This window comes from Cervus canadensis, chromosome 10 (assembly GCF_019320065.1).
Source record: "Cervus canadensis isolate Bull #8, Minnesota chromosome 10, ASM1932006v1, whole genome shotgun sequence".
NCBI classification, from domain to species: Eukaryota; Metazoa; Chordata; class Mammalia; order Artiodactyla; family Cervidae; genus Cervus; species Cervus canadensis.
Window position 1 is genome coordinate 24817916 of NC_057395.1, and position 70744 is coordinate 24888659.

Consider the following 70744-nt stretch of genomic DNA (forward strand, 5'->3'; position numbering starts at 1 on the left):
GTTTGTTAGCCATCTGTATGTCTTCTTTGGAGAAATGTCTGTTTAGTTCTTTGGCCATTTTTTGATTGGGTCATTTATTTTTCTGGAATTGAGCTGCAGGAGTTGCTTGTATATTTTTGAGATTAATCCTTTGTCTGTTTCTTCATTTGCTATTATTTTCTCCCAATCTGAGGGCTGTCTTTTCACCTTACTTATAGTTTCCTTTGTAGTGCAAAAGCTTTTAAGTTTCATTAGGTCCATTTGTTTAGTTTTGCTTTTATTTCCATTACTCTGGGAGGTCAGTCATATAGGACCCTGCTGTGATTCATGTCGGGGAGTGTTTTGCCTATGTTCTCCTCTAGGAGTTTTATAGTTTCTGGTCTTACATTTAGATCTTTAATCCATTTTGAGTTTATTTTTGTGTATGGTGTTAGAAAGTGTTCTAGTTTCATTCTTTTACAAGTGGTTGACCAGTTTTCCCAGCACTACTTGTTAAAGAGGTTGTCTTTTTTCCATTGTATATTCTTGCCTCCTTTGTCAAAGATAAGGTGTCCATAGGTTCGTGGATTTATCTCTGGGACCAAACATATCATTAAGTGAAAAAAAGACGTGCATAAGATTGTGTAAAGTAAGCTACCATTTGCATGAGAAAAAAATAAGGTATAAATTCACATTTAAAATATGCGTTAGATATGTCTTAAAAGATAGACACAACGTTGATGACAACACAACGTTTCCTAGCCTGAATAGCTAGGAAACTGAAAAGAATGCTTACTTTTCACTGTATACCTCTTTTTGAATTTTATACCATGTGTATGTGATATCTGTTCAAAAAATAAAGAATAAGCAATTGGGACTTTGTCAGTGGTCCAGTGGCTAATACTCCACGCTCCCAATGCAGGAGACCCAGGTTCAATGCCAGGTCAGGGAACTAGATCCCACATGCTGCAACTAAAGATCTCAAGTGCCACAACTAAGACCTGGCACAGCCAAATTAATTAATTTTAAAAAATAAGCAATTACATAAGAGTTTTTAAAGCAAAAAAAAAAAATTTACAAATGACATTAAAAAAATACTATTATAAAAATGTCTCACTGTACCCTCCTGTATACAGGGGAAAATCTAGTGTCCTTCCCCATAACTGCAAGAATTCTTGGAAGGAAGCAGGGGTTACCGTCTCTCGTGGTCACTTCCTCTTCTGGAAGCTTGATTTCGCTGGCTTCTTGGGCTCATTTCTGACTCCTGCCTTCCGTACATGCTGCACATCGCTGTTAACAGTAGCAGCAGTCACTGGCTCTAATACAGCCTGTTCTTTTTGGTTATTTTTCCTTTAAAGCTCCCTGTCCTGGTCTCAGAGCTCTCTGCAAAACTCTTCAGTCGTAAGACAAATGCAGAGGTCTTTTCTACTTCCCGTTAGTGCACAATCAGAAATTGCGGTGTGTGAATCCCAGCGGCCTCCCTCCAGGTGGTACCAGCAGTCACAGCCACCAACTCCTCCAAAGCTCTGAAAGGACACGTGGCCTCAACCAGCATCCTGTCCTTATCCTTCACTCCCCTTTCCCAGAGACCTGCCACCCCTGAGCTTCTCTGAGGAGTGGCCAAGTCACAAATCAAAATCCTCAACTCCTGTCCTGATCCAATATCCCCAGTTTCTGGCAGCATATGGCCTCTACTGCTTGTCTGGCTGCCTGCCCTACTGAATAGGCCCAGCCTGTAAGGGATCCTCTCCCAGCAAAGGCAGCAGGATAAGAACATTGGATCAGGGACTTCCCTGGTGGGCCAATGACTTAAGACTCCATGCTCCCAACGCAGGGAGCCTAGGTTCCCACACTGGTCAAGGAACTAGATCCCACATGCTGCAACTAAGATCCAGCACTGCCAATAAATAAATTTATTAAAAAAAAAAAGAAGAAGAAGAAAACATTGGATCAATCAAAGCATACCTGCCAAGGATTTTTCCCCTTTCAGGAAATTTGTGGCTATAGATCTGTGCACTATTCTAAGATCCTCTCTCAGTAGCTATTTCTGGAATTTCTTAGTCTTGATCCCTCTATGAAATGCATGCACTACAGCATATACAATAGTCTCTTCCCCCTAAAACTTCCCTTTGTGAACTACCATCTCAAGTAGTTTCAGTAAGTCTTCTGACTTTGAAGTCTTGTCAAGAATCAAAATATCCTGTGCAGGTTAATTTATCAGCAGCAGCTTTAGGTGTGGTAGTCCTAGCAAAGATGTACTTCCAGCTTAGCTCTAGAGCCTGAACCTGGTACTGCTCTAGACAGGACCCTAAAATGTAACCAAGAAGGCAGTCACCTAGGTGTCTCCCAGTCCTCCAGCCTTCAGGGTTTACTCCAGACCAAAATATTTAAATTCAAATGACTCAAATACAATCCCATATATGGTTAGACACCTAGGATCATGCCTGTAATGTCTCTGGAGATTCTTGAGAGAAACGTATTTTTTCTCATCTCTTGTTTCAGTGTCATACTTCTGCTGAATTCTCACATGTTATCCTGTGTGACATTTTCCACAAAATCATATTTTCAATGCATCCTACCCTTTGACCTTTCCTTCTTATTCTTACCCTTCAAACTTACTAACTCTCGATCCCCTGCTCTGGCTATTTTTCAAAACTTTTTATTTTATATTGGAGTACAGCTGATTAACAATGTTGTGATAGATTCAGGTGTTCAGCAAAGTGATTCAGTTATACATACATATTTATCTATTCTCTTTCACATTCTTTTCCCATTTAACTTGTTACATAATATCAAGCAGAGTTCCATGTTCTATGCGGTAGGTCCTTGTTGGTTATCCATTTTAAATACAGCAGTGTGTACACATCTTCTCCAAACTGCCTATCTTTTTACCCCACCCTTCCCCTCTGGTAACCATAAATTCATTCTCTAAGTCTGTGAATCTGTTTCTGTAAGTCTTATTTTTGTAAATAAGTTCATTTGTATCATTTCTTTTTAGATTCCGCATATTGCTGTAGTTATTTTCGACCTCATGAGAATCTTTAATCTGTTGGCCTGTTCTTTCACTTCCATTACTGACCTCATGTTCTCACTTCCCTCTTTATTTATCTTAGATTCCATGATCCAGCACTACTCCCCTGAAAATACCCTTAATCCCCTTGCCCTTCTCTTCTTTATATTTGCCTGGAAAGCCCCAACCCTGGCTAGACTCCTACGCATATATCCCATGACTGCATGTAAGCAGCTTGTGTGTTTGCAGGAAGTCACATAACTGTTCAGATTGTTGCCACATTAAATTTATGACCACAAATCCCAGGTACATAATTAACACTGCCAGACAATCCTACTATCAGTTCAGTCATTCAGTCGTGTCCAACTCTTTGCGACCCCATGAATCGCAGCACGCCAGGCCTCCCTGTCTATCACCAACTGCCAGAGTTTACTCAAACTCATGTCTATCAACTTGGTGATGCCATCCAGCCATCTCATCCTCTGTCATCCCCTTCTCCTCCTGCCCCCAATCCCTCCCAGCATCAGGGTCTTTTCCAATGAGTCAGCTCTTCGCATGAGGTGGCCAAAGTATTGGAGTTTCAGCTTCAGCATCAGTCCTTCCAATGAACACCCAGGATGATCTCCTTTAGGATGGACTGGTTGGATCTCCTTGCAGTCCAAGGGACTCTCAAGAGTCTTCTCCAACACCACAGTTCAAAAGCATCAATTCTTCGGCGCTCAGCTTTCTTTACAGTCCAACTCTCACATCCATACATGACCACTGGAAAAACCATAGCCTTGACTAGACGAACCTTTGTTGGCAAAGTAATGTCTCTGCTTTTTAATATACTATCTAGGTTGGTCATAATTTTCCTTCCAAGGAGTAAGCATCTTTTAATTTCATGGCTGCAATCACCATCTGCAGTGATTTTGGAGCCCAAAAAAATAAAGTCTGACACTGCTTCCACTGTTCCCCATCTATTTCCCATGAAGTGATGGGACTGGATGCCATGATCTTAGTTTTCTGAATGTTGAGTTTAAGCCAACTTTTTCACTCTCCTCTTCTACTTTCATCAAGAGGCTTTTTAGTTCCTCTTCACTTTCTGCCATAAGGGTGGTGTCATCTGTATATCTGAGGTTACTGATATTTCTCCTGGCAATCTTGATTCCAGCTTGTACTTCTTCCAGCCCAGCATTTCTCATTATGTACTCTGCATGTAAGTTAAATAAGCAGGGTGACAGTACACAGCCTTAACATACTCCTTTTCCTATTTGGAACCAGTCTGTTGGTCCATGTCCAGTTCTAACTGTTGCTTCCTGACCTGCATATAGGCTACTATACCACCTAGCAAATTCCTTTACCTGTTCTTGAAAAGGACTATTTGATGGAATTCCCTTGTGGTTCATTTGCTGAACCACAGGTAATTAGGACTTGGTGATTTAACTGTTGAGGACCAGGGTTCAGGTGCTGTTTGGAGAAATAAGATCCCACAAGCTGTTAGGTACAGCCCCCCCCCCAAAAAAGGAAAACTTTGGACTTTCTCCTTTATACTCACATCTCCAATACATATTCTTCTCTAACACAGAGTTATAGGCCAACTATGTGAAAGTTGCCCAGTCATGTCCAACTTTTTGCAACCCTGTGGACTGTAGCTTCCCAGGCTCCTGAGTCCATGGAATTCTCCAGGCCAGAATACCGGAGTGGGTACTTGTTCCCTTCTCCAGGATAGGTCAACTATACTTCAATTAAAAAAAAAAAAAAAAGATGAGAAGGGGAGGGATAAATTAAGAGTTTCAGATTAACTGTATATATATATATATATATATATATATATAAACTGTATATATATATATATATATATAAAAACATATAGAGCATATAACTACTAAATGTAAAATAATGAGGACCTACTGTATAACACAAGGAACTCTACTCAATATTTGTACATATATGTATATCTATTCTTCAGATTCTTTTTGGGTAATTATCTAAATGGGAGAAGAATCTGAAAAAGAATAGGTACATGTACAGGTATAACTGAATATCTTTGCTGCATACCTGAAACTAACACAACAGTGTAAATCAACTATACTCCAGTATAAAAAATATTTTATATATAAATGAAAATGAAGGCCAAAAAAGCAAAGACTATTCAGGTACCTTATAAGATCAATAAAATAAGTAGTTATATTACTGTTATTTGGTACCAAGATTTTCAGCATGAAAGAAAAAAGTTTGGAGCATTAAAAAAAAGAAGAAGAAAGAAATATCCTGAACTTATATTTGAAATGCTAACATGAACTTGATTTTTAAATCTATCTGTTGAAGAGTAGCAGAATATGCCACCCCCAAATATGCCTCTTTAACATGAGCATTATTTTGAGCTGAAAGCAATTGAGATGAAGAAGCAGATACAAGAAAAGCTCCCTACCCTCCCTATAAGACAGGACACAAATTTACAAAAGGGACCCTTTTCTCTTCTCTGCCAAGGACAAACATTGATCCTGTAGACTTTAGACCCTTATCAATGAAGAAGGCACCTACGTAAATCTTCGTAACAAACTGTACTCTTGTTTACCATGCTTTCCCTCATGGCCACATCATGACTGGTCTTCCCCATACCTTTATTTCTTTTATATTCAGCTGAAGATGGTATTTAAGCTGGAGTTCTAAGCTACTTCTGAGAGTTATTCGTTTTTCCCTCGGTATTTCCTATGTATAATACTGAAGTATACGTATTAACAAATACGTACTACGTATTTCTCTTTCTAATCTGTCTTTTATTACAGGAGTCTCAGCCAAGACACAGAGAGCAGTGGGAAAAATTATTTTTCCTCCCCTACACTATCTCTCTTTCTCTTAGTTCTAACCACTCAAAGGACCTAGATGCAATCTTTTTTTTTTTTTTTAATATGTGTGGCTCAAACAGAAAAGAATTTACCTGCAGTGCAGGAGACCCAGGTTCAATCCCTGGGTTGGGAAGGTCCCTTAGAGAAGGGAATGGCTACCTACTCCAGTATTCTTGCATGAAGAATCCCATAGACAGAGGAGCCTGGCAGGCTACAGTCCATGGGGTCGCAAAGAACTGAACACAACTGAGCAACTAGCACTTTCACTTTATTTATTTATTTGTCTGCCAGCTCTTAGTTGCTCCATAGCATGTGGGATCTTAGTTCCCTGAACCTGAGTCCCCTGTATTGCAAGGGGGACTCTTAACCAGTGGACCACCAGAGAAGTCCCTAGATGCAATCTTAATCCAGCAGCAACAAGCATGCCTAGTACCCAGATTTTGCATTCTAAACACCATCCCTAACTAAATGGGAACAAGTCTCCTTAGAGAAGTAGCTAGCTCCAAGTCTGAGGCAGGGAATACATGGTAAGCTGGAATAAGTGTACCATATGCTTTATGCCTGATAAAGTAGAACTCAAGGCTTTTCCTGGGTAAAGAAGCCAACAGCATATGTGCAGTTTATTGTATGTCAATTATACCTCAATGAAGCTTTTCTTTTAATTAGAAGAAAGGAACAGGAGAAGAACTCAATAGTTCTTAAATCTGAAAGTCTTGGGGGGACCCCACAGTCCTGTCAGGGGATCTGCAAGGTCAAAACTGTTTTTATAATATTACCAAAATGTCATTTACCTTTTTTCCCTACTTATATTTACACTGATGGTACAAAAGCAAAGAAGTGAGTAAAATGCTGGCCACTTAGCACCAACCTGTACTGGTAGTCATTCTGTTCTTTTTTTTCTTTTCTTTTCTTTTTTGGCTTTGCCTCATGGCTTGCAGGATCTTAGTTCCAGACCAGGGGATTGAACCCAGGTCCACAGCAGTGAAAACGCCAAGTCCTAACCACTGGACCACCAGGGAATTCCCTGTTTTCTTTATTATTATGCATTCACAGGGGAAAAAAAGAAAAAGACAATGGATAAAAATAAAGCTGCTTTTAGTTGACATCATTTAATTATATCAAATATCAATCCTATTTATACATCTTTTTAATATTCTGTGTGATGAAATGAAATTAAAACACTTCTGCTTCATACCCAAGTAGGATGGATGCCCCAAGAGAAAGCACTTGCAAGATTGTATGAGGTCTGGGTTGAACTAACGTTTTTTTCATGGAAGATTATTTTTACTTGAAAGAACTGACAGACGCACTATGATTATTTTGCCTTGAGTATTTGGCACATTTTCTCAAACATAAATGAAGTGAGCCTGTCATTTCAAGGAAAACAACTGACAGTATTGGTTGCCAGTGATAAAATTTGAGATTTTAAGTGAAAATTAGAATTTTGGAAAACTTCTAGCAGTTACTCTGAGCTTAACAGTTTCCCAAAACTTAAGGGTTTTCTGTTGAAACCAATGGTGACAGTAACAGTACAGTTCTTTTAATATTGTTTAAGGAGGTGTGTCAGCATTTGGAAGATCTGCACAATTGGGTGGATCAATATTTTTCCACATGACCAGTGCACAATGTGACAAAATTATGTGTAGGTAAAAGATCCGTTCAAAGTGGAAAGTAGCTCAATGGCTTTGTTATGATTTCAGATTCTACACTACAACTAAATTTTAAGAAACTACCACTCATCAATTTTTGGTGTGATATAAAGAATAATGCTATGATTTTCTAAAAAGGCTACTAAAATACTCATCCATATTCCAAATACTTCAACCAAAATTATATATTGCAACAGATTGAATAATGCTATGATTATCTAAAAAGGCTACTAAAATACTCATCCATATTCCAAATACTTCAACCAAAATGATATATTGCAACAGATTGAATTCCCAAACAAATATGAGAATCCAGTCCCCTCTGTAACACTGAATAGTAAAGAGAGTTACAAAAATGTAGAACAACATGACTGTTCTCACTAAATTCTTTTTATTTTGGGAAATAAAGCTATTTTCATAAAATATACTTTATTTACATTAACATGTTTAGGGTTTATTACTGTTATTTTTGATGAATTAATGAGTATATATTTTTTAAGTTTCTCTATTTTATTTTCTTTTAACATAGTAAATGTAGATAGACAGAACTCCAAAAGGAAATTTTAATAATTTTTAAGAATGAGACTTCCCTGGTGGTCCAGTGGCTAAGAATCCACCTTCCAATGCAGGGCATGTGGGTTCAATCCCTGGTCAGGGAAGCTTTCCCTACTACAGAAAGCCTACACATCACAAAGAAGAGCCAAAGCAGCCTAAATAAATAAATAATTTTTTTAATAATAATAATTTTTGAGTAAAAAGTGTTCTGGAGATGGAAAATTTTGAGAATTGCTGATTTAATTGAACAAAGAAAATCACTTTACAATGTACCTGCTTTTTGCTCAGGAAAAATCCCTTAGTGGCCTTTATTAGTTATATAAATATACAATGAACAAAATATATAAAAAGCAGGCACCTGACACTCTGGGGGAAAAGGTAAAATGACCTTTTCTGGCCTGAAAAAACTTGGTATACAGAGGTGATCTCTGTGTGCAAATTTGCATGGGGACCAAGAAGCATCCTGGGAGGAAAGTGATCCAGCCCTGACCCCTTCCCTGTGAGCTGGTGTCCTTGCAACCAACCACTCTGAAGGTATGAGAACTGGTAGGATGGAAGACCGACAACAGCTTCAGAAGGGAGCCCATCGTGATGGAGAATTCTGCACAGCTGACCCTGGTCCCATAGTAGCACCTGGAAGGCCACAGGAGGAAGAGTTCCCACTGAATGTGAACCTGAGTATGGACCCACATGCTTTGTACCTCTCTGGATCCAGCTGCCGTGTCCCCATGGTTCAGCCTCAGAAATAATGACTGGCATGAATGTGAACCAGAAGAACTGTTCCCTGGGAGCCCACAGGTGGCCCTCCACAGAGATCTGGACTAGCAGGGGCATTCTTCCAGCCATGGGGGCTAGATCTGGGCTAAACCATTCTTGTGCAGTGAGGTCATAGACCTGTGATTAAAGGAGCAGCACCCTTAACCCAGAGCCTACTGATGAATTGATTCAATTCTCTAGCTCTTTCTCTGCCTGAAATTTGAAAACAGATTTCATTGGGACTTTCCTCCTAGTCCAGTGGTTAAGAATTTGCCTTCAATGCAGAGGATGTGGGTTTGATCCCTGGTCAGGGAACTAGATCCCACATGCCTCGGAGCAACTGAACCTACACTGCAACCAAAAGGTCCTGCATGCCACGATGAAGATCTCATGTGGTGCAACTAAGACCTAGTAAATAAATAAATATTTTTTTAAAAGAAAACAGAACTTATCCCTTTGGACTGAATAAGCCCCTCCTAGCCATGGATGATGATTGGCAGAGGGAGGCCATCTTCAAAGTAGAGATTCTGGACATCATTAAAATGCAGGACTTCAATTATTAGTAGAAAGAATGAAATAAGGTGTCTGTATTAACGTTGCATGCTGGTAAGCCAGTTACAGTTGTGCCAGATGCTGGGCACCCATGAGCAAGATACAATCCCTGGCCTCAAAGAACTTAAGCTGCAGAAAGAAATGAGAAACTGGGAATTTGTGTTACATAGAGAGATGTTCTATATTCAGAGTAAGTACAGAGTGCTATGAGGACAGATAGAGGAGTACTCAATCAAGCCTCAAAGGGGGTATAGGAATAAATTCCCAAACTGCATTAATTAGGACATTTATTACCAGCTGATATGAAAAACAGCCTCTAAATGTCAGTGTTTTAACACAGTCAGTATTTCTGTTTTGTTCAGCTCAGACAGACTTCCCAATGTTCTTCTCCAAAGGTATCCCAAGGGCAGCTTCCGCATTGTGCCCACACCAGCTTACAGCTTCAAGTCCAGCATCACCCAGCTGGTATATAGAGCATAAGTGGTGGGGGGGCTGGTGGTGTGTCAAGGAAAAACACATCAGATTCTCAACCCTGTGGGCCAGCAAGTAACATACATAACTTTCATTTACATTCCACTAGCCAGGACTGGCCACATGGCCCAACCTAGCAAAAGAAATAGGTCACATGGGTTTCCTGAGCTCCAGGAAGAAAATGAATTGACTTGGTGGCCACATAGCATTGCCTCTGCTACACAGCAGAAGTGATTTCTAAGTAAATGAGGGAGGTACAGGACTTCCCTGGTGGTCCAGAGGTTAAGAATCTGAGCTCCCCATGCAGGGGACCCAGGGTTCAATTCCTGGTCAGGGAACTAAATCCCTGACCTTAGTTGCAGGCTGCAACTGAGGCCGCCTGCCTCAACTAAAGATCCCGAATGCTGAATGAAGATCGAAGGTGCAGTGTGCCATGAGTAACACCAGGCACAGCCAAATAAATAATTAAACAAGAAAGAAGGATGAGGGATGTGGATGGAGAAGATGAGAAGGTAGCATAGAAACATATACACTACCATATGTAAAATAGGTATTTTACATATGGTAATTTGCTCTATGACTCAGGGAACTCAAACCAGGGCTCTGTGACAACCTAGAGGGGTGGGATGGGGTGGGAGGTGGGAGGGAAGTTCAAGAGGAAATGGACATATGTACACCTATGGCTGACTCATGTGATGTATGGCAGAAACCAACACAATATTGTAAAGCAATTATCCTTCATTTAAAAATACATAAAATTAAAAAAATAAATAAATAAAAATACATAAAATTTTTTGTGGTACATATACACCATGGAATATTACTCAGCCATTAAAAAGAATTCATTTGAACCAGTCCTAATGAGATGGATGAAGCTGGAGCCCCTTATACAGAGTGAAGTAAGCCAGAAAGATAAAGAACATTACAGCATACTAACACATATATATGGAATTTAGAAAGATGGTAACGATAACCCTATATGCAAAATAGAAAAAGAGACACAAAAATACAGAACAGACTATTGAACTCTGTGGGAGAATGTGAGGGTGGGATATTTCAAAAGAACAGCATGTATACTATCTATGGTGAAACAGATCACCAGCCCAGGTGGGATGCATGAGACAAGTGCTCCGGCCTGGTGCACTGGGAAGACCCAGAGGAATCGGGTGGAGAGGGAGGTGGGAGGGGGGATCGGGATTGGGAATACATGTAAATCCATGGCTGATTCATATCAATGTATGACAAAACCCACTGGAAAAAAATAATAATAATAAAAATAAATAAATAAATAAAATAAAATAAAAATACATAAAATTTTTAAAAAGAAGGTGAGAAGGGAGAGACAGAGCATTTCAGATAGAGGGCCCTGCACATGAAAAACCCCAGAGGTGAAAAATCTTAGTGTGAAATGGCTGGAATAAAAAACATCAGAGGAAGCTGTGATAAGCCATGAGGCTGAAAAGTAAGTAAGGCTTTATCATAGAGTCTCTGCACCATGTAAATTAAAGTGGACTTTTATCCTGAGAGTGATGGAACACCTTTAAAGTGTTTTAAACAAGGGAGTCACATGACCATATATGAGCTTCTGAGAGCTCCTGTTGGCTGCCGTGCAGGAAGCCAACTGCGAGAAAGTAAGACCAAAAGCAGGAAAGTCAGTTAATAAGTTGTTGCAGTGTTCAGAAGAGAAACTCTGATCCGGGGTTGCTGCAATGGCTATGAAGAAGAGCAGATGGATTTTAGACGGAGTAGTAACTGAACGTATTTGATGATTGTTTGACTAGGAACAGGGAGTTAGGGGGTGAGAAAGAAGTCAGGGATGGTGCCTTTCACTGAGACAGAAAATTTAAAACAAAACAAAAAGAGCTATTTTAAGGGGAGATACGATATGCTTGTGGAACAGCCAAGGAAAGCCAGAAGGTATTTGAAAAGCTGGGCCTAAAGACAGATCTTAACTGGAGATGAAAGATGTGATAGTCCCCGATATAGGGATGGTGCTTGAAACTATATAACTGTGGATTATTGAGTTGGGGGTGGGGAGAGCCAGAATAAAAAGTGATGTGCTGTTAAGAGTTCAACAATCAGCTCTCCAGGGAAAGAAGCCTGATATGTAGCATTTGCTGATGTCTGTGGTGTAAATACTCCCACTGCAGTCAATTTCAGACTACTGACTTGTCATCACTGAATGTGGAGTTGTGAAGAGATGCACACTCTAGTTGGTTCTAGAGAACTGCTGTGTGCCACCTCCAGCACACCACTGAATAGAAGATACCTGCAGGGACTTCTCTGCCAGTCCAGTGGTTAAGACTCTGCTGTCTCAATGCAGGGGTACAGATTTGGTCCCTGGTAGGGGAACTAAGATCCCCCATATTGCAAAGTTTGGCCTAAAAAAAACAAAGAAGAAGACAGCCTGGGCGTTTACGTCAGGACGGCCGACTTCTGCAAGGCCCAGGAATCCTGGTACTATGGATCACCTATATTTGCTTTGAGACATGCTTTAGATGTTTTTTTTCTGGAAGCCCTGTAAATACTGTAAAAATTCAGTGTATTGTTGTAAAGACCTATGGCCAATGGTGGCAGAGTCTACATAGAACTATGCTTCGTGGTGTTCTGGGAAAAACCTTTCGACTTGTTGGCTATACTGTTCAGTACGGCTGCATAGCTCATTGTGCTTTTGAGTATGTTGGTGGTGTTCTCATGTGTTCTGGACCATCCATGGAGCCTACAATTCAAAATTCAGATATTGTCTTTGCAGAAAATCTTAGTCGACATTTTTATGGTATCCAAAGAGGTGACATTGTGGTTGCAAAAAGCCCGAGTGATCCAAAATCAAATATTTGTAAAAGAGTAATTGGTTTGGAAGGAGACAAAATTCTCACCAGTAGTCCAGCAGGTTTCTTTAAAAGCCATAGTTATGTGCCAAAGGGTCATGTTTGGTTAGAAGGTGATAATCTACAGAATTCTACAGATTCCAGGTACTATGGACCTGTTCCATATGGACTAATAAGAGGACGAATCTTCCTTAAGATTTGGCCTCTGAATGATTTTGGATTTCTACGTGACAGCCCTAATGGTCACAGATTCTCTGTTTGGACTAGGGAAATGATGTTAGACAAGAAGCAAATCTGAGTTCAAAATGAGTCGTAAAGCAGTGGAGACAATTCACAACATCAACAACGCATTTGACCCAGGAAGTGCTAACAAATGTACAGTGCAGTGGTGGTTCAAGACGTTTTGCAAAGGAGATGAGCGCCTTGAAGATGAGCGTAGTGACTGGCCATTGGAAGCTGACAATTACCAATTGACAGCCATCATCCGAGGTGATCCTCTTACAACTACAGGAGAAGTTGCTGAAGAACTCAATGTTCACCATTCTACAGTCATTCAGCATTTGAAGCAAATTGCAAAGGTGAAAAAGCTTGAAAAGTGGATGCCTCATGGCATATAAAAAAATCGTTTTGAAGTGTCATCTTTTATTCTACAGAACAATGAACCATTTCTTGATCGGACTGTGATGTGAGATGAACAGTGGATTTTGTACAACAACCAGTGATGACCAGCTCAGTGGCTGGACCAAGAAGAAGCTCCAAAGCACTTCCCAAAGCCAAACTTGCACCAAAAAAAAAAAAAAAGTCCTTTGTCACTGTTTGGTGGTCTGCTGCCAGTCTGATTGCAGCTTTCTGAATCCCAGCAAAACCATTACATCTGAGAGGTATGCTCAGCAAATCGAGATGCACTGAAAACTGCAGCACTTGCAGCCAGCATTGGTCAACAGAATGGGCCCAATTCTTCTCCACCCCACCACCTAACGGCACCATCACACATCCAGCCTTTCAAAAGTTGGATGAATTGGGCTATGAAGTTATGCCTCATCCACCATATTCACCTGACCTCTTGCCAACCAACTACCACTTCTTCAAGGATCTCGACAACTTTTTGCAGGGAAAATGCTTCCACAACCAGCAGGATGCAGAAAATGCTTTCCAAGAGTTCGTTGAATCCTGAAGCACGGATTTTTTTTTTTTAAGCATGGATTTTTATGCTATGGGAATAAACAATCATTTCTCATTGGCAAAAAATGTGTTGACTGTAATGGTTCCTGTTTTGATTAATAAGGACGTATTTTAGCCTGGTTATAATGATTTTAAGTCCATGACCTGAAACTATAATTACATTTGTACCAACCTAACATATAAACATACACTATGGTGTTCTTTCTGTGGGGAAAAAAAAAAAAAAGAAGACAGCCTGCATATAACCCTAACATGCATATTTAAAGGATAGGCAGAACAAAAGAAATCTCAAAAGAAGAAACCATCCTAGGGTGTACAGAAAGAAAGAATGTGTGCAGTTGAAAATATGTGGGTTACGTTTATTTTTATTTCCTTTATTTCTTTCAGTCATATTGTTTAGTTTTCAGTCACAAGTGATTTGCCTCCTTGGCTAAGTTTATTCCTAAGAAAGCTATGACAAACCTAGACAGTATATTAAAAAGCAAAGACACCAAAGGTCTGTATAGTCAAAGCTATGGTTTTTCCAGTAGTCATGTACCAGTGTGAGAGTTGGACCATAAAGAAGGCTGAGCACCGAAGAATTGATGCTTTCAAAACGTGCTGCTGGAGAAGACTCTTAAGAGTTCCTTGCACAGCAAGAAGATCAAGCCAGTCAATCTTAAAGGAAATCAACCCTGAATATTCATTGGCAGGACTGATGCTGAAGCTCTAATGGCTTTGGCCATGTGATGCAAAAGGCTGACTCATTAGAAAAGACCCTGATGCTGGGAAAGATTGAAGGCAGGAGGAGAGGGAGACGACAGAGGATGAGATGGTTGGATGGCATCACCGACTCACTGGACATGAGTTTGAGCAAGCTCCGGGAGTTGGTGATGCACAGGGAAGCCTGGTGTGCTGCAGTCCATGGGGTTGCAAAGAGTCGGACACAACTTAACAACTGAACAACAATAACAACATTTTGTTCTGTTTGATGCTATTTTATTTATTTTTAAATTAATTTTTATTGGAGTATAGTTGATTTATAATGTTGTGTTAGTTTCTGCTGTACAATAAAGTGAATCAGTCATACAAAGACACACATATCCCACTCACTCTTTTTTAGATTCTTTTCGTTTGGTGCTATCTTAAACAGACTCATTTTTTAAAATGTCCTTTCTGATTGTTCATTGTAAATGTATAGAAATAAGACTAATTTTTGCATGTTAAAAAATGTGGGTTGTTTTCAAATATCTTTTTTTTTTTTCAAATATCTTTTGATACTGATTTCTAACATCATTCCACAATGATAAGAGAACAGACTGTATGATTTTGGTACCTTTAGACTGTGAAATTTTTGCACTTTGTTTTATGTCCCAGGGCATGTTTAATATCTCCTAGTTTATAGTATATAGAGACTTGAATAGAATTTGTATCCTACTGTTGTATGAAAACTGAGTAAATTTTAATTATGTTGAATTGGTTCATATTGCTTTTCAGGTCTGCTGTATTCTTCTACTTTTCTGTATACTCATTGTATTAATTTTTGAGAATTTGATATTGAAACTACAGCTAAAAAATCTTAATTTATCTACTTAAAAACAATTATAATATATAGTGAAATCTTAAGGACATGGTCCCAAAGAAGCCTAACTAAGTAGGCTAAGCTATTAAAATAGCTATGAAGAAGTCTAAAGGCTGGGCCTGTCTCAGAATTGTAGATATGATTTTATCTAATGGCTCCTGCTGCTAAGTCACTTCAGTCGTGTCCAACTCTGTGCAACCCCATAGACGGCAGCCCACCAGGCTCCCTTGTCCCTGGGATTCTCCAGGCAAGAATACTGGAGTGGGTTGCCATTTCCTCCTCCAAGGAGTAGACTATAAATCTGATGCATAGAAAGCTCATAAAGTTTTTTAAGAGACTTGTATCAACTCAAACCAAAAAAAGACTGAGATCATCCAAGTAGACCTTTTGTCTCCCAAGTTCTATGGCCCAGAAGCAGGATGAGAAAACTGTTCAGAGGCCAATTTTTATGGAAAATAAGATATCTCAGAAAATAAAGTCAAGATTTCCAAGGGTAGAACTAACAGCCTCAAAAAAGCAGTGGACAAAGAAGCCACTCCACGGAGCAGAACCAGGTGCTAATCAAGGAACATTGCCTGTTGCCAAAGCAGGTGGATTTGGCTACCTGTGCCCAGATGGATTTCAGAATTGCTATGAACCAGTGATTGCTATGTCCACAGTTGAATAAACAAAATGTGATCTATACATACAAAGGAGTATTATTCGGCCTTAAAAAGGAAGAAACTTCTGATACATGCTTCATCGTGGATGAACCTTGTAGGCAGTATGCTAAGTAAAAATAAGCTAGGACAAATACTGTACGATTCCACACATACGATTAAATACATAGAGTCAGAAGGTAGAATGGTGATTGTCAGGGGCTTGGAGAGGAGAGGAATAGGGAGCTGTTTAATATGTACAGAGTCTGGGACTTCCCAGGTAGTCCACTGGTTAAGACTCCAAGGTTCCAATGCAGGGGGTGTAAGGTTGATCCCTGGTTGGTCCCAGATGCCTCAAAGCATGACCAAAATTTTTTTGTTTAATTTTAAAAAATATATACAGACTTTTAGTTTGCAAGATGAGAAAGGGTCTGGAGATGGAGGATAGTGGCAGTTGTACAACAATGTGAGTGTACTTAATACAGTGAACTATACACTTAAAAATGGTTAAATGGGAGACTTCCCTGGTGATCCAGTAACTAAGACTTGGTGTTTCCAAGGCAGGGGACACCGTTGATTCCTGGTCAAGGAACTCGACCCCACACGCTGCAAATAAAGTTTCTCCATGCTCAAATAAAAGATCCAGAATGTCACAACTAAGACAAACAGCAGCCAAATAAATAAATAATTTTTAATGGTTAAATGGTACTAGTGGGGAAATGGAATGGGGAGGGGCAATATACGGATAGGGGGTTAAGAAGTACAAACTACTATGTATAAAATAAGTAAGATACAAGGATGTAATGTACAGCACAGGGAATATAGCCAATATTTTATAATAACTATAAATGGAGTATAACCTTTAAAAAATATGAAACACTATGTGAAACCTGAAACTTATATAATGCCATAAGTCAACCATACCTCGGTTTAAAAAATGATTAAATGCTAAATTTTAAATAATGTATATTTTATCACAATTTTTTAAAGAAAAAAATATTCATACCCAAAGAGCCTTAGCCACATTGATATCTGAAGAAGATCAAAAGTTCAGTGCTTCAAGTCTGACATAATTGGCATGAGAGTTTTGAGGGTCTTGGATTGTGTAAAAGTGTATTTCACAGGTGGGAGGAAATGACTAATTTGTAGCCAGGGCATGGACTTTAATAAACCGTAAAAAAAAAAAAAGAATGGCCACAGATTTTTCTCATTGTGTGTATATGTTTCTTTGTTAGGTGACTTTGTAGCTCCCTGCCCATCAAGAGTCGGAGTCCACTCTTTGCGTTTGGCCATATGACTTACTTTGGCCAACAGGATATTTGCACAGGTAATGTAAGCAGAGACTTGAAAAATGTTTATGTCTTGGGGACTTGCCTTCCCTTGTTGCTGGGAACACGCATCTACCTTGTAAAGAAACCCAGGTTAGCCTCCTAGATGAGAGACTCCATGCAGAGAGACCCAGACATCCCAGGTCCAGATATGTGAGGAAAGCCATTCTAGACCATTCAACCACAGTCAATTCAACTCAAAGTAGAAGTCCCACATCCCAACCCAGTGAACCCTGAGAAACAAATTTTTTTGTGTGCTTTACACCACTTAGTTTGATTTATTTATTTATTTATTTTTTGCCACTTAGTTTTAAATGACTTGTTAACTCAGCAAAAACTAACAGATACAGGGTGGTTTTAGATTGTCAAAATGACTAGGAAATTCTATTGGCATTTAGGTGGTATGTGCAGTCCTGCACAATGAAGAATTATCCTGTCCAGTTGCAATAGAGTCCCCACTGAAGAACACCACAGCCATGTCTGAGCTTGCCACCCTGACTGGAAGAAAGAAGAGTTAAAGGAAGTTAGTATTTATTGAGTGACTTATCTGTACAGACAATTTACATGCATTACTTCATTGATTCTACACAACAAATTTCAATGATCAGCCCCAACAGAAAAGAAAACTGGGGCTCAGAGAGGTCACTTGGTTGTCTGATGTCACATAGCTAATAAGGAGCAGCACAAGGACTTGAACCTGTGGCAGTCAGATGTCATCTCAAGGGAGGACTTCCCTGACCACCTAAGCCAAGGTGCCCTCCACACCCACCGCCATCACTCTCTATTAGGTTACTGGTTTACTTTTTTCAAAGCACTTATCTCTTTTTGAAATCAGTGTTTTTGTTTCCTTGTTGTCATAAGCCCTCTACCAGTGATTCCCAAGGAAGCAGAGATTTTGTGGGATTTATTCACCACTACATCTCCAGTGACTAGAGCAGTGCTAGGCATGTGAAAAACACTCAGCAAATTATTGTTGAATGAATGAAGTGAATGAATGGCTTTCCATCAAATCCTCATGCAGGCTGGGGTCTCTCAGCTTCTATTCCTGACGATCCCAAATTCCTTCTTCTCTCCACTTGCTCTGATTAATGTGACCCAGTCTGAGACTTCTGACATGACTAAAGGAACTTCAGAAATCCTCTAATCCAATCCTTTCATTTTCCAACTTAGAAAAATGTGGTCATTGACATTTCCCCCGGGATATCCCTTCTCAAGCCACATGTTGGTCTCAACACTTCTGTCATTTTCCTGAGCCTATTTATTCATCTTTTTTTTTGTTTGTTTGTTATTTATTCATCTTTAAAATGTAGATAATAACCATAACCACCCTACCTGCTTCACTGAGTTGCTGTGCAGAAGATATAATGTGACTTCCTTAAATAATGTGACTTCCTTAAATTTCCCCAACCTCGGGGATGAAAAGTAATTATCATGATAACAATCACAGATAGTATCCTTGAGCTTATGGTAGCTTCACATATGCAAACTTGGGCTCTTAAAAATATGGAGAGCTCTTTAATTCAATCACAATTTGGACACTTGCTATATCAACAAATTCCCTCTCAACTTTATATGATTGTAATAATTGCAGCTAACAAGACAAGTATGGTTATCTATTGCCGCGTAACCAACCACCCCAAAGCTTGGTGGCTTAAAACAAGAAGATTTATTGTTTTTCATGATTCTGTTGGCTGTGTGTTTCCTCTACTAATTTTGCCTGGGTTCATTCTCATCGTGCTGTTCAGCTGGTGGAGTACTGGGAGCTGGGGTCAGCGGGAATAGCTGATACAGCTGGGCCCACTCTCTCACAGTCTTTCGTCCCTGCCTTCATTGTGGTACAGTGTTCCAAGAGGACAAAGATGGAAGGTGCAAAGTTTCTCCAGGCCTTCTTTTAATACTTACTTACTTGGTTGCCCCGGGTCTTAGTTGCAGTATGTGGGATCCAGTTCCCTGAATAGGGATGAACCCAGGACCCCTGCATTGGGAGTGTGGAGTCTTAGCCACTGGGCCACCAGGGAAGTCCCTAGGCCTCCTTTTTTAAAATTTATTGAAGTATAGTTGATTTACAATGTTATGTTAATTCTCCTATACAGCAAAATGACTCGGCCACACATGTATACATATTCTTTTTCATGTTCTTTTCCGTTATGGTTTGTCGTAGGGTATTAAATATAGTTCCCTGTGCTGTACAGTAGGACCTTGTTATTTATCCATCTTATATATCAATACAATAGTTTGCCTCTGCTAATCCTGAAATCTCATCCCTTCCTTCACCCCCTTCCCCCTTGGCAACCATAATCTGTTCTGTACATCTGCGAGTCTGTTTCTGCTTTGCTGGCATCTTCATTTGTGTTGTATTTCAGATTCTACATATAAGTAATATCATATAGAATTTGTCTTTCTCTTTCTGACTTACTTTGGTTAGTATGATAATCTCTAGGTCCATCCATCTTGCTGCAAATGGCATTATTTCATTTTTTGATGGCTGAGTAATATTCCATCATATGTGTAATAAATATATATATATATAATATCTTCCTTATCTATTCATCTACTGATGGACACTTAGGTTATTTCCATGTTTTGGCTATAGTAAATAGTGCTGCCATGAGCATAAAGGTGCATGTATTTTTTATCTTTGTCTGGGTATAATCCCAGGAGTGGGATTGCTGGACCTCTTCAGGCCTTAATTCCAAAACTTGTACAACATCACCTGCACCTTTTCCAATTAGTCAAAGTAAGTCACAGAGCCGCCCCATGTCCCAGGAGGTGAGGATAGATTCCACTTCTGGATGGGAGCAGCAAATTCACATTGAAAAGGGCTGTGCATTCTGGACAAATTTGCTACCTTTAAAACAGTTTTCATGATTCTGCATTATTTTATTTTCATAGCTCAGACAAAGGCAAGTATTGTTAATGACGTGCTTCTGATTTCTAAAGCACGAATGAAAGCAATATTCAAGAAAGGTCATTCTCAAACAACTCTGTTATAATACTTGTTTAATATTCACTTATTTACTTGGCTCTGCTGGGTCTTAGTTGTGGCACGTGGGATTTTCGATCTTCATTGTGGCATGTGGGATCTAGTTCCCTGACCAGGCCTTGAACCCGGTCCCCCTGCATTGGGAGCACAGAGTCTTAGCCACTGAACCACTGGGAAGTCATAATATTTTTAAATTAATTGTCAAATAACTTTTTAAGTAAGATTATTATAAAAATCAACAAATACTTATCCTTTCCTGACAAATACACACACACACACACACACACACACACACACACACACCCCAGGAGTCGTTGTCCCTCACCACTAGCCACTCAATTCCTAGTTCTTCTTTAATGTAAAAACTTTCCTTTAGATTTCTAGTTAACTAGGCAGAATTTTAATCAGTATTGTAGCTTGGCAGTTATCTAAGTTTCCTACTTATATTGGCCAGTTGCCACCTAGAATATTAAGTCCTCTGAGACAAGCTGTCAAAAGCAACACTCAGGGAACTTTGTATCACATTTTTTCCCCACACTTGGGAAGAGCAAGCCTCCCATAGGACAAAACAATCTCTTATTAATCTAGAAGGGAAAAAATAAAAAATAAAACAGGAATAGTGAACTCTGACATTCAGCTTCTGGTTAGCTCTACAGAGCTACTTGTTAAAAGTTGGATGACCGTTAACTGTCAATGGGGCCTTTTAAGTTGCTCAATGATTTTTGGAGCCAGAAGATATTTTGTGAGAACTAAAAATAATCTAAATTTACTCCCAGGAATATTCCGCATTTCTTTCCCTTAATTGGCAAAAGAAATGCAAACTACTCCCTTTTTCTACTTTGAACCATTTGTTTAAACACCTAGGCAGGTTCAGTTCAAGTTCCAGATTACAAAAACTGTTGAAGATAGCATCTGTTTTTATCGTGTCTTGAAAATTGGCCATTATACACAAAAGAAGTTCAAATGAGTCCAGAATAGTAAAATAATTAAAGTAAGTTTTCTAAGTTATCCATAAATACTTCTAAATTTGAAATAATAGTCACATCAAAACATGGCCTCTGAAATTTTATGATTATGGTATTTGGCACTAAAATTTAGCTGATAACATTGGTTCACAAGTAAATAAAACAAAATACATAGCAGGAAAAATTGATGCCAAAATAATAAGTTGGTAAATTTTCTGCTAAAAAGGAAAAATAACAGAAAAGAGATTTCTATAATAAATTAGGACAATTTAAATTCATTTTAATTTGCATATTGAGTCTAATATTCTATTTATTATTAGTATCTTTTTCTTATTTTTTTCTTATTAGTATTCTATTTCTTATTAGTATTTTTTAAATTTTTATAATGTACAATTCATTATTTAATGAAAGCTATCAAAGATTTTCATATAAGGAACACACCAAGGTTCCAATCAAATTTATTTGATTTAGGAATGATCACTGTGTGTATTTACATAAATCCACATGTGTGTTATGAATTGAATTTAGTTGAAATTCCCCTATATTTAATGAATTATGAACTTTTGTATAACATGCATATTTGTCCCATCCCTCTTATCATATAAGGTATAATTGTTCACTTAAGGTACAGTTAATTTTCCTTTTAGTGGATGATGTTGTTTAGATTTTTACTTATATAGTCAGACACTGACTTTTAAGCTTTGGATAGATCTAATATATCACTTATTACCAAGATTTTCCCCAGAGCACTATAAATCTACAGTGAGAAGGAAATATCGGTAAGTGAATAAGAAAAAAGTCCAGGGATGATTCCATGCTAAAGATTGCACACAACTGAATATTTTGCATTTTAAGTTGTTCTTATTATGTTATCTCCAAAGGGTCAGGCATTAAGTTTTCATTTGCCCTGATGACCTTAATCAGATTTGTTCCAGATTTATGAGAACTGTAAAATTAGGAAACTTTCATTAAAAAAAAATTAAACCCCCGGATGGCTTCCCAAAGCACATCCAGCATTACTTAAGACTTCATCATTTCAGCTAGTTGGATACATCATATCCACAGCTCTAGCCAGGTCTATAAGAGTGCTGTGACTGACGCCTAATGGAACCAATTTTCACTCTGGCAGAAAAAATTCAAGTTCTAATACTAACTTGAATCCTAGTTTCTTTTGAATGCCAGGAACCAGATCCTTTAAGAAAATGTATCAGAGCATCTGCCTATTAAACAACATTCCATTTATTTCATCTAAATAGCTTACAAGAACAATTGACTAAAATCAAATCTAAAACAGAAAACAAATAGCTTTTTAATTACTGAAATTTCCTTTTTTTTACATTTTTATTTATTTTTTTTTTTTTAGTTTTCTCTCTTGGCCTCAATTTTCTACAAAATTCCCTTATTTCCACTGAGGACCACAGACCTTTTTAAAATAGGAACAAATGTTTAAGTGCACTCACTCACCTACACTAACAACCATATTGCAGTCACAGTCCATTGACTGTCACCTGCCCACGTTTTTATTACCCTATATCTGATGAACATTGATGCATTTAGGTTTCTTCCTCTGCACTAGAAGGAAAAAATAATAATTTAGATAGAATTCTAAAAACTTAGTATGTTTTGTCAATAGCATCATTGTTCCTTGTGTCCATTCATCACATCTTGCCTGCTATTGAAACGTTTCCTTAGTTTCCTTATTTTCCAACATTAAAGTCATTTCAAACAAAAAGATGGACACCTTTACAACTTCTAAGATACTGTCAACTAAGAATCATATTTTCAACACTTCAAATTGTATATTTTCAAGCTTTGGAAACAAATATAATATTCCTATATATTTCCTAAGACGGAATTTCATACAGACAATAATGTGGTAGGAAAGATAAGGCTTATGTAATGATTTTGGCATTGCCCCTAGATAACTGTGCTCCTCTGAGAAAAGCATCAGGGTTTTCTTGTTATCAGAGCACATTAAAGAGCATGTTTTGGAGTCCTGTATGTCTTACATTTGAGAAAAAAAAATCACTGGGAAACCAACAATAGTTATATTTGTATTCATCTGGTTTCGTTAAAATATACATTGGGCACTCTTTTTTTTTTTTTTTACAATAACCACATATTATTGTATAAGGCCCCTTAACAGATAATTGTATTTTAGTTTTATTTTTCACAAAAATCAGATTTAATTAGAGATTTATGGAAAGGCCAAAAATTATTCCACAGTTTCTCATTTTCCAACCCCTCCTTCAAACTTAAGGAATGACTTAAGTAATTTGATCCAGATAGTTAAAGTTGTTAGAACTGAATCTCAGTGAATAAACCTCTCTAAACAGAATGCATATTTTAGTCATTTTCAATTAACATGAAGTAGTTTTGCCAAAACATGACTGTAAATGGGAAGCCATCATTCTGAACATTTGGAAACTATAGTTTTTATTATTATTTGTTGATATTTAATATAAAAATATGGTTTAAACCATTCATTAATACTACTTTCCATTAATCACAAAGAAAGAAATTCAAAGCAAAGATAGCAACTTTATTGGTTTACTAAAGATCCCTGACAAAATGCACACACCACAGAGAACAAAAGTTAGGTTGTCAACATGTTCCAGATTTCAATGGAAACATGGGCATGGATTTATACATGATACATTACAGGTTGATTAGGGGAAAATCTGCACATAATGTATATTCCGTGTGTGTGTGTTAATGTGTGGGAAAGAAAGTCAGAAAGTGAGAGGGAAAAGAGCCACAATTGTACAATGAGTTCTCTCTTAGATTTATTAATGGGTAATGAAGAGAAAGACAATCCAGGACTCCTCTCTGGTGACAATACAATACTAGGAAAAAATCAGCCATCATATGTAATTTCCTATAGAATTGCTTGTCTTAGAAATAGACTAGAGGGAATACAAACTCCGTTGCATGTGTCTATATGTACAGATACATGCACACATTTTCTCTTCTGAAATTTTTTATCTCAAATCTGTTTGAAATCAAAATGAGTTGAGCTTAAGCAGGGGGTGGGTGAGAAAGATCCTTCTAAAAATTTTGTTCAACCCAGCAAATTCTTTAAAAGTGAACTAATAAACAGTATCTCTCAGTTACCTAACCATGCTCCAAGAAGACTGGCTCTCTATTTTGATTTAGAAAAAAAGTGCTGGGCTTTTAAAGAACAAAGAAGGAAAGCCTTCTCTATCCTTCCTTGCCTTCCTCCCTCTCCACCATCTGACCACTCCTTTTCCCCAGGTTTTTTTTTTATAAGGTCTGTCTCCTTTCTTTTGCCTTCCTTCCCTCCTTATAACTCCACGACAACAAAGTTGACTAAAAGTGATTTTCCACGAAGGACCCTTCTTAACATGTCAACGTGATAAGGCGACACTGGCTATTCTGAAACTCGGCCCACTTGACCCGGGTGGCCTCCTGCACCCCCCCCCCCCACACCTCTAAGGCCTCCCCCCGGGGCGGAGCACCCCCGGCAGGGCTCTCGGCAAGTTGAGAACCTACTCAGGCGCGGCACGGTGTGTCTACCAAAGTCTGCTTTCCCCCAGGGAAAGCCACGAGACTACAAGTGCTTCTTGGGATCTCCGAGACCGCGGACTGGAGGCCCAAACCCCTCCTTCTCCCGCGCCTGGCGACCGGGGAACCTGGGTCCGGGGATAATTCACTGCTTCGAGCTCCGAGCGCCCAAGCACCCCCATCTATCTGCCCTTCGGCCCCAGCGAGAAAGCGCCGGATGGGACTTGCCCGGCGCGTTTGGCCCCAGGGTGACCCGTGGAGAGACTGGATTCGCGTGCAGAACCACGAGGTGGGGGAAAAGGGTGGGGAGAGGCACCGGTCCGGGCCATCCCTCGCGCTGGGGGCGCCGCCAGTCCAGACCCCAAAGGGAGCAAACGTGGGCGCGGATCCGTTTCCCTCTTCACCAGAGAACGGGCTCTTCATTGAGAAGGAAAAACACAAGGAGAGAAAGTCAGCTCGCGCGTTTGTTTTGGTTTTTCGTCTGTTTGCCTCCCAATTAAAAAGTGGCCGGCTAGGCGACAGCTTTGCGGTTTTCACAGTGTAAAACGGATTAGAGGCAAAGCTCCAACCCTTCTCGACTTTCGCTTGCGGTTTGCAACCCCCGGGGCAGGCGTGACCCTGCGGCACCTGCCGGGGCGCGCTCCTCCCGCGGGGGCAGACCCGCGGCTTCGGCTTCCCTGGGGCGGGGCCCCGGGGGGCGGAGCCGAGGCTGGGGGCTCGGGAGAGGCAGATTTCCACCTTGCAGGTAGACTCCAAGCCCCGGCCCGCACAGCCTCCCCTCCCCCGCTCCCTCCCGGCGCCGGGACCTGAGCTATCCTGAGACTACGGATCCTGGGTGTGCGGAAATCCTGGGACAACCCCTGGGGGACCCCTCTCCTAGACGCGGAGGAGCGAAGAGCAAAGGAAAGAAATTTACTGCAAATGGCACCGGAACCAGAGTTGGCTTGTTCGTGCCCTGCTCGGGGTTTTCCCGGGCTACGTGCCGGGCTCGTAGGTTTTCCCCGGTAATCTCGAGTTCGATGAAGTCACTTGTCCAATAATCGATGAATTCATACCCACACCACATCTAGCTAAAACGAAAAGAAAGAAAAACTGCTCTTCCATCCTCTCCACGTTCCTTGCTCTCACCAAATTAACTAACCCTTCCGGCGAGAGTAAGGTGAAGCCGGGGGCGCCGGAGATGCAAAAGGAGGGATTCTCTATGGGCCCACCGCTCCTCCCCTGCGTCTTGCACCTGCACCTGACCAAGAGTTTGCGGGGTGTGAGAGCTGAATGAGATTCCCAGACCGCCAGCCTCATCCTGAACCCTTGCATCCCCAATACCCAGGGACAGGCCAACAACCCTCGGCGACCCTTCCCTGCAGGCTTTCTTCTTTTAATAAACGAAAATAAAAGTTTGCTTTTAAGTTAAAGAAACGCCGTTTTGGTCCTTCAGCCCAGACGCGTGACTTACGCATCCTTTTACACCAGCAGGGAATTATCAATTGTGATTGTCGAAATCGATACCGGGGCATCCGCAGACGAGGATCTGCAGATAGTGGGGTCAAGGGATCAAGGAAATAGCAGCAGGAACCATCGGACTCCGACCCTTCTGGACCGCCAGGCCCGCTTCTTGAGGGAGACGCCGCGGATGGAAGCAAGATTGCGGAATAGCCGAAAGCGCCGGTGGGGAACGAGGCCGGTTCCACCTTAAGAGTCGGAGCTGCGCGGCGGCTGCGGAGGCGCCTAGCACCTGCAGGAGGCGCTGCTGCCCCGCGGTTCCGACCGCGCCGCGGCGAGCCGCTAGCCTTGCAGCTCCCGGGCCGCGGTCCCCGGAGTGGGTGGGGACGCTGGGGGAGGAAGGGAGCGAGTGCAGCCGTTAGGTAAGGAACCCGAGCCCTCCCGGATTTGGAAGCGGCCTCAGTGAGGCGTTTGCTGGAGGGAGCTTTCCGTCATTCGGCCGCGAGAGGAAATGTGGCGAGGCGTCCTTCCCTGCCCCCACTGCCTGCCTTCCTGCCTCCCTCCACCTCCGCTCCCCGACCCCGACCGTGCTTCCCAGACCCTTTGTTCTCGAGGTTGGGAGCTGCTGGGTGGGGGGTTCCCGGGGGAAGAGGTTTCCCCTGCGCTACTCGGAGAGGAAGGGACTCTCGCCTCGCCTCCCGCCCAGCCCTCCCCAGCCGAGTCCTCCTGGTCCCACGCCCCCTCTCCGCGTCCCAGTGCCTCCTGTCTCGCCTGGAGTCCCCCAGTTCCCGCTTCCAGGCCTTCGCCGTCTGTTTACCGGCCGCCCTTCCCACTTCTCCGTCACTCCGAGGTCTCCGAGAAGACGATGGGAGAGGCAGAAGGGAGGGGGAGGAGAAACCACGTCGCCTCAGCTGCGCGGAGAATCCCCAGGGACCCTTTTAGCCCGCACTCCCCCGGGACCCGCCGCAGAGGCAGGGGTTTCCCGGCCCTGCCGCGGGGCGGAGGGCCCGCTCCAGTCGGGAGGCCGCCCGGCCCGCACCCCCACCACGCGGCTGTGCACCCACGGGTGCACGACCCAGCTCGCCCGCGCAGTCTGCAGAGGGCCCGCGTGGCGCGGTCTCACGGTCAGGACCCGAGCCCCCCACGTGGAGAGACAGAGACACTGTAGTTCGCGCCCCGGGGAGGCGAACTGCAAACAAACGCCTCTTGCTTCCCCCCATCTACTCTCTGGGGCGCCACCCGCATCGCCTGTCCGCCGCGCGCGACCCCGAGGGCTCCCGCGATTGTATCTCTCCTCTAGTACAGTTACAGCCGCACGCAGCTAATTTCTTACTCGGGCGAAGGCGTCGCGCAATGGAGCGAGGGGAAAGGGCTGCGGGGGGAGGGGAGAAGCTGGGGCGGGAAAGTGAGCGGAGAGGTGAGGGGACATGGCCGGGCGACTGAGCAGTGCAGGGCCTCCCGGAGTCCCGACTCTGAGCCGAAGAGGCAGGACTGCCGGTGCAGGCCCGCCCGCGCCCGGGCCCAGCAGCCGCAGCCCAGCGGCCGAGCCCTTCACGTTGTGGGCGCTGGAGATGCGCCTTCGCCAGGCAGGCGCCTCGCGCTCTTACGACCGTAGAATGGGCTCTGCCCGAGCCCGGATACCAAGTAGGTACCCCGCTCCCCGCTCCGCCCGGAGATTGGGAGGCCGGGGGCCATCGGCTGGAGGCTTCCCGGAGTCCCCTCCGGCCTCTCGGCGTGACCCTGGACCTTACTGGCTTGTCGAGAGCTGCGCCAGCGGTTCTCTCCGCAGCGGGTTCCCCCGGACACACCCCGTCCCCACCCCCGAGAGCTGGCGGCCAGCTCGGAATGCCAGGCGGCCAGGCGGGCGCCTTGCCAAATTCCGCGTTCCTCTCCAGGAGACGGAGAGTTACGTCCCAGGCTCGGGAAAGCCAGTTAGTTTGGGCTTGAGAGTCGCTTGCAAAGCCCCCCAAGGCGCCTGGGACGCCTCTGCAGGTTGAATTCCTGCTCCGTATCACTTCAATTTTAATTAATCTTTTAAAACACCGCTGTCACGTCGCTTGCAGAAAATTAATCAAACCTGAATCCTTGTTGCATAGCAAGAATTTCGATCCGAGTCTTTTAAAAAGGACTTGACTTTGCAAAGTCACGTCTTTTACGGTTCCCTCTTCCCCCCTTTAGCAAGGGAAATATTGCAAAAGTCAAGACATGTTTGGTTCTTTCTGTCTTCAAAATGAAACTTTGCTTATTTTTGATCTTTATTTTCTGTCTTTGAACAAAAAATAGCGAGATAAATTGCCCACCTCTGTTAATTCAAAATATAATTACTTTGAATGATCTTTGTTTAAGAGCCCAGATAAACTAAGATAATCTTAATTTTAGTGTGACACGACCCCCATTTTTCCTTGTGAATAATGAGAATAAAGCAGTCATTAATTAATACCAAGATATCTCCATAGAAGATGGTATCTGGTCTTGCTGAGACTCTGAAACATCAGTTGTATTAGTAATTGATACTGTATAATTGAACATGAAGATAGTCGTCTATTTTTAACCTCAAAGCTCAGAGTTTATTTGGTGATTATTGAGCTCCTAATAATTAATTTTTGTCCCTTCTTGCTGCATAAATAATTCTTCTGATTCCCAGCTCCCATGCAACAGAGAGGCTTCCCATTAAAATCTACCTCTCAGTATAAAGGATTGTGAACCTATATTGTGCAACAACCCTTTCTAGGTCATCATTTACAACATATTTGGTCTGTCTTTATGTCTTCCTCTTACATTCTGCTACTACTTTGCTGTAGTTTATCTGCTAAAAATTGGGAGAATATAACTGTAACATCTTTTACCACAGCTTCATCTGTCTGTGTTCATCGGTTCTTTTTGATGTATAATACTTAAAACTTCCAATCTTCCACGTTTTTGAGATTTAAGGATAAGTTCCATTGAAGAATCAATGTTTTTGTAAAGTGAAGTTGCTTTAGACTATATTCTCACCTAACACAGAGCCCACACTATCTCACACTTTTCTGTGGTTAAAAATAGACTTTGCTCAAACACATTCCGTTTTTCCAACTTGAAAATCAGTTCAGCTCTCAACAATTTCCTGGGTTAAATTTACATTTAACACAACTTTTGACGTTAAAAAAGTTCCCCTCCCAGGAAATAGAGAAGCCTTCCAAATAATAATGGAAATTTAGACTCTGCCTTTAAGGTATCTAATTATTTCTCATCAATTTGCTCATGATCCTCGCTTCTTATCCAATAGAGAAGAATTATAATTTTTTTCTCTCACAAATGCATAAAAGCTCCCTATACATTTCTTCAGTATGTCTCCCCAAATAAATATAAAATATTTTATACCGCTTAAAATTCTTAGTACCTACCCTCCCAAACACACGTTGCTTAATTGTCAGTACTGTTCCTAAAAGTGATGAAAAGAATATCGGTTTTCCACGTTTATTTCCCCCTTGGAGCAATTAAAACTTTAGGTCAATATATGATGGAGTAATTCTCGCCTCTTGGATTTTATATTTTCCCACTATAATTTAGACTGAAATGGGATTAAAACAGGATCTAGAGTTCTAATCTTGGTTGATGTTTTGGTGTATTCACCGTAATGAGTCTTATTCCCTGGGGTCATGAAGCTCCCAAATGTCAATCAAGCAAACTGATTCAGAAATGCCATTGTTCCACTCCCACGTCACTCGCCTTCCTCTCATTTTATTTAACAATACCGAAGTTCTCTGATCAGTCATTCGGAATATGAGGCATTATCTGGGGAAAATTCACAAAGTGTCTTGATCTTTCTTTGGGAGATACTGTTAAGGGGTTTCCGCAAAGCAGAAAGTGCTTGTTTATATTTCTGTCTTTGGACTGCACTACAGATCGAAAGAACCAATGAATACCGCTTGAAAGAAAATCATACCATAAATCCGTCAAAAATTAATTCGTCCAGTTGAATGTTACGTTTCTATTTTCGTGTTGGGAGCATCCTGGCTTGTCACCGGAAGAGAAGTATGACCGGGTCTGAGTCCAGTTGGTATGCCCCCACTTTCAACCCCGTCTATTTTACCCCATTTAATAACATTAATGTGTTTAGTCTACACTAGTTAACCAAGTATTTGTTTGGGGCGAGAAAGAGCCAACCTTTGCCCTGGGAGCTCTGCGCAGCCCACTCAGACGCATCCCAGAGCCTACGAAACTGGCATTTCCCATCCGCAGCCCTGAGTCATCTGAGCCTGGATCCCAGCTCCGGGACAGTTACCAAAGCCAGAGGTGTTGAGTGTGTTACTGGCTCGGAGCAGCCCAAATTAATGATCAACGTCAGAGAGAGGCTGTGAGCCTTCATCCTGAGTTCTCTGAAGGCTCCCAGTGTGGAGCCCGGCTCCTGCGAGGACTTCCATGGAGGGAGGCAGGCGTGCTGGGACGGTTTCCTGGGAAAAGCCGTCGCTTGCGTCTTTCTCTTAGAGGACTCGGGTGCGGAGACGCTATCCTGCCCTCCTGTAATGGGTTCTTACGCCAGGATTCATCCAAAATCGCGACAACCGCTCTGGCCCTGCCTGCTTGACAAGCATTCATACACAAATGCTCGCGTTTGCGGCTCGCATCGCCAAACGCGCCGCCCTCGCGTCCGCAGGTCTCTGCGCCCAGTTAGAGCCGAGGTGACAAGGGAAGGCGGCGGAGATGGGGAAGGGGGTGGAGCGGCTCTCTGGTGGGACATGATCAATCACTTTAAAGCAAAAGGTTCAAAAGTTCCAATCAACCATCCTTTGGAGGGGAGAGAACCAGCTTCCCGGGGCCTGCTTCTCTGCAGCCAGCGGGTTCCCAGCAGCCCGCACGACACCCTGGGATCTCGGACGCCCCGACAGGAGCCACTGCCCGGGGACCCCCTCTCCTGCCTGGGCGGCCGGCCGGGTTTCTAGGGCCGGCCGAGGCAGCTCGGCTCCCACAGAGGACCTGCGCTAGCCCGGGACGGGCGCGCTCCCCGCCCGCACCACTCGGGGCGCGCGCTTTTCCCTTTCTCAGCAAGCGGGAAAGGCCTGCGCGCCGAGGCGGGCGGAGCGCGGGCGGCCCGGGAGCAGGGCCTCGGCGGAAAGCCGAGCTCCCTGCGACCTGCTCGGCGAGAAGGGGCGGGGAAAAGCGTCAGCGAGCTACCCCGGAGGCAGGCCAAGCGAATTCCTGCGAAAAAACCCCTCTTGAAAACACCAAAACCTTCCAAAAGACGAGGCTCTGCCCCTCCCCCGTCCTGCGGCCTTCCAGCCCGTCGGTCCCCTGGTCAGCAGCCGGCCTGGCCCTCACCTGAGACCTCGCCCGGGGCCTCGCCACGTCTCCTCTCCCCCACCCCCGCTTTTAAGCTCCTTCTCCCTGACCTCTCGGAGGCCTCGGCTAGGGTAGCCTGGGTGCTGCAGAGGAAATGAAATTGTTCTGGAGATTACAGTGGGGCTTTTGGCCAGAAGTTTTCCCCCCTTCTTTTTCTCATGCTTCCATGTGAAGTGCAAACTTGTATTTCCCTTACCAAGAATAGACAAATTTCCTCGCTTATTTGCAGTTTTGCAAAGTTCTACACACAGATCAGTGAACCTTAAGCGCCCTTTTTTCAGACCCACATTGTGGAGGTTTGTCAGGGTCCCTGGGCAGTGAGCGTAATGACAGGTGAATCCAGCAGCCCCAGGGGAAGCCAGACCTAACCCCGAAGACTTACAATAGGCTCCCCAGCCAGCTTTAAGCAACAGGTACCTTGGAGCAGGGCAGGTTTCAGGACCCTGAGCTTAGGGCCCGGATGCAGAACCTACTCCTCAGCAACTTGGGCTGGAGCCGTCGCTACCCAGGGGATACCTTCTCTCCAGATCTCCTCTCTTCATACCAGAGCAGGGATCCCTCACACCCAGCCACCCGCCCAGACACAGCCTAGCCTCAAGTCAGCTTCAGCAGGTCCTCATAGCACAAGGCCACTGTGCTTTCTGCCTGCCCTTCTTCCTGACTTGACATTGATGATGATGAAGAAGAAGGAAAAGAAATCCAAAATAAAAGAAGGCCAAGGGGGATCATAGCAAAACAGAGATATCCCTGTCTTATCTAAATTGCCCCTAACTCAGTGTTTTCCACATTCAAGAAGAGAAGTAACTGTTTTCAAAAACTCTAGCTTCTCAAAGTAACTTTTTTGAGTGATAGTTTGCTCCTGGTCCTATATGGACCCAACCCACTCTCCCTAATCTCAAGACAGGAAGAAGCTATGTAGCTTTAGGGAAATAAACAGCTTTATGGGGTTGGCTTGGTCTCCCTGTAGCAGGTCATCATTCTGCAGAGAACCTGGTGGTTTCCAGGTATAGGAGCCCAAGTGCTGAGTTGCACAACGAACCTCAGCCTTAGCCCAACCATGGTCAGCCTGACTTAGGGGCAAAGGAAATGGGAGACTTAGGGTTCCTACTTCCTTGACTAGTCCCTGGTCAGAAGAGCTTCATACAGAAATATAGCTAGTCCCTAGGACCATGCTCCAAGTGGGAGTTAGCCATCCTAACTAGGATGGAAGAAGATGACTAGAAGACTGGAAGACTGATGGCAGAGAAGGAAGAGGGGAAGTAGAAGATGGATAGATAGATCAAAAGAAATGTATTTTGTTTTCCCCTGCTCAGGGATTCCAGCCTACTCAGACCTTCCAGTCCATCTTCACTCTGCTTCCAGGGTAAAGTTGAAATCAGCCTCTTGAGGGGGGAAGGGGGGGTGGGAGGGCTTCCCTGGTGGCTTAGTGGCAGAGAATCTGCCTGCCAATGCAGAAGATGTTCAATCCCTGGTCCAGAAAGATCTCACATGCTGCAAAGCAGCTAAGCCCTGTGAGTCCTAACTATTGAGCCTGCACTCTAGAGCCCGGGGAGCTACAACTCCTGAGCCCACGTGCCACAACTACTGAAGCCCCCATGCCCTAGATAGAACCAGTGCTCCGCAACGAGAAGCCACGACAATGAGAAACCCTCACATCGCAACTAGAGAGTAGCCCACTCTCGCTGCGACCAGAGAGAAGTCCACGTAGCAACGAAGACTCAGTGCAGCCGTAAATAAATAGATCAATAAAAATTAAAAAGTAAAGAGATCAACCTCTGGGTTGGGGGAGTGGGACTTTTCCAGTCTCAGACTAGTGTATAAGGGAGGATACAGCGGGTAGGGAAGGGTCTGGCAGAGGGAAGGAGAGGCCTGAGCAGCAGCCACAGCCCCCAGTCGTCACTCTGAGGAACTCATCCTCATTAAAGAAATCCTTTGTATGATGCTGCATTTCTTTCCCAGATTTGTGGCGACCACACTGGAGGAGGAGGCAGGGGCAGCTGTGGCAGCCTCGGCCGCTGCGTAGACACCCAGCAGTGCGTCCCCGGCAGCAGACTTGGTGTCCCCCGTGTGAGGAGCCCAGGCCTTGCCCATTAGGCAGTGACTGGAAACATACCCTCCCCCCCACAAGCAGCCTCCTCAGCGACTACCCCAAATCCCTAAACAGATTCCTGGACTGAGAGAAACACAGTCCATAGCATGAATGTTTAAGAGCTGGATTGGGTAGCAAAAGGAACAGAAAATCCCTTCCTGATTCTGAAGTCACTCACAAAATCATGTGCAGCAGTGGGTATTTGTGCCTGTATATATGACGGGTTGCATACTTTTGGCCCCAGAATGACATTTCAAAAATATTTCTCCCCTACGAAGCCCCAACGGCTGTTCTTATGTCCTGCTATTGTGAATCAATCCTCTGTAAACCATACTGTGCCTTTCCCCCTGGATTTTAGTGAAAGAACTGTGCGAATGCAACTGCTTCATCCCAGAGTGACTGAAACAAAGACTAATACACAGGCAAGGAGCAGCCTTCCCAAAATGTACCCGTCTCTGATTTGGGAGGAAAGCTCCTGGAGGCACCAGCCCGTAATTGTGGTTGATGGTTAATCCTCCTTAGTACAAAGGCCCATCTTTTCACGATGCAGAAGCACCATTGACACAGGACTAACCTTTAGAGTTATATCCCAAACTGGGAGTCCAGAGCTTAGACATGGATTGTCTATGCCTCTTCTAACCTGAACAAAAAGGATCTGAAGAAAATCACATTTTTCCCCTCGCAACAAAGCATTCCTAATCACTTCAGCTTGTTGGTGAATTTTTATTCCCGTGTCCACTTGGGATATTGAAATCGATCGCAGCAATATTTAATATATTACACTCCCAGGGTCATCACTCTCCTAAGACCGAATTCTCTCTCCTTCATGCCCTCAACTCAGCCTGATTTCTACCCTCCCACTGCCATCTGTCCAAGTCCTCCTGTTTTTCTGTCCACATAACGCCTTTAATTCTCAGCCCAGCCCCAGCAACTTCACGTTTATTTTGTTTTCTGGTATGGAAAATACTGAAAGCTCTAGGCAGCACTGCACTTAAAAGGGAAAATGAGGAGCTCAGTAGATTGGAGAAAATTAACCTGCCACAAACAACCTCATTAAAGAGCTGCCTACCAAGAGTTAAGAATTAATAGCAAAATGGATGGGAAAAAACCCTTGAGTGAAGAGACCTTAAAACCGCTTTCCCTGAAAGGTGCATAATTTACAAGCCCAACCTAACATTCGGTTTTATTTCCCTTTCCTAGTGACCTGTCCCATAACCTTGTAATCCACTGTGGGGGCGTTTTCTCTTTGGTCCCTTTCTTCTTTTTTTACACACACACCCATAGGTTTGCAAATCCAAGTACTTTCTGATATTTTTGGTTGAAAAATGCACTTAAATTGTTTGGGGCCTTTTAATTTAGAAAGACACTTTAAGAGACTCCTGGAATACCCTTTGGGAATTGTTAGATGATTTGAAGAGTGCCCTTAAAAGAATTGTGTTTGGATAGGAGGGGGTGTGGGGGAATCATGCAGAAAGCAGCAGGAAAAACCAGAGTGAGGACATTGTGTAGATTTAGTGTTCTGATGGAGCTATGGTTTATTTTGCACATGAAGTTCAAATTTAAGTAAAGCCCATGTACGTGGGCTGTAAGTTGCTTTTCTAATGTTTTATTGGGCATTGTATTCTATATTGGCATTTTATATGCATAATCTCATTTCAATGCAGAGCCGCATACTAAATCCTGGGGCAAGCAGATGAGAATGCAGTATGGATATTACACTCAATTTCATTGGCTTCAATAAGACTTTGCACATCGCGATTTCCATTGTAATGGCTTATCTTTGGCTAGAATTTTACACATTGACATGCTATTCCTTTGGCCAGGATCCTGAATGAAGAAACCGTGTCAATGGAACAGCCATAATGATTCCATTCACATTATAGAAGGTAACTGGGATCAATGGTTCTAACTGTATTTATTTTAAAAATTTCCTGTTTTTCTTAATAATCATTTTTGCATTTTTTTTTCCTTTGAAGGAGATCACATTTTAAATCAACATTGTAGTATATACTGCCTAATGTTTCAAAACATGAAGAGATAGGAAATCCACCATCAGGATGCTTCCAATTCCTCTAGAAATGCTTCCATCTTGTCAGAATATTATATGTAGCCCACATGTTATGTAGGATTGGATCCTATTCAGATAAATCAACTAGAGACTGATACAAAGAACAAGATTTTAGAAGCCCTTGGCACCCTCCCTAAGTCTACATAATGAAGTGTCTTTTCCTCCCATTTAAATTATACGAAATAAGTTCTGTTTTTCTCTTATTCAATAGTAATGTTAAATTACAAACCACAGACCAAAATATATAGTATAATAGGAAATGTTGGTATTTCAGAGAAGGTAGATGTTTCTGAGGTCGTTTTACTAAAGAAGATGGCAGGCCTATACAACTAATTCCCTAATTTACTTCCCCCCCCAACTTCTGAATTTATAAAATATACAGATGTAAAAAGATTTAAAAAATAATAGACAAAATATTTTTATTTCCCTGAAACTGTATGAGCAGCAAAGCAATTGAACAATTCACATGATAACCAAGCTCTTCTACTTAAATTTTTTCCTTATTTAGGAGAGTGGGAAGTACCATCTCTCTCTGTCTCTCTTTTTCCACCTCTCTTTCTAAACTCAGATGAGAAGCATTCTGGTAGCAGTGATATACACCCTTTGAATTCTCAATCATATAAATCTCAGTTTAAGGTTTTCTTTTTTTAAAAAAAAAAAAAGCCTTTATTATAACAGATAAAATAAAATTTGGCTTTCTGAAGACCACTTTGCCACATGATGTATAACACTTGGAACAAAATTAAAATTATCTCTTTGCATTTGCATCTGGCAATGTACTCCATGTTAGAACCATAGTTGTGTGTTTATGGAGTTGAGCCCTCCTCCACGCTGTTTTTTATAGCCCAACCGGAATAGCTCAACACATGCAGGACAAGAGGCTGGGAATTTCTGGCCCCTCACCCCAGCAAGAAAGCTCAGGGTCACTGCAGGCTCCCAGGCTGCCTCTATCAGCATTGCTTTAAGTCCAGATCTTCCTCTCTTTCCACCTCTGGAGAAAGTGTTGTTAACTGTTGGTATTCCCCCATGAAGCCTTCTCCTGGGTGCGAGGATTAGGTAGGGAGAGGGGAAGAAGAGGACAAGCTGAGAAGGTGGGAGAAGATAAAAAATAGATGATAAAGAAAAAATGAGAAAACTTATTATGGCAATTTCTACCATAGCATGCAGGTTTTTACTTTGAGTGGGTCTAATAGCTAGGTGTTTGAAAGCTTAACCATCCACTAGTTTGCACATTTAGATTCAATGTAGAGGAAGAAAACTAATCTTGCACATTTGCACAACTGACAATCAAGGTACTCATTTGAAAAGGAAGGAAAAGGAAATCTAGAGAGAGGCAAGGGAGAATGAATGTAAAATGTGCCTTTATTCCTGGGAGATCCAAGAATTTAGGTCCTTTCCAGTCATTTCAGACTGAAACCCTTGCCTGCTGACAAGCTTCAAGATCTCTTACATATTTGCATCATGTCTAACTTCTATGGAAGGAGGGGGGCTTCTTCCTAAGCTTGGTGCAGTCTCTCTTCCCTACTGTTTTTCCTTGCCACTGCTCATCACTTATCACAATTATTGTGTTGTTCCCAAAGGTAACTTAAACTGATCGTAAAGAGGGCAAGCACTTACAATGGAAATTATATCCCAACCCTTCCATGCCCCACATGTGCTTGTCCAACAGCCCAGACTCCAGGAAAATTGAGTTTGTTTGTTTATTTGTTTGTTTGTTTTGATGGCTTGGGGAAGAGGGCAGGCAGCCACTTAGAGGGTTTCCTATCTGTTTCCCTCCCATCCTTCTGAGCATCCTGGTTGGGGAGGGCCTTGCAGACCCATGAGCAGTTGTTCTCTGCGAGGCTGGCGATATTTTAGGGTCTAAGTGTATTGACTGCTAAGCCTCTTCCATCCAAAAGGGTCAAACACAAACATATTGATGGCACTGATTAGATGAATAACTGGATCTTACTGGAGAGCCTTGAGGTTGCCTGTGATTCTCTCTCCACCTCTTCCTGTCTTGCTCCAGTCCTCAACTGGGGAAGGATCCAGGCAGCAGGAGCTAAGGAATCAGCAAGACCTGAGCCTCTCAGGTACTTGGCCTGCTTCCCCTAAAGATGTTTTTCTGTTTTTTTGTTTGTTTTTTTTTTTTTTTTCAGACTCTGTGGACAAACACACACACATCTGCAGGCAGCAGGCTCTCCTAATTCCATTTTGAAACCTCTCTTCCTCCACCTCTCTGGCCTTAATATCCCCTGTAAGGGCACAATCAGTGCCCTTCCCCCAGTTAGGCACCAGTCTGCCCTGAAACCTTGGATGCAGCCGCAGAAGAATAGAGAGCTCGTTCGCTGTGCTGCAGGCTGAACAGCTCGGGGAAGAAGTCGTGGGAGTCAAGTAGTGGCCTAGGACAGGGCTGCTCGCTGACCAGGAAACATTTATTCAGCTGGGCAAAGTGAGCACCCACTCTGGCGATCTTAAGTGCTGCTGTTAGGTTCTAGGTAGAGAAAGAAAAGGAATGGCAGTCAGCAATTCCCGCATGGAAGCCACTGACAGGGGTTTAACTCCATACATTTTGGGACTGTTTTTCTAAACAAACTGGAGTGATCTTTAGGGGAAGCCAAAGACACATGAGGAAAACATCCTGTTTTGAGAAGCAGGAACGGTGGAACCGCAGTTAACTGCTCCCGAGTGCGTTCATCAGGAAAGGGGCTTGGGAGCCCCAGGCTTGAATTTGGTGAATTCGTGCAATTTGGAGTATTCCGACTTAGTATTGATCCCTATACTCAATTTTGAAAACAGCCTCCCTCACAGAAGTGTGGGTTGCGTTATCCCAGTATTTGCACGCATCGATTGGACTAAAATAAAATGCATCGTACTCTCCGCAAAGGAGGCAGAGGCAGGGACAGTCACAAGAGGAATAGCAGAAAGTGCATAGTTAATATGGGTTGTACGCGAATCCGCGAAACAAGTGCTTTAAACCCAAGGGGATTTCACGTAATAGCTAATTTGGTGAGAGAGCGAGAGTGCGCAGGGGGCCATCTTAGCAGGGAAGGAAGATAGCTGAATATAGGTTTTTCTGACTGGAATTAACATTTCCTTGTGATTTGCATTTGTTAATGTCCAAGCCCTAACGTACAGTCCACCTAACCCAGGGTTTTCCACCCCCCAGTGCAGGCTCCCGAAGAATTTCCCTTCCCTCCTGCCACACCGTCAGAGCTCAGAGGCTGCGGGGGAGCCTGCTGCTGCTTTTCCCTCGGCCCACTGGGTCTTAAGTCCTGGAAGGGCGGCGGGGCCGAGCCCAGGGAGGCGCTCTCCAGGCCCGCAGGGTCCGGCGGGGTCCTGGGCTCCAAGCGAATCAGATGAACCCAGCGCCTGCCTGGTTTGGCCCATACCCTTCCGGGGTCCCAAATGGCTGGAGATGGGAAAAGGAGATAGGAATATCTTAGATTAAAGAAGAAATCCTTTATTTCCCTTGTTTAAACACACACGCACACCCAAAAACGGTTCCTCTTATTTCTCCTGTCTTCTGGGTCCATTTCAGGTTCCTAGTGGGGTGGGGGGGTGGGGGGGAGGAGAGAGAGACCGCGCGTGAGAAAGAAAGGGAGAAAGAGGGAGAGAGAAGGGAGAAAGAAAGCTTTAAACAAAAGACGACGAGGTGCAGGCAGCGGTCTGGAGCCCTCCTTCGGGGACCGCTCGGTCTGTAGCCTGTGCGGTCCCCCGGCCCTGCATTTTTGGGCTTTCGGCAGGCGTGGCCGAACCGGCTGGAGCCCGCGCTCGACGCGGCCGGAGAACTGAGACAAAGCCTCAGATCCAATCCACCACGACCCGCCCCCCGCCCCAGCCCCAGCCAGGGCGGCTCGAGCCCGCGCCCGGGGCCGGCGGCCTGCGGTCCAGGCTGTGACCGGAGAGGGGCGCCGAGTCCCCTGCGCCCGCCCGCGGCCTCGCCGCCTGGCCTGTCCGGTTCTCCTCGCAGCACCCAGCGAGCTGCTCTCGGCGGGCCTGCGAGTTCAAAACACGCCTTCTCATTTCCGAAAGCCCGGAGCCCCTCGCCACGGTCTTCCCCGGCCGGCGGCGTCTCCAGGGGTCGCCGCGGCGGTCCTGGCCGGCGTCCGCTTCCGCGCTGGGCCTCGGAGGCCAAGCGGCCATTTACTGCCCTCTGATTGCGCCAGGACCAGGTTAGCTCATAAAGCCTTTCACACTCAACAATGGGGATTTTCTCAACAATTAACAAGAAACAACATAATAAAGCCATTTACAAAGACCTTGCTATTTACTATAAATTAGGCACTCTTTAAGAGACCAGTGCGTAATTTCACACACTTTACAACTGGGGCTGCATTTTAAACACCCGAGAAAACAAGCTTGTTGCACTTTCCTGTGACCTGTCTGTGGTGCACTCTGCTTCCCCTCTTCCTCTCCAAGCAGCTTTGTTGGCGTTAAGCACTCAAGCCTCCCCACCCAGCCCAGAGTGGTTTTCCAGGTCACTGTCTCACGTTTCCCGGTCATCATTCCACTTTCAGACGCACCCAGCGGTTCCAAGGGACGGGAACCACGGCGCCAAAGGAGGCAGGCCTGGCCCGGCGCGTCTCCCCGACTTGGGGGGTTCCGCCGGGCCTCGCCCGCGCCCTGCCAGACTCCGGGCCTGGGCTCTTGGGCCACTTCCTAGGGGGCGTTCGCAGCCCCGCCGGCCGGCCCAGTGTGAAGCCCCATCCCTTCGCCACTTGAGTTCCGCACACGCATTTGGAAGGCCTTGGCCAGCCCTCCGCCAAAGGCGACAAGCTGGGCCCCTTTTGCCTGGGGAAGAGAGCTGAGGCCTGGGCGAGGAGGTGAGAAAGGGGCAGGCGGCGTGTGCGTGCGCGGGGGTGGCAGATAACTCCAGGCCACACAAAAGGAGCGCCCAGAGGCGGTTCAGCCCCCAGGAGCCGACCCCGGGGAGGGGGCCAGGCCGGCTGCGCGCCCCGGCTTCCCTGCCCTGCCCCGGGTGGGCCCGGCCACGACGTCGCCTGGCCGCAAGGCCCGTAGGAGACGCGCTGGGGGTCGCGCGCAGAGGGGTGCGGGCCCTTCCGTCCCGGGAGCCGGTTGGTTCATTCGGAGGAGAGCAAGATCTGGGCGGGAAGAAAAAGTCACAAAGAAATTTGTTTGCCACTGTGCAAAATGGCGGCATTTGCACATCTTTCTGGTGGCGGCAGTGGCCCAGGCCAGAGAGCCGGGAGCTGCCCTGGGTCAGCGCGGTGGCTGCAGCAGGCGGGGGAGAAAGGGACCTCTAGGCCCCCTCGGCCCCCGGGCCGGCCCTTGGCCCGCTCGGTCGTCCCCGGCCTTCCCCCCCAGCCCGCCAGTCCCCAACCCCGCGCCAGCAGCCCCTAGACGCTGACCCCTGTTTACAAACACAGCCTGGGGGCGGGGTGGGGCGGCCGGAACGCGGGCTGGCGGTGTGGGGGAGGCGGCCCGCTCCCGAGGACGCCACCAGCAGAGAGGGGCGAGGAGTTGGTGCGAGAGAGCGGGCCCGGCAGCTGGAAAGGACTGAACGCCTTGTTTTTGAAACTGTCAATTCCCTCAACCCCTATTGTGAGGGCTTCATGCAAAACATCTCAGGCCTTTTAAAGCAGGAGCTTGTGAGGCCGCCACAGTTTGAAAAGGAGCGAGAGAGGAGCGGGGGCCTAGGGCATGGGCAAAGAATGATAGCTGGGCCCCCCTCCTTACCCCCCAACCCCCAGCAAAAGAGGGCCTGCCAAACAGGTAAAATGCAGCCCCCCCCCCCCCCAGATCTGCCCTACGTCCCCACCCCCAGGGCTAGTTTGCAAAATGCCCTCTGGCCTAGGGAGCAAACCAAAACCAAAGCTAGCATTAAAAATAGCGCTTCCTTCCAGGGAAGGGGAAAATGGTGTGGAAGGCCAGGGTGAACCGGAGGACTCCCTAAGGTGGACGCCCTGTTTCTCCTTTCCGCTTTCCTGAGGTTTCCTGAGGTTAGTTGATGGGGGAGCTTTTATATCCCCCGCCCCCCAGGCCAGTGTGGCTCTAGGAGCTCCCTTTTTCACAGTTCTTTTTCTTTTTTTTCCAGCAGGAAGTATTTTCAAGGTGAAGCAAAACTCACCACGTTTTCTGTCTTTTGTAGATGCTAATGCTTTATTATTATTATTTTTAATAGTTGTGTTTTGTTTTTGTTTTACCATAGAGGATTTTTTGTTTTCTTTGAAAGAAACAAAAAATGCTTTTGAGGAATTAGTCTACATCTCTTCCTGCATGCACACAAAACTAGCATTCACATATCAGCAGAAACTTCCAATTCTTGTGCCTGAAACTTTGAGGAGTTTCTAGACCATTGAAAGTCACCCAGACATGGATAAGATAAAAATCCACACACCAGCCCATCTAGTTTATGTTATTGCTGTTTAGTGGTGGCCCCTTGTTGTTGATTTTAAAATAAACAACCATTATTGAGATTACTTCACTGTAATCAAGTAAGCCAGTACAAAAGAATACCCACTTTAAAAAGTAAATAGTTGAGAAAGAGCAAACTGCATTTGCTAAAAAGGCAGATAACCTGACTGTGGAAGACAAGAGTACACACATCTCTTAAAAAAATAATTAAATCTTCATTTCACAGTCTTATCAGGAAACTACTTTTACAGGAGACCAAAAATAACTCGTTTCCACAAAAAAGTCAGAAAAAGAGCCCTTTCCTTCATTTTTTTTCTTATGCCTGTAAGTGTTGAGTCTTAGACACATGAATCAGTGACCCTGGAACCATATAGTGCTTTTTTTTTTTTTTTTTTTCATATAGTGCTTTTAAAAAAAAAAAACTCTCACCTGAAAACATTTAAATGTAAAAAATGCAGTCTATCAATGGAGATAACTTTTGTTTTTCTCTCTATAAGTCTTAGGTTTTTGAACAAATAGGACATTTATAGCATTTTAGAAAATCTAGATCTTGTCATCAATCATAAACCAACCAAAATGAAATAAACTGTACTAGGAATACAGCAGAATAGGAAAACAGCTAAGAGGCTCCTTAAAATGGAAGAAATACTTTGCATTTACAAGTTACTGAATACTATTTGGTACACTTTCCTAACAGAAGCCCCAACTGAGGTTTTGCTGTGATTGGCTAGCTTGTGGTGGTACTGTGAGGAGAAATTTGTGTGGACTATTCCATTTCTTCCTTTTTGATGGTATCACTCTGGAATGCCTCGGCCTCCCTGCTGCTCATTCTCCAGTTCCTATAAACTGAAACTATTGATTCTCTGAGGGCTGGAGACCAAGTGTCAAAGCTGGAGGCCGATATTTTATGTCAGAGATTCCATAGGGTATATTTGTTTTAAATTGCGCTTATTGTGCTTATTCCATCTTGCAGTCCTCCCGCACCCAAGATCTATAGTCTTCAAATATACTTTCAATTTATAATTTAGGCACAATGATTCCACAGCCAATAAGAAAAGTACTAGTCTAAATGTAGTAGTCATACTTGAAACTTTCTTGACTTAGCAGTAATTAAAGAGTAGAAATTATAGACCTCCAGTGTGTGTGTGTCACACTTTTTACAGATTGATTTTAAAGGATAACTGACTGCACCCAAATTCTGTACTGCCTTCCAAAGAGGCAAGAACTGACTGAGAAGCCAATGGCTCAGCTTTCTGGGGCTTTAGCTGTAACTTGTACTGGTCTTTGAAAAATTATACATAAACATGATTTCAAGGATCACATCCCCCAATTTTTACTTTGGCCATATCTATCATCCCAACAAAAAAAAAGATCCAGTGAACCTACATCTGGCAACATTCAAGAAGGAAAGGAAGGGAGGCAGTTCAAAGCATCTGTTTACTCCATCCAAATGTATTTGGATGCAGGTACTCTCAGCCTCTGTCCTTCACAATAAAGAGTAAAACCACAGAGCATATACAGCAATTAGGGCTGAGACCATCCAGATCTATCTGAAACATTTATAGACAAAAGGAAAATTTCAAAGGGAGTAGGAATTAAAAGGTTAAGGGGGGGGGGGAGGGAGACTGAATTTCCATGAGAAATAGTGACTTAAATTCACACAGTAAACATTTCATTGATGTTTTGTTTCATTCTGTGATTTATGGTCTATAGATGCAACTTCTTAGGTTTAAGATGGCAAAGATCTGAGATCTATAATTTGTCAGACTAGGGGAGGTGGACCCAAAATTATTAGATTTCATTTTTATCAAAATAGCAAGTGATCTCTGCTTCACTTTCTTCAACCTGAAACTTTTTGCACTTGATTTGTAATAAGTTTGTGAAGTTTTGTTGTTATTTAGGAAGAAACCCACCAGTGGTCTGCACAGAACCTGACTGGCCTCATCACATGGTATTACAACAAAACACTACACCCAATAAATGCATTTCTTTCAGGCAAAAACATTACAAGTGAAAATGTCAACAAAGCCATTCATTCCTGTTAACTGTTCTTCAATCTGGAATAAGTAGAAATGTATGGAACCAGGAATTTTAAACAGTGTTTTTAATTGAAAATAAAGCTAAAGCATGCTTTTCAACAGTGCAAATTTCCATAATTTTGATTTACTGCTTCCATCATCACAACATAGTACACCAGCATGGCCCTTACCAAGGGCTAGACCCTAACCATTTGCATGTTGAACTACTTTGATTTTAAGTGCAAATATAGATAGTCACCTCTGATTGTCACTTGCAGTAGAAACTCTCCTGCTCTATACACAGGATGGTCTGAAAACAGAAGTTTAGAGAGATGCAGAGAAAGTAAAAGGTAATAAAATCCAAGTGCCTGAGTTCTGGTACCAAAAAGCCCTGAAATAACTGTTATTTTTCATTTGGGGTATTCTAACAATTCTGACCCATTTTCCTTTTCTTGGTTGCTTTTTTTTACTGCTGTCACTATAAAGAGTCAGACCATAAAATATCCTGCTATTATGAGAAATATTTTAATTGTTTTGCAAGTTTGAGGAGTCATGTTCAGACCACAAGATAAGCAGGACAATAGTAAGAGTCACCTAATTTAAAATTATGGGTGAGGACACAAAAAGGACTTTTCCAATTGCAAGGAGTGGCGTAAAAGTAAAATTACACCCTTTACAAAAAAAAAAAAGAAGAAAAAAGACAATGTTATATTTACTTTACTCAATATATGTGAAGCAGCTGTTACCAGCATTCATTCAGGACTCCCCAATATTTCCAATCAAAAAAAAAAAAAAAGTGCAACTACTCTTGGAGAGGAAATGAGGGGAGAAAAAGAAAAAGATACCCCACAAGAAACTTCTTGCTACCTCACTGTGTAACCATGTAACCAACCTAACAAACTTTCACTGAATTAACAGTTACACTTTCAGGTCTGAAATCTAGTGCATAAACTTAATGGCTCATTGTAATATTTATTATTCAACCTTTTGACATTTATTTGTAGCAGTTGAATTGAGGTACCGGGTGCATTATTAGCATTGAAACAGTAAAGTGTTCCAGCTCTACCGTAATAACTGAGTTTACTTGAGTCTTTAGCCTGAAGTATAGTCTGTGGAATGTAAACCAACCCTTCTCCCACCCCTCCCCCACCCTACTCCAAAAAAAAAAAAAAAAAACCCGCAATGGAAAAAAAAAGTAATCCGATTTCTGTCTTCAAAATGCGATAAACCAGGACTCCAAAAGAGGTGTAACACATTAATGGACTTGTACAAACCATCCTGTGCAGTTTACAACAAAAGGAAGGTATGGTTCAAGAAAATATCTTCCAAAAACTCTTTTATGAATTAAATTTCCTGAATTTGTGACTAGGTGGAAGAGGTATTGCAGAACCGCCCAGCTGCCATTTCCATATAGGATGGGCCTTGTGAGGAGGTTGGGAATCCTTAGTGGTGTTTAAGGAATACGCCGGCCACAAATCCCCATCCTTCCCAATAATGAGTGATGGTGGACAAGGAAAATTTGCCATGAAATTAAATGGCCTTTTCACTGCTGATGCTACATTGCTGGCTACCTTTTTGCGTCTGTTTATAACTGTAAAATCATCCAGTGTTCCTTCATGTGTCTCAGTTTTACCTGTAGGACGAGGACTTCTAGCTGATTTCAGATTTGGTTTGACTGGAGGTGTCTGAAGTACAGGTCGCTTTCCCAGTACTAGTGTCCGGTAATTTTTTCTCACCCTGGCACCAAATTTATATTCCCCATCCTCAGGTTTTGGAGAACCTAAAGTGCATGAAAGGCCCTGACTCTGAGCCAGTGGATTTAAGGAAGGAGTTTCTTTTTCAGGGCATGCAAAACCTTCCTTGGCTGTAGTTAACAAGGCGTCCTCCTCTTTACTTTCAGTCACACTGTAAAACTCACCCTTTGTATCATTGCACTCGCACTTTAGCTTATTTGTAATAAGGTCAGGTTCATATTCTTCATTAGCACTACTGTCTTCTACTTTGATTTTAATATTGTGCAGAAACGGCAATGTCCTGTCGCCCGAGTCAGTACAGGGATTCTCGGCTTTAGTTGTCGCTGCTACTGCTGCTGTATCCACCTCGGGATAAGTTGGCGAAGAAGAGGGCAAATCAGTAGCAAATTCAGTACAATGAGGGATTTTGGAATCTTTTTCTGAATTTGCTGCTGCTCCGGAAGAATCATTATTTAAGAACCTAGCAGCTATTGTGTTGTTATCTGCACAGTGTGTAGTAGGAGTTGCTTGTAGGCATTTCCTAGCCTCTCGGAGTATTCTTTGTTGTGGAAATGCATTGTTTGTCTTTGGGCTAGGTGAAGAGGCCCCCTCCGCCAGGCAGTTAATTGTCAGGTCAGTTCTCTTTACAATACTGGAAATTTCAGATTGTGGGAATGTAATCTCAGATACCCTATCGTTCCTTATCTCCGTGAAACAACTCCCCAGGCTGGCCGGGCAGTACACCGGAGACGCTTTGGGGGCCCAGCTCTGCAGATTCCATTCCTCGGACGACTCCGCTTTGACACTACTCTTGAGGTCGGGAAGTCTGCCGGCATCCTCGAAAGCAGCGGGTTTGGTTGCAGCGGCGGCGGAGGCCAGATGGTACAAGAAGTTGGCCTGCGCCTGCACGCTGGGAGGCTTGCAGAAGCTGGTGCGCCTGAAACGGATGCTCTGCACTGACACTTGGCTGGAGCCGGAGCTAGAGTCCGACTCGGTGGACGAGTCCTCCTCCTCCTCCTCCGAGCTGACTTCACTGGAATCCGAGGCCCCACTGCCCCCCTCCTCCTCTTCCTCCTCCTCTTCCTCCTCCTCCTCCTCTCCCTCCTCCTCCTCTTCCTCCGAGGACACGGAGTTGCTGGAGCTGGACACACTGGAGCCAAAATCCGAGTCGTTGGCGGCATGGTCCGAGTAGGAGCTGGACTCGGAGTCGCTGCTGCAGCTCTCGGGAAAGCTGCCCAGATGGGGCTGCGGCCGGCGGTGATGAGGGGGGTGGTGACTCGGCTGCGACAGCTGGGCCCGGTGGTGGTGGTGATGGTGATGGTGATGGTGGTGGTGGTGGTGGTGGTGGTGGGGCGGCGGGCAGAAGCCGCTCACCAGATGAAACCTTTCCAGGCACGTGGCCCCCGCGGCCGCCGCCGCCGCCGCCGCCGCTGCCGCCGCCGCCGCCGCCGCCGCCTTGGCTTTGTAGGACCTGGGCAGCAGCAGCAGACGGCGGGCGCCGGCGTGCGGCGCGAGCAAGCAGTCCTTGGCGCCCCCGCGCTTGCGCTTGCAGCGGTAGGTCAGGCTCACCGGGCCCCCGGCGCCCGCCGCCGCCGCCGCCTTGGGCTGGGGCCCGGCCGCCGACGCCTGGTAGTAGGCGGCGGCGGCGGCGGCGGCGGCGGCGGCGGCGGCGGCAGCGGCGGCGGCGGCGGCCGGGTGCTTGCTGCACAGCAGGCTCCGAAAATAAGCAGGGTCCGAGTGGAAAGCGACGTAGTTTCCCTGGAGCGGGGCAGTTTCATAGTTTAGAGGGGGTTTGCAAGGCGAGCGCACGAGTTCCGGGTAGTGCGAGCCCGGGTATTTGCTAAAAATCTGAGGTAGATGGGCGGCTGGGCGCGCGGCGGCGGCGGCGGCTGCGCCCGGGCGCGGGGACTGCGCGCTGATTGGCAGGGGCCGCGCGGCTCCGCTCAGGCCCCGCCAAAGTTGGTGCTTGTCCTTCCAGAAAGCCGGGCGGGGGCCGGCGGCGGCGGCGGCGGCGGCGCGCCCTGGCGGCGGCGCCTTTGTGGCCAGGGCCCGGCCGACCCTCCTGCGCTTGGTCTTGAGGACGCGCTCAGTTTTGCAGGAGGTGTAGAGCGCTTCCACGTCTTCCCGGGAGATGAGCGTGCATTTGGCGGCGTGGAAGGCGATGCTGTTGATTGCCTTGAGTTTCCGCAACTCCTCCAGATCGCAGTGGTGCTTTTTCACTTTCAGATGATCCATGCGCTTGTGCACGGTCGTCCTCGGGATGTTTTTCAGCAGATCCGTGAAGACTTGGGAGAGGGCAAACATTTGCTTTCCTTTAATGATGAGGTAGCCGAGCCTCACGCCATCCACCTCTTCAAAACCTGACTTCAGGTCTCCCATGTCGGGCACTAAACGATCCCCACCATTTGCAGTAAATATATACGTGACGCATACATACACATGTATGTATGTTAATCCTCCACCAGATGCTGCGTGTGTCTCAAGGCATCCTGCTAATAAAATAACAAAGACTGTTATTCCCGGCGAAGGGAGTGCCAAACTCGAGGCGAAATTATTGGGGAAAAGAAAAAAAAAAAAAAAAACTATGAAATTACACTGACTTGATTCTTGCTTTTTTTTTGGTTTTCGTTTTTTTAAAAAAGAGGGAAAAAACCATCCGGTTTCTGCTCTGCCAGTGTGTTGGTCTAAGTCCCCGCTGCAGATCAGTACCTGGGCCCCTCTATTCCTTCCTTCTCCATTGGAGCACTATGATAATGGAATGTGAAGGAGAAAGAGAAAAGACATGCAGCTGCTATTCCCGCCGCTGCTTTAGCTACAAATAAAATGACAGAGTGAAGTGAGCTCGTCCGGAGACACCTTCATCAATTAATTCCCCTAAAGCCAGCGCTGATTGGACACTCCTGACAGGTGATGCAATAAAAATTGATATTCCACCCCTTCCCCCCAAAATCTCCCACTAATTAGCATACCCTTATACTGCCACCTCCCCTCCCAAAGTAAATAATACAGTCGGTATATAAATCTTTCCATTAAACTATCGGAGCTCAGAAACAGCCTGACTCACAGACTTCATCAGAAGCAGTGTGTGTACGCTAAAAAAAAAAAAAAAAAAAAAGCCTTGTATATTCGCCTTTAAAGGAATATTGCCTATTTTTTGCTTTATTTGCATTTTACCGCTATAGCTATTATCATTTCAAAGAAAAGCATTTTTAAAACATTATCAAGCCTAAATAGATATATCCCACCCCCGTTTTCCTTTGGAAAATGGAGCTTAAGCGAAACGTGCAGAACAGCCTGGTATTTCCCTTATGGGAGTGGGGAAGGAGCCCGGCTGGGAGCTCCAAAGTTAAATCCGCGCGGTGAACCATCCCAGTACAGACTTACGTTTTGAATTTCTCTCGATTTTCCTTGTCCCCCCCCCCCCCCACTAAAATGCCTTTTTACAACCAGAAACAAAGTTATTTGACCAGTGAAGCAGTTCAAGGCTCCAGCTCCGAAACACTGTAACAATTCAACTGAATTTTGGTTCTCTGCTGGGGGGTGGAGTGGGGAGGAGGTAGTTTCACGTCAGACCCATAACAAAGCATAGATAAGCCAGAAATGTGTACACTTTTCACAATTAAGCAGGCTGGATTGGAGGCAGGATGGTCCTAGAGTCCCCAGCACAGCCTTAGCCAGGGTCTTGTTCACAACAGGTCAGAATTCCATGGAGCAGATTGCTTCTGTAGCAAAGAAAAGAAAAGGTAAACAGCCCAAGGTGCTTCCAGAGGTTTTAGGTAATAACGATGAAAAGAAAGTGCTGCTGTATGATGCAGACTATTTCAGTGGTCTGGGATGCTTTTGGTTGGTAGTTTAAATGAATCTTCCACAGCTCCCATTTTTTTCCATGAAAGCCAAGCATCTGCTTTAAAAAAAAATCACTTTGGATGAATATCAATATTGTTTAACCTCTTCTTAGTCAAATTAAAGCATATTTTGGTGTCATTTTCGAGGATATCCAAAATATTGCCAAATGAGAGCAAAGGTCTTCCCAGTCGCATCACCACGATCCCAAGGCAGTTTGTTGGCTGCTTTGCAAAATTCGGCAAAATCTTCTTAACTGTTCGGTGTTTGGAACTACAGCATGAATGCAGCCCAGGCATTTATATGTTTCCTTGTTCTTCCAAAAATAGACACATCCGTGTGGTTAAAAGAATAAACGGATATTTCAGAGCCTGCAAGAAAAAAATTGTACAGTAATTTCTTCCTTCACATTCAAAAGTTCCAGCTTCCCCTGCTCTGGTCTGACTAGCACAAGCAGGTATGGCTCAAAGAGAGAGGGAGAGAGAGAGAGAGAGAGAGATTAAAAACCGAAGAGTCAGACACACAAAAAGGTAGTTTGCATGAAATCCCCACCATAGTTCCCCACCCCCACCCTCATCTTTCTTGTAATTTCCCAGGAATTTTGAAGAGAATTGGGAATTTCAAGAAGTGCATCCGGAAATTAAGGAAGTCTATTTAAGAGAGTCTGTAACTCAGAGGTTGGGATTTGAAAAGTCAGCCCTGGACTACTGTTGCACTCAGCACAGATGTAATCGCCGCTCTTCAACTTAATCAATGTGTGTACAAACCGCGATGTCTAGTTCTTGCCTTTGAAATCTAAGGCTAGCATTTCCATCCAAGAAATCAGAGCTACAGCAAATTACATTTTTGTCCCTTGAATGAGAGAAGGATCATTGAATGGATCTCGTGATATTTCAGGCTTTAAACGTAACCGAGAGGCAGCAATGAACAATGCCTCGTCACAGCTAATACCATCCACCGAGTTGGCTTTCTTTTGCATCTGGATCTATCACACCGCGTATTTCTCTTTCACTTTCGCAGGAGGCAAAATGCAAGAGGTTTAAGCAGAAAGCAAAGTTTCCAGGAAAAGCAGATGCTGGTGTTTGTTTTTTAAAGTAGAATGAGCAGAGTCTTTCTATTGCCAGCGACAATAATGTCGTTTTAAAATTTCTCCTGATGCACTTATATACTGCCAGTCCTCTTCCTCTCACCCCACCCTCTTCAATTCCCCTCCCCCAGCTTTAAGATTTCCACCAAAGAGTCAAACAGCCAAGAAATAGTAAACTCAGAAAAAAACCTTTGAGAACACATTACAAAAGGTTGGCTGGAGCGTCCTATTTTTTTTTTTTAATTTGGCCAGGTAGTACTAGTTGTTCTCGATTCCTATTGAGATTTTCACACACACACACACACACACACACACACACACAAACTCACAGTCCTATTCCTCCTGCACAAGGCTATGTGATTTAGTAACCATTTCAAAATCACCTTTTCCTCTCCTTCCTCCTCTTTCACCTTTAAAATACTGGCAATATGGGTGGTTTTTAAAACTAGCAGAATAGTATTTTTTACACTAAAGTTACAGTCTGTTGGGTCAAATGAAGAAAAATAAAGGCCAAGGGATTTGGGAACTGGGTCTATATATACAATTTATGTGAGTATCTTTGTGCACTCAGATACCTTCACATTTATACATTTTTAATACTCCTATTACACACCTTTCTTCTTGTCTAATACATTCTTTTGTTCCTTTAACTTCCCTATCAATGTGTGTGTGTTAAGGTGTGAGTGTGCACATTCTCGTGTGCACATGCACACACACACACACACAATGTGACAGACAGCTTTCTTGTGGCCATCAGCACACGTTGCATATCCGGGGTCTTCTCCAGGCACATTGGGGGTCGATCCCGATAAAAAGATCTAGCTGAGGCCCCTGAGCGCTCACACATGAAAGGCAGGGGACTTTAAGATGGATTTGCATGCACACAGGGGATTTCGATCAATAGCTACCAACATTTATGGCTTAGATTATTAATGTGAAAGCTGGCCAAAAGAATGGGGATGAAAAATTAAAGGTGTCTGTTATCAATTATGCTTAAAGTTATGCAATAATTTACTTACTTTGCCTGGATGTGCAGATCCAGATGTATAAAGTACTATTCTTCAAAAGCCAGGGGGTTTCTTTGATAAATATGTTGACCATGTCAGCCGCCTCTACAATCAAAGATGAACCCCATTCAGATGATGGACTGTATTCAAATTCTTTTTTTTTTTTTTAAAGATATATCAACTTCTATGTTTCTGAAGCACATATACATATGTGGGGTGGATATGCCCAAATTAACATTTATGTGGATATTCATCTCCAAGGGTCCAGGGAATTACTTAACTGAGAATTTAGGCATATATAAGATATGCACTGAGTTTGTTAATTAAATGCGATTATTTACTCAGGGAGGAATGCATAATCTACACACTATCATAAAAAGTATTTTAGCTTTGAAAACAAAGCTGTTTGCTAGAGGAAAATCTGCTGTGGCAAATACAGATAGAAATATATTAATGTCCACTTACTTCTGCATTTGTTGTAAAAAATCAGCACTTTCAGTTTTTAAAGTGATGGGCTATGAAGATATGAACATATTTGTCTTTACTTATCCTGTGTGAATGTGCTAAATTTATCTTCAAAGGTTCTATTTTGATTTATTTTCACCGTATTTTATGTTTAAATACCATTGCAATTCGGTCTGACCTCTTTCCTATGCAGTGAAGTAATGCACACGGCATTTACAGTCTTTTAAATGGTTAGCTGGGAAATGCAATAGCAATTTGCAGATGTAGTTTACTAATGGGGAAAGTTCTTTTGAAAACCTGAAGGAAAACCTAAGAGTACTTTTGCATTTCTACACTACAATGTCATATAATTAAAGTATTGAAGAGCATTAAAATAATCCTTTCCCTTCCCAGCCTTCACTCATACATACATAATTTAAATGAGGACAAACCCCCACCCCCACCCCACCCCCATCACCTAACTCTTCACCATATACATTTGTTTTAGTGATTGCTGGCACATTTTGTTCAAAGTGAACTCAGACAGAAAAGACTAGGGAACATCACAAAGGCCTCCACAATGTAAGTACACTGGTTAGAAGAATAAAAGAAATCCCTTGTACTGTTAGCCAAAAGTAACTATAATAAAACATCACAAAGTCTAAAATAATAATAAAGGCTCATATGGCTGAATTAATTGAGGATATAAGACAATAAAATCCTATGTGAGAGTCAACAGTTCCTTACCTAAATTTATGTCTTTTACGTTCTCTGCTTTTGGGGAGGGGAAAATGAGAATGCAGGAGGAGGAAATGGCTAACTTGAGGATCAACTTAAATTATAACTTAGTACATTTTCTTTAAATTTTTTCTTTTTTGTCTCATTCAAACAAATCAGGGCAGGTCTCCAAAACGGCCCATCCTTCTGTTCTTAGGCATCTGAAAATCCTGTTTTTAACAGAAGTTTGGGACACAGAGTATATGCCATGTTGTCTACTGACCCATAATCAAAATGCGGTGACCTTCTACCCTTTTTTTGCCCCCTGACCCATCTTGAATTCAATGCAGCCTTTATAAATTTGCAAATCCTTGGAGGTAGAGGGGGTTTTGTGAGGCTTTGTTCTGAAAAAGCCCTAAGAGTGTGCTTTCTACATTAGACAAAGGTAGAGCAACAAACCCTGGCGGACAAGATTTTTTACAGGTGAGCCATAGGCGACTCTTCAGATAACACATATTGCAAGCCAAAAAGCAGTTATAAACATGGGAGACAAGAAGGTTATAGATTGTGTCAAATTAGAGTATGGTACAAATTTGCACTTTCATGATGTAAGAAATGGTTAGGCCACAATCTTCCTGCTCTCCTCATCTCAAGGGCTGTGGGGGACCCTAGTGATCATGGAAGGAATGGGGTGGGAGAGGAGTAAAGAGAGAGGGGAGGAAGGCTAGGAGGGAAAAAAGAAAGGAGCAAGACCTGATCTGAATGTACAGGCACATTCCCTTATCTTTTCTGCTATCAGCCAGTTTAAAGGACACCATAATTATGATAGTGATAAAACAATGCCTGCTTATGTGTGCTGAATAAATAAAGAATGTTTACAGCTCAAGAATCTTTGAATTCCAATTAAATGCTATCAAAGAAAAACCACTTTTCCTACTGCAACTGGCTTTCCCCCAATTATCTTGTTTTGTTGCAATATTTTCCTATGAGACACCAGGGCCTCTTACAATTGATCCTGAATGTAGGAAAAAAAAAAAAAAATCTGAGAAAGTATAGAGTTCTGTGTTGGCGTATTCAATAACCCACAAACCTCAAGATCCACAATTTATTTGGGATACCCCGATTTTTGTTTATTTCCCATCTGCGAGAGCCAAACAAGTAGGACCTGAAGTGATGATATTCAGTGTTGAGGCCTACCTATGGGCTGTTTAAGCCACACTGAAAATTCTGAGCACCCTAGAGGGGAGAAGGGAAAGATACGCATGTGAAGCCTGATGGTCTCTGGAAAGGGAATCCTCTGGTTCTGTTCCCCTGGCTTCAGCCCAAATTCTTCTAGGAGCACTGGAGCCAATCACTGTCTTCCACTGCTGCAGCTACTGGGTGCACACAAAAAAAGCGGGAGATCAAAAAACTCCAAGTTCGCATTTATGGATACACAAGGATCATTTCGTATTCATGACTCCAACAAATCACATTATAATCAGATTTTAAACAAGGTTTGGGGAGTAATGCCCACCAGGCTGGACACTAAACACTAACACGTATCACATGCTAGCCAGGGAAGTCACTTGTTAAATCTTGGAATCACAGGGTGAAAATTGTCTTTCAACTTTGAAAAGCTCACTTTTTGCTTTAAAGGCCAGTTTTTACACAAATTCATTTCAAGCAAGTGCCTCTCTTTAAGTCATTCCGAAACGCTATAATTCAAATTTCTGTTTGCTTCCTTTCTCAGTTCCAGTAGTGTTTTGAAAAAAACACATGGCATAACAAACATTATGGAAAACCCACTCCTTCCGTTAAATGTCCTTACAAACCTGCCTTTTTACTCCATCTGTCTGAGCAGCGCATTGCTAAGTAGAAACTTAAACAAAAACACACACACACACTTTCCTCAAAGAAATATCTAGTATTTCTTGGCAAATTCTTTTGGTGATGTGGTACAAAAATACAGTGGTAAAATTTTTCAGAGGATACCTAAATTCCCTGGATGCTTGCGGACCCCTTTCCTTTTGAAAGTTTAGAGCTTCCAATACCCTCAATTCTACTGGCAGAATTAGGATGGACTTAGAGGGTCCTAAACGTGACCGATTCACTAAGGCGGGGGGCTACAGCTTGCAGCAACGTGCTCGGCAACTTAATCCTACGCTAAAAGAGGGCAGGGAGAGAAAAAGAATGGAATACAAACTCTCCCGACATTCGTAGTTACTTTCAAGGTGGATTGTGTATTTTAAGGCTGATGGGAACGTCTGGTTTGGGGAGCAAAAAGAAGAGAAGGTAAGTGTTTGTCCTTGTATCCACCAGTTCCTAGAGAAACAATGAAAGAACAAAGGGAACCACTTCTCCATCTGAACATTTTCTGAATCTCCCTCTGTTTCAAGCCAAAAAGCTTGCGAGGGGATTCGCTTTGCTCTACCGTAAGCAGTTGTTGCTACGCTTGCTGAGCTAAGAAAGAGAGAAAAGTTGAGCGGCAGTGTAAATATAGACTAAATAATAATAATAAAGACTTGCTGTAGCGTATCTCCAGAGCTCCAGCCCCCGCAACTTTAGAAGTTGCTAAATGCAAGAAGGGAAAGCCCAAGAAAGAATCTTTACATTACAGATTTCAAACTCAGTCATTTAAATAGCCTTACTTGCTTTTTGAAAGGATTTCTGCGCACAAAATGTGTAGGTTACTGTCTATGGGGAAAGAGCGGCGTACTGTTCAGGTCGAAAAATGTTCCCTATTTCTTTGTGGAAAATACTTTTGTTCAAAGGAAAGGGGATTCAAGTATTGACGCTACTGTTTGCTGATAGAAATGGCAGCAGTGGTTGGGAAAGGAGAGTCGTATGTAAACGTATTTGCTTTGGGGTACAGTGGTTATCGGCAAGTCGGCCTTTGTGGGTCTGTGTGGCTGAATGAATAAGTGACCGTGTGCCATCGGCATTATATAAATGGATCGGTGTGTGGGGGGAGCCCCCAAAGCCGGCGAGCACGTGAAACACACATTTTTTTACTGCCCCCCCACCCAGCGGCGACCAAGCCCCCCCTCCACGCCACCCCCAAATCCGTATATTACCTGCCCAGTTACAGGGACACATGTTTATGTTTATAGTCCTGGTTTGTAGTAGTGTCAAGAGCCGCAGCAAGAGGAGGGGGAGGAGGGAGGAGAGGGAGGAGTAAATGCAACCACCCCCACTTGTTGTTAAAGCAAATTTACTGCGTTATTGCAAGGCCGGTACGGGGGGCTGGGAAGTGAGTTGAGAGGAAGGGTAGAGTTGGGTAGTGTGTTGGTGGTGGAAGGCGGGGGTGGGGTGGGGTTAGGAGATCCGGGATGGAGCTCCTCTCTCCAGCGGCCCGGGAAAAGCAGCTCGGTCAATAGGGGAGCATGCTGGCGCGGTCGAAAACAAAAAGGTTCCTCCTGCTCGCTGCGTTCACGTGGGGGGCTCTGCAAGCGGGGCTCCAGGGCCCTGACCTCTGACCCTGGCTCCTCTCCGCGCTCTCCCGGTGCCGCGCGGCCACTTTTTACCCAGGATCCCTCGCGCCGGCCGCGCTCGTGCCGAGCTCGAGTCCTTCTTAATCCTCCATTCCCCGATCCCGTCCCCTCCCCCCCACCCCCCCGCCGCCAGCCCCGGGGGAGGATTCTCCGGCAGGGAACCCCCGCCCCACCCCCACCCCGAGAGCCCGGGCCGCGGCGACCACAGTCGGGCCGGGGGCGGGGAGTGCGGAACCGGCCTCCCCTGCCGGGCCGGGCCTGCGGGGGAGGGGAGGAGAGAAGAAGGCGGGGGAGGGGACCCGAAAGGAGGGGGCGCGGCGGCCCGGCCCCGCTGCCCTGCCGCGGCCTGGACCTGTTGACTGCTATTGGTCCGTCTCGTCCTGCGCCCTCTCCCAGCCCGCTGCAGCCCCGGTCCTTCCGCGGAAACGTGGGGAGGAAATAAGGATGGCTGTTCTCTCCGCCTCCCTCCAACTTTAGTTTTTTTCTTAGGGGATGAGAAAGCAAAGTAATCTCATCCGCTGCTCCATCCTGTCTCATAAAGTCCTGTCATGCGCGGGCCCGCCGCCCTCCCGGCCCCAGCTATTTAAAACCTCCTCTCTTCCTCAGACCAGCTCCCCTACCCGGAGCCCGAGGGCCCTCGACGCCCCCGCTGCGCTCCCCCCCGCCCGGCCTGGCTTCTTCTCCAGCGAATTGTGTTGCTTCTTTCCTAGAAGCTCCCTCGTCCACGTTCCACTTTTTTACCGTCCCGGGAGGCGTAAGATAAAACCTCTGGTTTGCTGCATGCCGCCAGACACATTCTCTGCCCTCTCGTCAAAATGCACTTGATGGAGAGTTTAAAATAACAATATTTAAAGGAGGAAATAAAATGGGGCGAATTCTTTTGCCTGGCTAGACGACATAAATGCATTAAATTTTTTTTAAAGAGAAATGTATTTAGAGTTAAAGGTTTTATGGGATTTGCTGTAGTTCCTCCTAGATTTTTGGATTTCCTGGGAGGATCTTTTCCAGAGGGAAATAGCAAATTAAAATTAAGGTGGAAGTGAGACATCGCAACCACTTCTGAAAATAAAGGAGAAATTGAGAAAATATATTCAGGAAATAGCGGGAAGGCGGCCGCAGCGAAAACTGGGGTCGCCGAAGGCAGCGCCTCGGAGTCGCAGTCGGAGGAAGGAGGGCCAGCCCAGGGCCGGGAAGCAGGCGCGCTGCGGCGGCGAAGAGCTGCGAGCCGGGCCGGGCCGCGGCTCTCGGGAGGAAGGCTGCGCCGGCAGTGCGAGCGCGAAACCGCGGGCGGGGAGGGCCGAGGTGGGCGGGGGCCGGGCGCGCGGCCGGCGCCGCCGATGAAGCTGGAAGTCGGGCTCCGGTCGCCCGGCCGCCCCCATTGTTCGGCCGCCGCGCAGCAGTTCGCCGAGCGAGTCCTTCCCGGGGGAGGGGTCCCGAGATCGGACTCTGCCCCCACCCCCAGCTCCCCGAACTGCAGAAGACTCGGGCCGGGTCGGGTCGGCAAGTTTTATGATCAGTGTTGGCTGGCGAGGGGTTCCCAACTCCAGACCGCGTAGGAAGGCGGCTTTACAACGTGCCGCTAAATTGGAGGAAGCTGGGCAAGCCTGAGACACACACGAAAATAGGGAAAGCAGCATAGATATGTTTGTAAAGTGATGGCTAGATAGAGACAAATGTGGGCAAAATTTTTTTTTTTCTTTCTGGATCCGGAGAGTTAGAGCCCATCATATCCTATTTTAAATCTCTTTAAATGTATGGATTCGAAAATGAATGTTGGGGTTCAAAGGAGTTCGGAAAAGCACGTTTCGCTGTCTGTTAATATTCAGTTCTTTGTTGTACATAAGGAGTTTAGTTTTAAAAGGCTGGGTTGAGCTACCCTTAACAAAAACAGGCTTGGATTCTTAACGTGAAGTGTATTTTCAAAATAACACTGAAATTCATAAGGGAAAAACGTGTCATTTGCTTTTATAACACGTTTTAGAAAGAAAGAACTGAAAGACACCTACGAAACTCTGACTATTTTCCTTTGTGAGGCATGTGGAAAAAATATTTCTGGCAAGCGTCACAGTTTTAAAAAATGAAGATTTCCAACAAGTGATCGCAAGTCTTGAAGACAAGAGTAAAGTCATCGTGCTTGAAAACTCATGAAGAAATAATTTCAATCCTTTTGCTCGAAACTTACTAGGGCCAGAGAGTAATTTCGACTTAGATTTATAATAGACTTTGCGGAAATTCCTTGTAAAATGCCCATTACTAGTCTGTGTATTATACAGCACTGGTTTCCCAAGGTGGATTTTTAAAAACCAATTAGAATTGATCTCTAATGGAATATTATATTTACACGTCATCATGAAAACATCATTTGATAAGAGTTTTGAATTACAAGAAAGAAGTTAACAGATGATGTTCATAAATAGCATCTGTTTGAAAAGAACCCTTAAGAGTCAGTTAAAGGTAGTAGTGGTTGTGATTTTGCATTTGAAATGCTATACAAGTGGTTTGCATTTTAACACTTTCATTATGCGGCTCTTCTTCCTAAACTTGCATTTCCTCAAGGAAATAATTCAATTCTTCCGAAATATAGGGAGAAATTCTTATATAAGAAATCATTGGAAGTGTAACTACAGAAAGATTTGAACAGAAAAAAAAATTGTGTTGAAATTAGATATCCTCAATCTGTTCATTCCTTCCACACTCATCCTCCCATGGTCCCCCTCCCCAACTACTTGGATTCAATTTACATTTTTTATTTATAAGTCTGAATATTTAGAATAGCTTTGTAAATTTATCTGCTACATAGTTGATTGTAGATGGTGAATCTTTTTACATCTTTTAGTGTTTCAGGCATTTGGGGGGGTTATTTAAATTAAAAAAATATGTTGCAAGTCATGATATACTTGTGAGAAAAACAACAAATGGGTGGAAAAAGGGTCATGAATGGGGGTGGGGATGGAGAGGGACAAGTAGCATTCCAGGTCAGTCTTTGTAATACCTTTCTTTAGTTTTCTGTCATATTTTTCACTTGTGCTTGCATCCAAGATCATTGCTTTTTTAATTGGGATAAATTGCCACCATATAAAAATTACCTACAGTTTGGCTCTTACGTGCCACAGTAAAGACTGACAAAAAGTGATCGGAGGCTTGTGTGTTTAATTCGCCAGGAATGTTAAGCTTCATAAGATTCACCCTATGGGGCCATGATGATCTTTGGCACTGTTACTGTACAATTTGAAGAGGTAAATATACACATTATAGATTAAAAAAATCTAAGATGTACTAGGCAAACATTTTCTTGATTGAAGGAATAAAAAAATGAATTTGTCAACCTCTTTCTTTCTGGGACACAATGCAGTTAATTAACATATTCTTGGGCTTGTTTCTGGATTTGGTAAGCAGTGGCCCCTTTCAGAGAGGAAAACATTTAAATCTTAAAAAGTAATCTTTGGTCCAAAGAGTATTTAGAAATTCAGTTTAATTTCTGATTCTCCTTTTCTTTTTATTAAGTCCCAGATATGTTTCATTTCTTGCAAGGTTCTATTCCATTTCAGAAACTGATTTTCCTCTTTTCTATGTCCAGAATCTTTTCACTCAGATAACCTTATTGTATCCTATAAACAAACACTTAAATATGTCACTTTAATCACACTTTAATTATAACAGAAATGCAAATCTTCAGTGTCAGTTAAAAAATGGGAACATGGACCTCACACTCCTGCCCTTAGGTTATATTGATGATACTCTGAAAAGTCAAAAGTGTAACACCTTTAAGTATTATTGCATCATGGAAAAAAATAGCCCAATTTTGAAATGTTATTGAGGTTTATGTAACGCCTAGCAAATCTAAAGGCATCCTTTAGATATATTTTTCTGTTGGTAATTACACGGTGTTTTACCCAAAAATGTAAATACAGCCAATGCATATCAGTTTTACAGCAAAGGAGTAGCTCTGAGGCCAAACACAAGATTAGCCACACTAAACCCTTTAAAGTAAATATTAGGCCTTGATTCTTAGAAAGATTTTAAAATTTAGATTACATGCAATTTAAATTTCAGAATTACCTAACTAAACTTTTAAATAATTAAGTGTATCTAACAATAATCTTAATTATGACTGATTCTAAGTCAGGGTCTGTTTTGTAAGAAAATGATGTCTTTTACATGGAGAGGTGGCTAACATTTGAGGACTGTTTACAGACAATTCTAAATTACCGGGAAAATAAAAACTCTTCACTTGTATGAATTTCGACTATTGAAAACCTTTAAATAAACCAACTTATCTGAAAATTTCTTAATCATTTCTCATTACTTAGAAATTTTAGTTCAGTTGCACATAGAAAACAAAGCCTTTTTTTGCTCTGAAGAATAAAGCTCAGACTACAACTGGCTTATAAACACCAATATTGTGCATTAAATAACTACTTATTGTAGGCCTACTATGTGCGTACAAGACACTCACTAGGGTGGTATGCTGAGTTAAAAAAAAATCACCTAAAAAAGAAAAAAAAATCACCTAGTTAGATTAATTAATATGCTTCATTAAGTGAAATTTTCCAAAAGCCATTAATGGACTATCAATTTAAAACATAATTGGAATGAATATCTTTTAATGAAATTTCTGATAGTAGTCAATGATACAGGTGCCATGTGTGGTTTTGTACCTATAAAGATACAATGCTCACTTATTGTGAGATAAATAACAAAACTAGTATCAGAAATACCTTAACATTTTAATCATACTTGCATAAATATTTGACTCATAAACTTTTCATGTAAAGTATGAAATTTTGGGTACCAATGAGCAAAACGAAATTTTATTCATTGATTCTTTTAAAAGAAGGTATATTTTAAAGTTCATGCAAATCATAAGAAATTGCCTTACTGCTTTTTCCAACTAGTTTATTTAGAAAGAAAATTACAGTTTCTGATGAGATTTAGTAGATGAATGAGTTCTTATAATTGCTTTTTGTTTAAAAACTTTAGTATCAAAGTCAATACTGAATTTTAAACACTTTATGGAAGTTAAGAATCCGAGTGAAGAGAAGTGCATTTAGTCTTACCATTATAGAAATATACCTCAATTTCTATATCTCATTAAAGAAATATGCTTCAACAATAGATATAATAGACTAAACATAACATGAGAAAAAATAACAGAAGGCAAATAAAACTTTAAAAAGGAGATACATATAAACAGTACTAATCTAGGAACCAAACTTGGTTTTAAATATTTCGTTCATAAGTATCTACTAATGTAAATGATTATGGAAAAGCAAATCCAAAAATTTGGTGACTAGGTTGAGGAATAAAGAAAATTATAAGAAGATATATTACCCATACGGGAAGAAAATATAGTTTCCCATTATAGTAGGGTTAGAGGTTACATCATAAAATACTTTACTTGAGTTTTTTGTGGTTTGCCTCAGATGATTAGTTCAGAGAAATAGATTAGCCAATACGGAGTTTGTTGCTGTGATGTGAAGAAGTTTACTGGGACCACAGACTTTTGTTTTATTCTACAGGTACTGGATATATGTTTTCAAAGGATATTTTGAGAACATGAAATCAGATTTAAAGGATAACTATTTTAAGATTGAAATTGTAGTTTTCTGTGAAGTTATTTTATAAATCTTGAGAACTTATTTATTTTTTTAACAATTACCATGTTTTTCTAGAAACTTAGTTGAACTTTAGCAATTCTGGCAATTTAACTATAAGTTTTATCCATTCTGAGGTATGAGAACTAGCATGTTCAACCAAACACATGCATATGTATCTCACACAAAGGACAAATATAACTTGCTCACTGTTATATTTCCTGTATCTAGTAAATGTTCCCTGGCTCACAGTAAATGTTCAATAAATACTTGCTGAATTAGTAATTAACTGTATCTCTGAACGACATTGTAATGTCTGTTATTCTTCCTTGTCACCTAATATTTTATAGAAGTATATTAAATATTATACTTTTGATATATAACAAAAAGTTCTATATCTGGTACATGAGTTAAAATTAGAATAAACTATTTTTACTCTATGTTTTTTCTTACAGTTTCCATAACCCAACATTTGATGTTAAATATCGGTTTTAAATAATTTGATTTACATTTTGTGAACATTTATATATACATCTGTAGTAAAATTTCTTCTTTAGATGCTACTATTTATATAAAGGCCTGTTCTTAAGAAATAGTGTATTTTCTCTATTTGTCTAAATTTCAAAAATGTTACAAATGATTTTTTCTAAAATTTTGTTTTGAAAATGGCAAGTGTTTACCTGCATTTCTTTAAGTGTTACAGAGTAGAGTAAAATACCTATCATTCTTTATATATACATTAATCCCATCATAAGAACTGAGCTCCAATGCATTCGAAATGAAATGAATGTATTTTTAAATAATTTATTGCATTAAGGTTTGACTGCAGTCTTCAGAAACGGAAGTTTCAAATTGATTTTAACTAAAAATTACTCTTCATTAGGAGTCTGAACCTGAGCAGGAACTGGATGTTGGTTTCCCTTAAAAAGGGGTAAAAATAAGATATATGGTAGAGATACACGAAACAGTATAGACTGGTTTGAAGGTGATTTTAGTTTTAAAAATATCAGTGGCATTTAAAGAACATCATTCTTATATGGTCGGAAATCTGTTACCATAAGCTCCAAAAGATGTATTTTATTATGTAATCTTGTAATCACCTTTTAAAAATGCACTAATATAACTAAGTGAATTCTCATTTTTTGTCTTTTCAGTGTACATTTTTAAAGTTTTGCATTACTGTAGCTATCTCACTTAGCTTTGAGGGTGTTTGAACATACTTGCTAATATATGCTTGCATTGTATTACAGCTACTATAATTCTTAAATAGATTTCTAGCAATTAATTTCAAATGGAAATAGCAGCCATGCCACCATTTTTCTTTTCTCCATGAGAACACTTGGAATGGTTTTAGAGCTTAAACCATTATCTTTTGCTGACTAGGAGTACTTGGGTTCCTTCATTTTTTAGCATTTTATGAGGCTGCATTTTCTAGGTCCTCACATGATACTGCCAACACTTGATAAACAGTTATTTTGTCACCTGCAAGGTATTCATCAAAGTTATGAATTTACCTTCTAACTATGCTTGTCATTTAAACAATCTATATTCCTATTTCGTGCTAAACTTATAATTAGACACTTTTTTGTTGTTGTCTAAAATCAATATTGGGCTAACAGGATACATAGAGGGTAGGGCAACAGTGGGAGATTTCACAGCTCAAAACTGTGCAATATCCAGCTAATTAACTGTTCAGATAGGCCTGATCCATTTTCTATTTGTTTGTGAGCAGCAAGCTCCCATCTTTCTGCCACTTAAGTGACCTTAATAAAAGTGACAAATTTGCAAGAGCAAATTTGAAGTACAGAGCCAGATCAGAGAAATTCTCAATAGAAAGAACTCCACTGACGTGTGGTGTTAGCTATCGTTTGGTGACTGACTAGAACTTGGGTTCCTTCAAACTGCATTTTCCGTATCCTCACATTATATTGTTGCTGTTTGATTAACAACCACTTGTACTCCTACACTGCAAGCTGAGGCTAGGTAGGTACTACAGGTGTTGTTTCCTCATCGGGTTCTAACCCTAACTTAGGCTTTTGATCTTGTCTGCGATGCACTTTCAGTTGTCACTGGGGCCAATGTGGTGTGTAAATGGGCGGCAGACTTGGTGACACTTTCACTGGGTGAACTTTGGGTAGAGCCCTGGGTGTGAATTTAATGGACGGACAGGCTGCGGCAATACAGTGAAGTTCATGCGGCCAACTGCAGGAAGCCATGCTTCACTGCGCCCTTCTGGAAAGGCGGTCGACTTGCCCAACCCTTGTTACTCTCGGGCCAGTATTTGAGGCAAAGGCTGGCAGGTTGGTCCTCAGATGCCTCCGGGGAGTCCCTTTCAGCTACTCTGATAAAACCCTCCCTCCCTCTCGGCCCTCTGCATCTTCCCTTTTTACCCTCCCTCCCAACGAGGCCTCTTCGCGACGTGCACACGCAGCCCGCGCGGCCGGCGTTGCAGAAGGCCGCCCCCAACGTCCCCGCCCCCGCGTGCGCGCCCCCGCACCCTCCAGTTGGCTCGTTCCGGCCTCGGCGCGCCGCCGGCTCCGCTCGACCCCGCCCTCCGCAGCACACCTCGGCGGATGCGACAGGCGCGGGAGTTGGGCAGGGCCGGGAGGCCGGCCTGGGCTGCCGGTCGGGCGCGGCGGCGCGCACGCAGGCCTCGCCTCTCCCGGGCCTGCTCTCTCACGCCGGCCGCCGGGCGGGCGCGCACGCCGAGTTACGCTCGGAGGAGGAAGCGCAACCCCTTTCCCCTCCCTCGCTGCCCCTGGCCCAGCGGGAGCCCCCCCAGTGCGCCTGTGCGGAGGCCTGCTTGATTATGTGTGCCCTCTCCGGGCTCCAGCGTTAGCGGCCGGGTGGAGGTGGGGAGGGAAGACAACGAGGAGGAGGAGGAGGAGGAGGCGGTGGAGGGGAGGTGGGGGGAGTCAGCAAGGACATGGCTCCTGACTCCTGTGCGGAACGTGAGTGACTGAGCGGCAAAGCCCGAGTGAGCGAGCGGCCGAGCGGCGGGCGGGGGCCGGGGCTCGGGGAAGGAAGCGGGGGCGCGGTGGGCTGTTACGGGGGGGCGGGAAGCACTCATTGGCTTGCATGTGTTTTTTAATGGTCCCCCCCAACTCCCTCTTAGATGGTCTCTAGCGACCGGCCCGTGTCACTGGAGGACGAGGTCTCCCATAGTATGAAGGAGATGATTGGAGGCTGTTGCGTTTGCTCAGACGAGAGAGGCTGGGCCGAGAACCCGCTGGTTTATTGCGACGGGCACGGCTGCAGCGTCGCGGTGCATCAAGGTAAACACCCAACCGCCCGTCGGGCCGAACCCGGCCTCCCAACCGTCACCGCTTCCCCCACCTTGGCAGCAACTGCCAGTTCCCCTCCCGCCCCTCCCCCGCCCCGCCCCGTTCCGCGGCCGGGGGTTGACTCGAGGGTCGGCGGCGGGGCGGAGGGGGTGTGGGCTGTGCATGTGGGAGAAAGTGCGTGTGGCCTGCACTGTCATGTGATCCTGCGCTCACTCTCTCAAGTGTCACTCGGCCGCCGCCTGAGCCCGGAGCCGCGGTTCTGCGGACTCCGGGAGGCGGGGGTCGGCAGCGAAGGGGTGCGGGGGGCCGGGCGCGCGTTCCGCGGCCGTGGGTGCCGGTTGGGAAGCGTGGAGCCCCCTCCCCCTCCCGCCGCTCAGTCTGCCGCAGTGTCTGGAGACTTCCTGTGCCATGGAGTCGGGCTCAGGCGCGCGGCGCTGGGGCGGGTAGGGGGCCGCGGGGGCTGCCCGGCGGCCCTAGATTTGGGCCGGGGTGGGGAGGACGCCGGCTGCCGCGCACCCCAAGGTTTCTGGCCCAGACCCTGCGGCCGCCGCTGCGGGCTCGCGCTTCCCGCGGAGAAGAGGCGGAAGGCTGCTGCCGCCGCAGTCGTGCCGTCCCCGGGAGCGGCTGGGCCAAGCTGCGCTGAGCTACCTGGGGTGGAGGCTGAGTCTTGTCGGGATGGCCGCCTCGGGCCGCTTCCGCAGCTTAAGTAATCGGACAGAAGAGGAGGTGGCGGTGCCGCCAGGAACTTGGGGAGCATCTTAGTATTGTTTTGGGGTGTTACAATTAGGTGAGTTTTGGGGATGTAGAAAAAGGTCAGGACACTAGTAAGGTAGCTTTCTGGCCATGGAAGCTTCTGATTTTTTCCATTTCAGGTGGTAAGGAATTGAGGTTGGGAAAAACCTAGTTAATTTTTTTGGTGGCTCTTGTACTCCTCTTGTTAGGCACCAGCCTGCGCCCCTTCCCATTTTTGAATCTGGCATTGAGTGATGCAGATGTTGTTCAGTAGTGTATTGGACGCTAGTCAAACGAGAGAAAGCCTGAGCCTAAGGGACTAAACTGCAGTTTTCATAGAATGGAATCTCAGAACTGGAAGGGAGATTTAGGAGGTAGTAAATAATCTAATCTGAGAATGCACTTATTCCCAGTTCTTTCAAGGAAGCGCAGAGTTGCACACCTCACTTTTTAAGGAGTGAAAACAATGTGAATTGAAACTACTGATTTTAAGGTCTGAGAACCTGGTATATTCCATTTTAGTGTTCATTGGTACTTGTGGAGGTGTTTCTTATGAATTTGGTTGATAAATGATGCTAAGTAGTCTTCATCTCCCAATTTAGAAAATGTTCATTTACAACTGAAAATTTATTCTCTGTAAGTGTTTCTGAATTAAAATACAAGTTTTTGGGGGTACTAACGCTGTGTTGTTGTTTTTTTTTTTAATGAGATTATTTTGATGTGGACCATTTTCAAAGTCTTTATTGGTTCTGTTACAATACTGCTTCTATTTTATGATTTGATTTTTTGGCTAGGAGGCACGTAGGATCTTAGCTCCCTGACCAGGGATCGAACTGCCATCCCCTGCATTAGAACGAATAGTCTTAACTACTGGACTGCCAGTTACTCGGTTGATAGAATATTTTTACTCATACCTTTTAACAGGGGTTGGGACTTCCCTGGTACTCTGAAGGTAAAGAATCTGCCTGCAATGCAGAATAACCTGGGTTTGATCCCTGGGTGGGGAAGATCCCTTGGAGAAGGGAAAGGCAACCCACTCCAGCATTCTTGCCCGGAGAATTCCACGGACAGAGGAGCATGGCGGGCTACAATCCATATGATCACAAAGAGTTGGACACAAATGAATAACTACCACTTTTAATAGGGGTTCAGAGTTTAGCTTTTGGAGTTTTAGAAATCTGTGTTGATTTTATATTCTTTAGATGCTTTCCAATATTTGATATATTTCCATGTTTCCTCTGAGCAGGTTCATTTGAGAAAATGTCAATTGGATTATTAATAATGTCTCTAGGTTTTTGGCAAGTTTTAAACTTTGAGCTAAGTAAATGTTAATGTGGAAACAATTTTTAAAGTAACTAGACTGATTTAGAAATGTGATATGTATTCACATCACTTGTTGAAACATTAACATTATACATTAGAAATAAACCTGCAGTTTGTTTTTTTATGACTTTATTGAGATATAATTCACATAGCATGCAGTTAACCCTCTTAGAATGTACAATTCAATGGTGTTCAGTATAGTCACAGTTTTGGATTTGTTACTGCAGTTTAATAGAACATTTTCATCATCACAAGAAACCTTGGAGCCATTAACAGTTACTCCTCATTTCTCTCCAACTCCCCCAGTTCTAGACAACCACTAATCTACCTTCTGTATAGACAGGCAAATGTCTATTCTGGACATTTTATTAAAATAGAAGCATTTCACTTTTAACATTACATTTCATTTCATTTCCTGCAATAGCTTGTTTATTTTGAAAGGTGATTTTTAAAATAACTTTATTTTCATGTATTTAAAATGCTTGATATTTAAACTTAAGATATAGGAATGAGTTAATGAATTTGAAGTAGTGAATATTCATATAATCATTCTAGGAATGAATAATAAGTTATTTATGTAAACGTGTTAAATTTTATCTAATTTTTATTGTAAAAGAATAAGATTTGTGATGTTTATTCTTTTGAAATGAAGTAGCAAAAAGTTACCTTTCTGATATTTAAAATGTCATGATTGTAACTTGGTGATAAATGATAAATATAACATGTTTTAGTTTTTTACAAAGCAGTTGGAGGTATTACTTTAATAGGGCTTTGGTACAATATTTGATTTTTCATAGTTCTTCAACCTTTAACTTATTTTCAAACATTCTGTTTTCCAACAGCTTGCTATGGCATTGTTCAAGTACCCACAGGACCATGGTTTTGCAGGAAATGTGAATCTCAGGAGAGAGCGGCCAGAGTGGTAAGGACTGTTTATCAAAAACTTTAAAATACTTCAATGAGTAGCTTAGGATGCTACACACTCAGGTTTCAGTTTGAAGTGTTTTCAGTCTTGTTCAAATATTGAATGTGGGCCACATATTGACTTGCAGTTTTAAGCTGGTTTTATAAGATCTGAAAAACAAATTGAATTGCATGTTGATGGGTACTTAGAAAGGATAAAATATAAAGTTGTATTTTGGCTTTATTGGCCTTGCCTACTGGTTAAATTGGCTAATCATGGTTGGAACATAATGGCAGTAGGACATAGGTTAAGTTATACTGAGATAATTCTGCTAGGTTCTGTTTAAGGAGTAAAAAAATCCATCACTATTTAGTGATTCACATTTCTTTTTATTATATCTGTACATGTATAGTTTAACTTTGCTCAGTATTTTCAGACATTCAGGCCCTTTGGCAAAGCAGCATAAAAATCTTCCTTTTTTTAACTTGGCTGGCTAACCTTCTTTCTGAACACTTCTGTAAACCTTCTGTAAGAATGAGAGAGAAATGTTTATTCTTTGTGGCCAAAAGCATTTTTCCAGTTGAACTTCTAGAAATATGAGGGAAGAATAGATTTTATCTTCATTAATCATATGAAAGTATTACCATTTGCAGTGTGGTAGTTTCTTCCTCTTGGTGTTGACTAGAGAATTTGACAGAAGTTAGAAAACAAATATTTCAACCTCTCTACCTACATGGAGAGCAAGAATGGAGGTTTTTAGTTTTGCCTGGGCAATTTTCGATCAGAAATAATGGTTGAGTAGCCTATGTAGGATTGTGAAATCAGAGCACTAATTTGTTGATATGTGGTGTTTGTGTGTGAGAATGCCCTGTAGCAGAGTTATAGTTATTCTAACATTACAGAAATGGAAATTAGCAAGTGGAGGATGAGATTAATTGTAAAAATTTCAGGACATAATTTATATATCAATTTACCCCCTCCTCCCCCCGTAACATTTTATGGTTTGGGGTTGATGGGTCACCAAGTAAAGGATGTTTTGCTTGACTTTGTTAGTAAACATTGACAGTAAGGTAAAGTAAGGCTCTTCCACCGAATGACATAGTAGTTTCGTGGCCAGAGAAAGATGAGAAAATAGCAAAATGGGTATCAAGAGAGGGAGGATAAAGAGGTGAATGGGAGTGGTAAAATGCCAGGATTATTTGCCTCAAATACCACTTCTTGCCTGTTTCTATGCCTTTTTCCTCTCTGAGGTCATGGTCAGGATATCCAGGTGAATAAGCTAGTTATCTTAAAAGGTACATTGGAATTCCGACATGTTTTATTTAAGCTTTATTTGGCAGGATGTGGGGGTCATTAATTAAAGATCAGGCACAGTCTTTTCTGAATTCCTGTAGTGTACAGTTATAAAAGGTAGGGTTATAAAGCCATAGTTATATGTATGTAGTTAAATATATACTCACATATATACTTATATGCATCCTCTTGTTAAAATGATATAGTAGCCAAGAAACCTAGCCAGAAAATATATCCATGAGTTAGGATGGGAATTGAATTAGTCTTAATGTTATTTCTGGTTTTCTCTGTGTATCTGCTTAATTCTTTTCCTTTCTACAGATTTTCTCTGCTAGTTACTCTGTCAATAACTAACTTTTTTTATTGTTTACTGTCAGATACTGTGCTGAATGTTCTATATTAATTATCTTCTTTAATTATCCTGTCAAATATATGAGGTAGATACCCTTTTGTTATTCTTATTTCACAGATAAAGACCTAGAAGTTTTGAGAGAAATACATACCTAGTTGGAGTCTGGGCTGTGATTAAACTCTCAACCACAGTATACTGTATTGTTGTCTCCTGTGGTGAATGATGGCCATACTTCAGTCCTGTCTCGAGAGACTGAATTTCAGTCCAAATCTCATGTTCCTTTGATGGGGAAAAAACTCTGTCATGTCTTTTCTGGTTCTGGATGAGTTAGTTAGCCATGGCTAGAGAGTAGAGGTGAGTTGGTCAGACGCAGGGAAATCTCTGGGTTTGGGATAGCTTGCTTTTCAGAGAAGGGGGAATTAGAAGCTCATAGATAACTGAGGAATGAAAATCCAGAACCATAAAGCAGTATTTTTACTCAAATAGCTTGGTTTGTATATAGAATGGTTTTGAAAGGGGAGGTTAGAAACGGAAAGACTTAGGTTGCTGTTATATAAAAATTTGAGAGTAGAAAGGGAGTAGAAAGGAAGGGAGGGAGCATTTTGGAGGAGGAAATGGCAGAAATGGAAGTGGGGTGAAGGAAAGGGAATAATCAGATGATTCTGAGATGTCATGGTTGAGCACTCTGGGATAGTGATACTGTTAATAGTAATAGAGGGTTTGATGCTGCTTGGATGTTTCATTGGAAATTTAGGGTTAAAGTAATGAAGACAAGTTAGGGATGGAGCTGCATAGCAGGAAGATTGGGAACCAAGTGACAAACATTTACTCTAGTAAAGAAGAGTGAAGGCAGAACTATGGTGAATATTCACATT

At 43.3% G+C, this 70744-nt stretch overlaps 4 protein-coding genes across 19 annotated transcripts in view; 2 read left to right on the plus strand and 2 right to left on the minus strand.

Moving 5' to 3' along the window:
• Nucleotides 1–12211: 12211 nt before the first annotated feature.
• Nucleotides 12212–13148, plus strand: LOC122448760 (mitochondrial inner membrane protease subunit 1-like). The gene has a single exon (XM_043480347.1). The coding sequence runs from the start codon at nt 12375–12377 to the stop codon at nt 12906–12908; it is 534 nt and encodes a 177-aa protein (XP_043336282.1). The 5' UTR covers nt 12212–12374; the 3' UTR covers nt 12909–13148.
• A 24826-nt stretch (nt 13149–37974) lies between these two features.
• LOC122448881 (translation initiation factor IF-2-like) lies at nt 37975–40775 on the minus strand. The gene is made up of 5 exons (XM_043480549.1): nt 40615–40775; nt 40214–40481; nt 39330–39903; nt 38891–39099; nt 37975–38181 (listed from the first exon to the last, which is right to left on the minus strand). The coding sequence occupies exons 1-5, from the start codon at nt 40773–40775 to the stop codon at nt 37975–37977; spliced, it is 1419 nt and encodes a 472-aa protein (XP_043336484.1).
• A 3379-nt stretch (nt 40776–44154) lies between these two features.
• SKIDA1 (SKI/DACH domain containing 1) lies at nt 44155–56836 on the minus strand. Of its 9 annotated transcripts, none has more exons than XM_043480203.1 (5): nt 55971–56495; nt 54112–54290; nt 51766–51858; nt 49201–50030; nt 44155–48305 (listed from the first exon to the last, which is right to left on the minus strand). In XM_043480203.1, the coding sequence occupies exon 5, from the start codon at nt 48193–48195 to the stop codon at nt 45421–45423; it is 2775 nt and encodes a 924-aa protein (XP_043336138.1). In that variant the 5' UTR covers nt 48196–48305; nt 49201–50030; nt 51766–51858; nt 54112–54290; nt 55971–56495; the 3' UTR covers nt 44155–45420. The 9 variants fall into 9 exon arrangements, with proteins under 9 accessions (XP_043336138.1, XP_043336137.1, XP_043336136.1 ...); XM_043480202.1 differs by having other exon boundaries at nt 44155–48308; XM_043480201.1 differs by lacking the exon at nt 55971–56495 and adding an exon at nt 56740–56836 and having other exon boundaries at nt 44155–50030; nt 54112–54287.
• A 7744-nt stretch (nt 56837–64580) lies between these two features.
• Nucleotides 64581–70744, plus strand: part of MLLT10 (MLLT10 histone lysine methyltransferase DOT1L cofactor) — a 224178-nt gene continuing 218014 nt past the window's right edge. For 3 of the 8 annotated variants that reach the window (XR_006271725.1, XR_006271726.1, XM_043480225.1), the window contains exons 1-3: nt 64583–64958; nt 65097–65256; nt 68163–68242. Coding sequence is in view for 6 of the 8 variants with exons in the window: in XM_043480225.1 (XP_043336160.1) it covers nt 65097–65256; nt 68163–68242 (240 nt within the window). In the remaining 2 variants the exon portion in view is untranslated. Of the gene's footprint in view, nt 64959–65096; nt 65257–68162; nt 68243–70744 lie in introns of all 8 variants that reach the window. The other 5 variants (XM_043480228.1, XM_043480227.1, XM_043480223.1 and 2 more) reach the window with 4 other exon arrangements.

Coding starts and splice junctions, on each gene's coding strand:
- SKIDA1 (XM_043480201.1), bottom strand. CDS start 48,195: ATGGGAGACCTGAAGTCAGGTTTTGAAGAGGTGGATGGCGTGAGGCTC.
- LOC122448881 (XM_043480549.1), bottom strand. CDS start 40,775: ATGAACCAACCGGCTCCCGGGACGGAAGGGCCCGCACCCCTCTGCGCG. Junction 40,482..40,614: donor GGCCTGGCCCCCTCCCCGGG/GTCGGCTCCTGG, acceptor TCTCTTCCCCAG/GCAAAAGGGGCCCAGCTTGT. Junction 38,182..38,890: donor CTCTGAGCTCTGACGGTGTG/GCAGGAGGGAAG, acceptor TTCTCTACCTAG/AACCTAACAGCAGCACTTAA.
- LOC122448760 (XM_043480347.1), top strand. CDS start 12,375: ATGCTTCGTGGTGTTCTGGGAAAAACCTTTCGACTTGTTGGCTATACT.